Genomic DNA, 72,089 nt, shown 5'->3' on the forward strand with positions numbered 1-72,089 from the left:
TGCCCTACCTGTATTTGCTAGTACATCAAGTAAGCAAAAAAAAAAAAAAAGCAAGCTTCAAACAATGCAGTACAAAATGTTCCACTTTGTAACCTGGTGCATCACAATGTCCCGTGCAAAGGAAATAACTACAGGTGTTGTATAAAGCTCAACTTTTGTCTTGCATTTATTTTCTTTATTGTGAAATGATCTATAGGTTGAATAAACTGCAGCAAGTCTAGCCGTTGGGGTGAAGATTGGCTCCAGACAATGGTTGCTGTTGATGTGACACCACAATCCCATATGAAAAATGGAGGAAAGGGGGTAATGGATGAATGATTGCATCTATAGAGTTGTTAAACTCTGGGAAAGCACTGGTGATCCAATATGCAGATAGCTCTGATTTCTTTTTTTCTCCAGTAAAACAACATACTAGTGAATAACCTGAAACTTTAAAAACAGCAAAACGTTGGTTGTTTTCCAGTGGTCTTGCCTTCAGTGACTACATACCAAGACAATGCCATACAGTTCTTTTTATCACAGTGTGTGAACACCTAGCTTAATAACTTGCTAGTGTTATGCAAATTGTAACATCAACAACTTCTTTTGTACTGTATATAATTTTTTTATTTCAAATTATGAAAAAAAAATAATAAAAAGATATTTAAGACAAGACAGTGGCATATGGGTACCACTCTATAGTAGCCAACTGCACATCAGACTTGAGGTTAAGTGTCATGAATGGAGTCAACATTACTGTTGTCTTGACTTTTAAATGCCTTCCCTTACAGATAGATAGAACAGTGGCATGAGAGCAAGAGTAAGAAATCTACATTATTTCCCTGCACTAATGTGTGACATCTCTTCCACATTGTGTGTATTTCATGCAATTAATTCCTTCCTTTTGTTACCTTTTACACTTTATGCTCTATCCCTTTATTACTTCACTCTCTTCTTTCTTCTTCTTCCCTCATTATTCTAACCCTCGCTTCCTACTGTCCCCTATACAGTGTACTTTATTATTATTACTGTTATTGATTCTTTTCTGTCATTATGAAGCATTTTGTTTGCATTCATAATACTTCTTGTTAAATTGCTTGTTTGCTGTCAATTATATTTGTCCGGACTGAGACCGAAATATGTCCATTTGGATCAGTGTTCTAGCCCAGTTATTAAATTAAATAACTGAATGAATGAATAAAGGAATGAATGAATAGATAAATAGAAGGTTAGTTTGAATAACATTTCACTGTATCGGTGAAACTGCCTCTTCTTTAAAAGGTACTGACCTTATATTTGATTACATCAAGTAAGTGGTGAAAAGTTGAAGCCCCCTATATAAGTTGAGCTCCCCCCACAGAAAAAAACAGGTTTTAAACAATGTGAATATGCTGTTTTATTTTTTTTTTTTCATTAAAATGGTATTCACAATGACTTCACGCACAGTGGTTCATTAAACCTCAGGTTGGATCAAGCTATGACATTTTCAACCTGACTCTGTCACAGGGAACAAATTCCTTACTATGACCCAGGTGACTGAGGTTTGATTAGCAGCCCTGGCACTGGAAGAGTCAGTCAGGGAGAGGGAGAAGTGAAGGGGTGTGGCCCACATGCCTCTCCAAGAGGTGGGGTGGGTTATTTATTTGATTTACATTTGTTGACCAGGATAATCACTCTCGAGTCAAAGGTCCCTTTTCAGCAGAGTCCTGGGGAGAAAAGCTCTACAAAAAGAAAGTTAAACTACCTTATAGCATTATCATTGCAGTAAATATTTGAACAATATACAAATTTTAAAACTTGCATAGTAAACACATTTTAAGAACTGGGTAGTTTCACAGTAGTTACGTAAGAGTAGAAAAGGTAAAAATAATTGCAAGGATGCATTGTAAGACTGAGGTATGATAATAGCTTAGTTAAGTGTGGATGAGGTTGCAGATGGTTTAATGAGAAGATTAGGGATAAAGATTATGACAATAAGTAGGTTAGAGGATGGCAACTGAGGGAGGATTTAAAAAAGGTGGGACATTGTCAGAAGAATTAGAGATGTTCTTCATCTCACATTGCTGCAGTCCTTACATATGGGTAGTCCGCTGTCCTCGGTCGGCCCGAATACCAAAGTATTAGGCTGACGTCGGTCATAGGCGCTCAGATCAGACATCAGAGCGCCAGGGTATAAAAGCGCATGACCGACGTCATATCCTCAGTCTTTTTTTGCCGCATGGTCCGATGCAGAAGCAGCGTTGTAAGTGCCGTTCGGCGTTCTGAAATTTTCGTATTCTGAGTTTCAGACCGAAACCAAGTTGGGCTAAGTACCCCGTTGGGGAATATTTTTGTTTTTCTTGCCTCAGTTAATTCCGGATGTCAGAAAAAGTGAATAATTGTATTTCTTGTGGGAAACAGATACCGCATAGGGATTATCACTCTCTTTGCATTCCTTGTTTGGGACCGGACCACGACGTAGTCGGGTGTCGGTTTTGTGCTAGGTTTAATAAGCGCACTATAAAAAGAAGGTTAGATTGTGCGAGGTTAGTCTTTGGTAAGCGGTGTAATTATAATATGCCGCCGGATCCTCCGGCGCCCGCTTCCAAGAAGCGCAAAGACAAATCCTTGAAACCTAGACAGGTTGATTCGTCCGTTCGGACGCCGTCCTGCAGAAACTACAGTGGAGCAGGTGGATCCGGCTGAAGTTTCTGTTGAGTCTCAGGGGGAAACTTTGATTTTGCAGGATGTGGCCTCACAGGAGTCAGGTCAAGCTGAAGGGGCCTCTCAGGTTACTGTTCTCCCTTCTATGCCTAAGGTGGTTAGGCCTTCTGCTACTATTTCTAAGGCTTCTTCTAAGGGCAGGTCTGTTTTGCCTTCCTCTGGTGTCCTTCCAGGTACTTCAGGGTCTGTGCCTAAAAAGCACATGCTTAAAATGGCAGAAGATTTGATTTCTTTAATTAGAGGTTCTATGCCCCCTCCTGATTAGAGGCCCAGGGTGGAGCCAGAGTTGGAAAGATTGGATCAGGCCTCAGATGACTCAGACTCTTCTGCTGAAGATATTCAAGATTTTCCCCCTTATTCGGATTCTGATGCAGAGGATTCCACTCCTTCTGCTTCTCCTCCAGAGGATTTTTCATTTTCAGAAACTCTGCATTCCATGAGGGAGCATTTTAAGTGGGAAGGACAGGATTTCTCTGATTCACGGAAGAGGCTTAGGGAATTCTTGTTTTTACCACAGCATAGACCCTTGGCTATACCTCCTGTTTTGGATGTTGTTCAAGATGTTTTCTCGGAGGCTTCCTTAATCCAGATTCCTTGCCTCCTGCCAGTTAAACCGGACAGGTATTACAGGGTGCCTGAGGCTCATAAATATCTGTATGAGTCCTAGGGCGGACCCAGAAACTATTAGTCAGGGGCCTAAGGGTGTTAGAGCTTCTGTTGTAAAGAATCCGGTTCCTCTAGATAAGGAAGCTAGAGCTTTGGATAGATGGGGTAAGAAGGTGTATACCTCTTCTACTTTAGCAATGAGGGCTTTAAATTGCCAGTTTCATATGTTGAAATATCAGAATTTCCTCCTTTCTCAGCTAAAATCTAAAGTGGATGCTTTGGCAGAGGGCATAGAGTGTAAAGAATTGCAGGATTTAGTACATGTCTCTGAACAAGTGGGTAAGCATTCTTTGCAGTGTGGTTTTGATGCTGTACAGGCCTCTTCTAGGGTGGCTGCCACTGGTTCAGTTCTTCAGGCACGCCTGGCTGAAGGATCAGAATTTGTCCGAGCATGTTAAAACTAGAATTCTGGATGCCCTTTACAGTCTGAAGTTTTGTTTGGTCCCCTGTGGAGTCGGTTTTGAAGAAAATGGAAGACAAGGCTAAGTCCATGCAGACTGTTAAAGATTTTTGCAGGTGCAACCTCCAAAGTTTAGTAGAAATTGGCCTACTAAGGGGTGGACCTACCCTTCTTCTGATTCTCAGTCTAGGGGTAGATCTAGACATGGCAGGGGCAGAGCTCACAGTACATTCAGGCCTAGAACTTGGAGTTCACCTGCACAATCTGCAGGTGAGGGCAGGGGCCAGTCCTTTCGTAAACAGGCCCAATGACCTGCATTTTCAGCTGCCAGATTCTTCTTCCTGGCAGCTCCTTTGGGAGGAAAGTTAGCACTCTTCAAGCAAAACTGGCTTTTAGTCACCCAGGACAAATGGGTATTGGACATTATAAACCGAGGCTACAAGTTCTATTTCCATACATTGCCTCCTTTCAAAGGCATGCCAGACGTTCCTCCTCGGCAAAGGATAGAGGCTCACAAGCAGATTTCTTTACTTCTTCAAATAGGAGCTATACAGCCAGTTCCTCTGTCAGAAGTGGGACTAGGATTTTATTCTCGCCTGTTTCTAGTACCAAAGAAAGGGAACACGTGGAGACCAATTTTGGATTTATCTATCCTCAACACTTATCTGGACATTCCAAAGTTCAAAATGCTAACGTTACAACAGCTTTTACCTCTGTTGGGAAAAGATCACTGGATGGTAACTCTGGATCTCAAAGAGGCTTATCTTCATGTTCCTATCAGGCCCAGTTGCAGGAGGTACCTGCGTTCGGGCTGGAAATTTACATTATCAGTTCTCTGCATTGCCCTTTGGCTTATCTACTGCAGAGTGTTCACAAAGGTTCTGGCTCCAGTGATAGCCTTTTTCAGGTTAAGAGGAATACAGATTTATCCTTATTTGGACGATTGCCTGATTATTGCACAACACAAAGACGAACTTCTGCATCATCTACAGTATGTGATGGTAGTGTTAAGATGCCTAGGGTATTCTGTGAACGAAACAAAGTCCAGTCTAGTACCCTCTCAGGACATGTGCTTTCTGGGTGTGAGACTGAATACAGCTTCCCAGATGGCCTTTTTGACCCCGGACAAACAAAGAAGCCTTTCTCTTTATTTCCATCAAATATCTCTACAGTCCAGGCTGACTGCAAGGACAGTCCTTCAAGCCTTGGGGTTCATGGCATCTTGTATTCTGGTGCTTTCCAATGCCAAACTGCATATGAGGAAGCTTCAATGGTATCTCAAAAATGTATGGACACAACACTGCCATGATCTAGACACTGTTATTCAGATAATACCTTGCATTCAGAAAGAATTTTTGTGGTGGGCTCAGGAATGTCACCTAAACAAGGGACTCTCTGTGACCCGACCAGAGGCGAGTCAGATTCTAACGACAGATGCCTCGGACAAGGCTTGGGGAGCACACCTCAATGGAAAATGGGTGCAAGACAAGTGGCCTGTCAGACTTCAACATTTGCATATCAACTTGAAGGAGATGTTAGCAGTCCAGTTTGCGTTGATGGCTTTCAAGGATTTACTTCACCCAGGACAGGTGTTGATTCAAACAGACAACACTACTGTCATGTGGTACATCAACAAGCAAGGGGGAACCCATTCTTACCCTCTTTGCAGGCAAGCGATGATTTTGTGGGAGACTGCTCTCAGTTTACACCTCAATCTTCAGGCAAGGTTTCTACCAGGAGCACAGAACTCCTTAGCGGATGTGTTGAGCAGACAAATTGTGGATCCTCACGAGTGGAAACTGGATCCTCATGTGTTTCAAAAGTTGACAGTGTTATGGGGGACTCCAGACATAGATCTGTTCGCTTCTCCACTAAATTACCAGTTGCCAAAGTTTTGCACAAAAATGTTTCATCCCACAGCTTGGAAGGTGGATGCTCTATCATTCAGTTGGAGCAATCTTCATGTCTATGCCTTTCCACCTCTGCCTCTCATTCCCAAGGTACTCCTGAAGGCCAGAATAGACAAGTCATCCATGATTCTGATAGCTGGATTGGCCTCGACAGCACTGGTACCCACTACTGAGGAGTTTGGCACGGAGCCTCCATGGCCTCTGCCTTTGATTCCATCTTTTGTCTCAGGAGGGCAATCACTTCCTCAATGTCAAGATTCAGTCTCTGCATCTCACAGCCTGGCATATTCTGTTTTAGACCCTGGAGGGTCTCAGCTTCCACAACAAGTTTTGAATGTTATTTTGGAGGCCAGAAGGCCTAGTACAAGGAAAGTTTACGCTGATAAATGGAGGAGATTTTTCCTTTGGAGCAAAGCGAAGGACTTTGATGTTTCCAAGCCTGATTTAAGTGTTTCTCTTCAATATCTTACTGAGTTATTGGACAAGGGTTTGTCTTTCTCCTCGATAAAGGTTCATGCTGCAGCCATTTCTGCTCACTATGACTGTGACCCTCCTTTATTTTCCCATCCTTTGTTTAAGCAATTTCTTAGAGGGGCAAAGAACATAAGACCCCCACGTAGAGCTCCTACTCCTGCTTGGGATCTCAATTTTGTGTTGGAAAAGCTTACTCTACAACCTTTTGAGCCTGCAGCTACTGCAGAGTTAAAGTATTTATCATGGAAAACTGCTTTTTTGTTGGCCATTACCTCTGCAAGAAGGGTTTCTGAATTACAGGCCCTTATGGCAGTGGAACCTTTCCTGATTTTTCATAAGGATAGGGTATCTTTGCGTACTAATCCTTCCTTTATGCCTAAAGTGGTTTCTAGTGTGGCCTTGAACCAAACTATTCATTTGCCTACTTTTTATGCAAACCCCAAAATAAAGGGGAGAAGATTTTGCATACTTTGGATATTCACAGGCAGTTACGTTATTATTTGAGCAGAACCAAGGGGTTCAGGCAGTCTCAGCAGTTGTTTGTTTCTTTTGCTTTGGGTTCTCAGGGAAAACCTGTTTCAAAACAAACTATTTCTAAATGGATTGGGTTTTGTATTTCTTTCTGTTATTCCCATCATGGTAAAGAGATTCCGGCTGGAATCAGACCTCATTCCACTAGAGCTACTGCCACTTCTACTGTCTTTCTAAGGTGGGTAGGTACAAAGATATTTTGGAAGCAGCCACTTGGAGTTCAGTACATACTTTCTCCAAGCATTACCACCTTCCTCTTTATTCTAAGTCTAGGGCTGGATTTGCCACTGCAATATTACAGGGCATTTTAGCAGCCCCTAATGCTTTATGATTTTGCCATCCTCCCTTTACCTCTGCTTTGGGATTCTACCCATATGTAAGGACTGCAGCAATGTGAGATGAAGAACATAGTACAGTTTTGTACCTACCATAAATGTAGATGTTCGAAGATCCACATTGCTGCAGTCCAACCCTCCCTCCTTCCCCTCTGTAGTTTGGCATGGTTATATGGTTTGGGTGTTGGTTGTTGTTGGGCATGTTTTTGGGCTGTGGCCTTTCTTTTTAGGGCCTTCTGACATCTGGGGCAAGAAAAGACTGAGGATATGACGCCGGTCATGCGCTTTTATACCCTGACGCTCTGATGTCAGATCTGAGCGCCCATGACCGACGTCAGCCTAATACTTTGGTATTCGGGCCGACCGAGGACAGCGGACTACCCATATGTAAGGACTGCAGCAATGTGGATCTTCGAACATCTACATTTATGGTAGGTACAAAACTGTACTTTTGGAGTATTTGTAGAGGATTGGATGGATAGGCATTAGGAGAAAGTGGTGAAATTCATGTTCAGTTATGGGCAAAGCATATCCAGGAAAAGGAGAGAGATGCTTTTATTTTATGTAGAAGGATTGTTAGGATTTCCCTCAAGTCAGAGGAACAGAGTTCCATAGTTTAGCTATGTGACAAGAGTAAATGGAGACAAAAAATTAGGCTTGATGATGACAGTTTGATTTTGGTACAGACATCTAAATTGTTTAAATGGTGAGTACTTGCTTGATATATTTGATGTTGCAGAACATTTGTAAGTATTGTATAGAATAGCATCTAGAGAGACCATAGAGGTTCTTCATCAGGAGAATCCAGGGCCTCAAACATCTACCATACACAGATTGGCTAAAAGATGTATCCCTCTACTCTGTTTCATACAGACTCCTCAGAGGTGACCTCTGTCTGGCATACAAGGCGATCTCGGACCCTGTCTTGATGGGACTCTTGCATATCTGCAAGTCAAGCTGCACTCGAGTAACCCACACGTGACCTAAACGTGGTCTGTGACATCAATAGGACTTGTTAGTGGGAAGAGATGTTTGTCCCAGAGACTCCCCCATCTGTGGAATAGACTCCCTCTCCACATCAAACAGAGTACCTCATTACCCCTTTTTAAGCGCAACCTGGATAACTGGATGGGAAACATAAAATACACCCCTGAGATTCCACCTGTGTCCCTGCTGGACAGGGGCATTGGGTGCTGACTTGTCTAAACATGGGCTAAACTCTTGGTTAGGCTTATAAGGGCCTCAGGGTCAATAGTCTTATAACTTCCTATGATCCTATGAATATTAAATGCAGTTTTTCGTTTAATATAAGAATGTTCTGGAGTTCCAACCATTATATATGTTGAGGTTCTAGGCAGTGGTGTGTTTTGCTGTGTTGGTTAGTTGTATATTTGCAGTATTATCATAGCATTTATAGAGTTTATGTAATGGTTGTTGTGGATGTTGTTGAAGATAGGAGACAGGCGATGGGCTTGGGGAGGGTGAGAAAAGTTTTGACTATATATTTTTTGATTGGAGTTTATATACTGTGGTTAATGTGGTGGTCAAATTTTAATTTGTTGTCAGTCATAATTCCAAGCAGTTTAGTACATTGTACCTATTCTAGTAGTGTTTTGCTCACAGAGGTGATAGTGATCTGAGATGCTTCTTTTGTGTGGACATGTGGTTTAAACAGCATAGATTTGATTTGTTTTAATAATTAGTACTAGGGCAGAGTCTGTGACCAATTTTCTGTTTTAAAGAAGGTAAGCAGAACTAGCACTTCAGGTTTGATAATGGGGGTTAAGCACATTGGGGCAAATTTGTCAGCATATTGTGCAATGGGACAGTTGTCAGCAGTAGTATGCAGGTTATTTTATGAAAATGCCTTAGGGTAGCAGCCCCAGAATAGCACCTTAGGGCATGCCTGTTGATGTGGGAAGAAAGCTAGAGTGTTTTTTCAGTTACCTAACTGGCGACAGTTGAACAGATACTTAGTAATAGAATTTGGCTGCTAAATCATAGCCTGGAGAGACGTTTTTAAACAAGAAACATGTTTATTGAATTATCACTTATGACATAAGCAATTATACATGTATATAAATGAAAACAAGCCATATTAACATTTTCAGTTGCCATTATACGTCACTTGCAATCTTCTATACAGTTATTGTCAAGCAAACATTACATAGCTCATTCAATTCCTGCCTACTCTTAAACCTCATTCCTCCTCCAAAACATTATTCTGCATGTACTAGTCCCACAATTCTCATTTTTTATGTAATTTGCTCATACCCTTTTCTAAAGATCCCACTTCCAGTTCTTTTATTGTTGTTACTATATTCACTTCTTCTAGTACAGTGGGTTTAGACTTTGATTTCCATTTTCTAGTAATTGCTTTGTTGGCAGCCACCAGAATTAAACTCAGCAAGGCCTTACTATGTATATGCAATTCCAGTTCAGTATCACAGATCAAAAAATAATTTCCTTAGTTACATTAATTTGCTCACTGAGTATTTCTGACAGAGTAGTCTGCAGGAAATGTTTAAAGTCTGCCAATTCATTACACTCCCAAAAATATGTTCCCAATTACCTGTTTTTCCCCATCACAACTCCAAGATTTGCAGTCTACCTGAGGAAAAATTCTTTAAAGCCTGCTTGGGGTATAAAAATACCTATGTAAACACTCCCCAACAAATATCCTAAATCTTCTAGACTATGTTGCACATTTGGGAGCCCTACATATATCCTCCCATTGTTTCATAGTGAATTGCTTATCCAGTCTCTCTTCCCAAACCTTTTCAAACTCCTCTGATTGATTCCTATAGTTGTCATGCAGTTTTTTCTATGCCCTACTAAGAATCTCCTTTTTAACAGCAGCTTCTGTTCCAGACACTACTAAAAACTCTCCCAGTGCTGGACTTCCAAGATGGCTGCATGTTGAGTAACAGCTTAATTCTACCTCTCCCAGAGTGAAAACAGAACCTCAGAAGAGAAAGCCAGTGAATGTATATTTCTAGGCAAATTTCAGTAACTGGCTAGTAAGTGCACTGCCTGGATGCCAGGAAAAAAAGAAATACAGATGACCTGAAAGAAAATCAGCTGCAAAAGATGACGAAAAAACACTGACTTGGAAGAGTACTGCAGCTGTTCAGCAAAAAGCAGTGCAAGCTCCAGACATGACTTCCAGTAGCCTAGGGGAAAACATAAGACAACTGCACACAGACCTGATTAAAATAAACACTGATCGAGTATATCAACTCAAATAACAAAAGGATGGAAAATGGAAGAACCTTTAAACAGATTTTCAAATGAGGTGATAACACTGCAAAAATCAGAGGTGGAGATGAAGAAAAGGCTGGCTGAATATGAAACTGCTCAAGAAGAAATGTTTCAAAAAATAATAAAATTAGAGGGCAGAGTACGTAGGGACAACCTGAGATTTTCTGCTGTACCAGAGAAGCTGGAAGGAACAGACTATATTCATTTTATGAAGGCACAAATAAGCAACTGGACTGGTATTCCACAGCAGGAGTTGATAACTGAAAGGGCACATTGTGTGTATGCTCCAAACCTGGCCACGAGAAAGCATCCTAGACCTTTAATAGTAAAGATGCAATTGTACCAGCAGAAGGAGTTGATTCTACCAAAATTGTGGCAGAATAGCATAGTACTAATAGTGTGAGACAGCAGGGTGTTTGTGGAGGATGACTACTCACTGTACTCCAGGCAGAAGGGGAGTAAATGTATTCCACTGTCCAAGAAGCAGGCATGAGATTCAATCTGATGTTTCCAGCTATCTTCAGAATATTCTTTCCTGGAGGGATGAAATCATTTTTTTGATGCAGTACATGCTGAAGAGGAAATACAAAAGTTTGTCCAACAAAAAGTGAGTTGTGAAACAGAAAGAGATTCTGCTTCTTGTTCTTCTGATAATAAAGACCACAGAAAGACTGTGCCAGTGAAACCTTTTCCAATGTTTCAACAGAAAATGCTTGAGAGAAGGAAAAAAGCACAAGAGTTGACTAGAGGAATTGAGAGTATGTTGGAAATGAAGCAGAGACAGGATTTGGGAGATGGAGATGAACAGGAATAAAACCAGTAATTTGGAAATTGACAAATGTGAAATTACAAAGCAGTTATTATATTTGAGAAACACAAAAGAACAAGAAAATCTGGAAATATTGGACTTTTTTCTACTTTGTTAAACTTTCAGGGGACTCTAAAGCATATGCCCTACATCATGTCATTAATCTTCTGAAAAATACATAGGAGAGGGATATGATGCCTCTGCACTGGCCCATTAATCAAGGAGCCTCAATCCTCACCACTAGCACCAGTGAGGGACGTGCACATTGGGAGGATGACAAGTACACACACAGTAAAGTACAATTTCACTTAAGTGCACACAGAGATCACAGTCAGTCTGGGACTGGTTTCTCTCTCTTTAGCCAGATCCCCAATAAGACTCCCCACTGGCACAGCTGTAGGGTTAAGATCTCAGCCGATTGGTCAAGCCAAAACCTCCAGCACCCTCTCTGTCCAACCAGTGCTTCGTGTCCCTGCCCAAGTAGCTGACACACACACTCACTTTGAGATTTGATTTATATACAAACACACAAACACTCCTGGGGAAGGCTGGCACAGGTTCTCTAGCTATGCCCCCTTCTGTCCAGACTGTAAGGTAGTAAACACTACCACCAACCACCTTTACTTATCAGGTACTATCAGGCCCTTACCAAAGGGTGACCAATTCTACTGTGTAATGTTACTATTATCCAAATGGCAAGTGTGACCAAACTTTCAAGGCTATTTAAAAGTAGCCTGTACAGTGTCACCAAATACATATGAAAGTACTCTAAGAGCTTAAATATCTCTAATCAAACCAGCCACAATTAAAAGGTTTAAATATATTTAATGATAAATAATAAAAGCACAACACACTACTCAATAACTCAACACAGTGACAACAGAGTTCAGAATCACAGGAAATACTTCAAAACAACATTGCAGAACAGTCTCAAATTGTTTGTGTCGAGACAGTCTCAAATAAATACAGAAAACATCTAAACTAATCTTTACTGTATCCCTATCTATATCTAAGAGATACTATGCCCTAAATGACTTTTTATTTATTTTATTTTATTTATTTTATTACATAAAGAAATTAAGTAGTTAGTAAAATACAAACAGAAAGAAGGTTCAATCTAGATTATACCAGTTGAAAATATATACTGGGAAGGACACTTAGTCTAATTTTATTTACATTACAGAGCCAGGAAAATATAGATGAAAAGTGCTGATGAGAGGATGTTTCTAGGTCCAAAGACAAATACAAAATGCACAGACTCACTTTCTGAGATAGTTTTTAAATTACTGTCAAACATTTCTGCAGGGTTATCTCAGATTACATCATTCTTGTCACCTCTGCCTTCAGTTTCCAGGCTAACAGGAACTTATAATTTAACACCTCTGTGTCAGAAACACTTATCTCTCAGACGTTTTGCCTAGAACTGGAAGTTGTAAAACTGTTAAACACCTTTACCTTGGAAACCTGTAATTATTTGTTTCCAGACAATAGAAAGAATTTCTAGCTGCAGACATTCTGTCTCCTAGCTGAGATAACCACAATCATAAACAATTCAACTTATTTTCTTAGAGTTTTGCTCTTTTCCTGTAGGGTGCACTGCAGTTACATTTTTGAAGCTCAGCACATAACATACAGTTTACTTACATTTGTAAGACAAGCCTATGGATCACATTAATATTTACAAATGACATAGGATTATTTACAAAATTCTAGCTAGCTGGACTGGCAGCCTCACAAGGGGAAGTGGAGGAAGAAAGTTAACTGGAAGTAAAACATTTTTTTCATAATAGTAATATTATTACAGTGTATAATTTTCTTTGCATGCTGTTAAGTATAGTTTTCTAAGTCATTTTTAGGTGTAATGAGGATGCTAATGATATAAACAGGTGCTCCTGTTTTTCCCCTTCTTCTCTCTTTTTCCTAGTTCAGTTTTGAGAAATGTAGGCACTGCAGTGTAAAAAAAAAAGAAAAAGAAAAGTCTGGTCAAGCGAGCATGATAAAAGAAAAATTGATGTACTTTTTCCTCATTCTTGCATAGGTGAATTACTGGATTCAGACCTTTTGCTTGAACTAGTAACATGCTTTAAGAGAAAGCAAGTAAATGAAAAAGAACATTGAGTATTATAAAGCTTTTTTCTAGCAAATAAATGTATGATTTTAGTAGCAACTCTGTATCTGGTCCTAAAGTCTCCATGGAGACAATCTGATAAATCAAAATGGCTAGAAGATCGTGTTTTCTGAAAGCATTCAAGTGTTTTCCCATCTAGGAGAGCTATAAAGATAAGACAAAACCAAACAGCAGTCAATAGATACACAGGCTGTACCATGTGTCTTAGCAGGGATAACCTTTCTTTTAGGCTAACTGAAGTCTGAGTGTGGCTGTCAGTTTGGAACACTTGTTCCTATTAGGAGGGTAAAACTTCAATATTTGAAGATATATATAGTTTTGTGTGTTAGCCTTAAGATAATAGGTTTTAGTGGGTGTTGGGATGTGTTTTTTTAAGGCTTTCAGTAAAACAAAAAGTTTTGTAAGATGTGACATAGGCTCAAATAGACAAGAAACAACTGTATGAAATATTTACCTGCCAAACAGTGTATGAATGTAACACAAAAGCTGTAAACAGACATTTAACAAAGAAGCTGTTACACATAAAAGGTGGGAATAATACATTTTTAACACAATGATGCTCTCTGTAATGTCTTTAAATGTCAGTGTTCTTACAGATAAATACAAAAAAAGAGTACTGACTATATTAAAAACTGTAGAATGCAAATAGGTATGCTACAGGATACACACTTGGAAAGAACTGAACATGTGAATTTGATAAAGAATATTACTTATACGTGGGGACTAGAATTTGATTTGCAGCAGTGAAGATGTGTCTGGGGGACCCAGAAGGTAAAATATAACAAAGGAATGTAGATTTTTGAAGAAATTTATGAAAATTTTGGTGTGGAAATGTGAATTCAGTACTAGGAGTTCGGAGTGAATTTACATATTACTCCCCAGGATACAAAAACTTGGCTAGGCTAGACAGAAATTACATTTCACAAGAACATGTGCATTTAATTGAAAGTCTTGATATGCACCCAATAACTATTTCAGATCATGTACCAATAATAACTAAAATAAAAACACATTTTAATGAAATGAAACTGAGACGCTGGCACTTTCCCACCTATCTGTTGAAAAGAGAGAAATTTAAGGAATGGGTAGTGGAAATTATTCAGGGGCTATTAGTGAAGATAGAAATTTCTTCTGAAAATATATCTGGGAGTGGGATAATATAAAATCGGAGTTGAAAAACAGGGTGGAAATAAAAGAGAGCGATATAGTTAAGAAGTAACAAGAATTATTTAGAGGGACTGACAAATGTTAAAGTATCACAGAATAGGGGGAATCTCACAGAACAAGAAGCAGAGCAGCTGCAGAACGCTATATAGAAAATAAGGGATTACCTCGATAATATGCATGAATTTAGAAAGGCTGCTGTTAAGCAACTGTTTTGTGATAATAATTCTAGAGCACAAAAACTTTTAGCACAATGACTTGTGCAACAGAAAGAAAGGGCTGTTGTCAAGCTTATGGAACCTATAACAAGGAAGATAACAAGAGATCCTGTAGAGATACAAAAAATAGTTTGGAAATTCTATGAAAGTCTGTATAAAGCAAAGAAATGTCGAAATCAAGAAAAGGTACAAATGAAATGTTTATGGAAGAATTAAATTTGCCAAGGTTAGAGGTAGATGAGGCAGAGTTACTAAAAGTTAGAATAGGAGGAGTTAAGATTAAAAATGGTGAGGTGTAACCAATCTACAGGACAGTCCCCAGGAATAGATGGTATTCCTATGGAAGTTTGAAAGCTAGGAGGGAAAAATGATAAAGATTTAGAAGGTTTAGTTTAACAGTATTTTAAGAGGAGGAGAAGTACCAACATCCTGGAAGAAAGCGGTGGTAGCTGTAATACCTAAAGAGGGTAAAGATCCACCAGAGCCAGCATACAGGCCCATTCTAGTACTAAACCATGATTATAAAGTGTTTGTCTATAATGACTAAAAGAATGGCAAAGCTGATGACAAAATAGATATGTATGGATCAGTGTGGCTTAGTGGAGGGGATGCAAACATTTGACAACTTTAACAGAACATTGATGATCCAGAGTGAAGCAAAATGTAAAAAAATACTACTGTTGTCGGTGGGTCTTGATGCAGAGAAAGCATTTGACATAGTAAGCTGGGAAATTATGAGCAGGCTAATGGAAGCATTTGCATTCCTTGATAAAATTATAAGGTTGATTAGGAGGATATGTGAGGGACTGGGGGCAAAGCGGGTGGCTTCCTGTCTGATAATTTCTGCTTGAGCAGAGGAACCAGGCAGGGGTGTCCTCTTTCCTTTTTGTTATTTGCATTATATTTAGAACCATTGGCAAAGAAAAGAAGGGACTCAGAAATTCAAGGATATAATTGGTATGGTAGTCAAGAAAAGCTGTCTCTGTGTGAAGATGATATTTTATGCCTGTCAAAACCAGAAAATGACATTTCAGTGTTGTGGAACATTTTGAGAAAATTTCAGATCTTTTCAGGATACAAAATGACTGAATTTCAAACAAAGGCAATAGTTGTAAATTATGTATCCACACATGAATTTGTTATAAATATTTAATGGGACGTGATAAAATGAAGTACTTAGGAGCATGGATTAAGAATGATTCCAATATGGCAGCTAAGGATATATGGGAAGATACTAAACAGAAGATAATACAAAAACTGAGAAATTGGAAGCTCTGTTATATAGATATGGATAGGAAGATACAAGCAGTTAAAATGTTTTAGTCCATTTAGTCTTATGCACAGCCCAGGCATATTTTTATCAACCAGAGGAGAAGTTGTGTAATAGCAACTAATAAAGAGCCGAAGGATTTTATCTGAGATGAGAAGACTGCAAGAGTCAAGTGGAATAAGCTGAGTCTTCCAATAGAGCAAGGCGGATTGGGATTACCTGATTTGTATTGGTATTTCAGAGCTACACAGTTAAGGCTCCTGTACTTAGCACAAGCAGAAACCTATAATTCAATGTGGAAAGGGATGATGTTGAAACAACTCAAGAAACAAGGACAGGCTGTGATTTTAGATGCAGATCTTTAAGGAGAATAACAATAATCATACAGAATATTATATTCATAAAGTAGCAGAAAGTATTCTAAGAAGTAAGCCAACATGAGACTGGAGAAAGGAGATTTTGACAATAGGGTTAACTGCAATTAGGGATACAGACAATAGGCAAGAGGGGCTGGAATTTATTGGCAGAGGAACCAAGGTATTGGGAGAAAATAACTACAGAGGTAAAGGTAAAAGAATGGGAAGACACCAAGAATTTATTTGGGCTGCAGGTTAGAGATTACCTTCCATATTACCTTCCATATTAAGGATTGATATCAGAGTATAGGTAAAGAGAAAGAAATAGGGGGTCCAAAATGAGAGAAAAACACTGGTAGAGCTTTTAATAGAATCTAGAACAGAAGCTGCTGTTAAAAAAAGAATAATTAGTAGAGCATAATAAATATTGCATAACTATAAGAATCAATGAGAGGAGATTAGAAAGGATTGGCAAGAGAGACTGGATAAGCAATTCACAAAGAAACAATGGTGTGTGTGTGTGTATATATATATATATATATATATATATATATATATATATATATATATATATATATATATATATATATATATATACTCCCAAATATGCAACAAAATATAGAAGACATAGGATTTTTGCTTGGAAAATTTTACATAGGTATTTTTATACCCCAAGTAGACTCCAGAGAATTTTTCCTCAGAAAGCAAATGTTGGAGGTGTGATGGGGAAAGAGGTAATTGTGAACATATTTTCTGGAGTGTAATGAGTTGGCAGACTTTAAAGATTCCCTGCAGACTACTCTATCAGAGATACTGGGTGAGCAAATTTGTATATCTAGGGAAATTATTTTTTGAGCTATGATACAGAATCAGAATTACTTAGACATAGTAAAGCCTTGCTGAGTCTAATTACGGTGGCTGCTTAAAAAGCAATTACTAGAAAATGTAAATCAAAGTCTAAAGCTCATTTCTGCCCAGTGTTCCAAAAATGGAACATTCTGATTTTTTAGGGGTAAACATGAACCGTGACACACAGGAAGTCCAAATTTATTATTTGGCCTTCACATTACTGTGTTTAGCTGTGTTGCGTAAAGTTGTATTGATTAGATTGTGATTTCTGGGGAAAAAGTTACTTCATTACAAAATCTACAAATTTTTCAGACTGTGCAGAAATGCCACGTGGTAGGTAAGTCAACTGTTTTACTGTTTGTTGTCGAAGAGAAAGTTTAGTATTGGGTTTGATACTTTACTTCTGTAGTAATGTACCTCTGCATACAAAAGGTTTTATGTGGGGGCATTGTCTTTATACAGCATTTTTTACATGTGTTCCGAAAATGGAAGACTGGGAACAAATGGGTATAGGACATGGCACACAATATTTTGAGTTTCTGGTTTTGAAATCTGAAACAGAAGATGGTAGAAGATGCATCATATTTCCCTAATCAATTGTAGGCTGCCCTTCTAGTGGTATATATATATATATATATATATATATATATATATATATATATATATATATATATATATATATATATATATACACATATTAATGCCTTTGTTTTAAACTGTAATAACCCAAACCCATAATATGAGAAATGGCAAGTGCATTTAGTATCATACTTTTTTCTATTATTTCGACACAATCGGTGTCTGTAAGATAATTATATGTGCAAATCTTTATTTCAGGCACTATACAATCAAGGAAGTGCTTGACATGTTCGAAGATGTTTTCCATGCAGATATATACAGTGAGCCACCAGATTATGGAAATGAATCAGAAGAAGACAGCATGGATGAAGAGAGGTCTGGGAGCATCAGCAATTTCAGTGGCAGGCAGATCAGTGCCAATGGACATGCTGTAATTATACAGAATTGACAAACATGTTATGTGGGTGATACAGTGGATAGCAATGAAGACTCTTCACCTCCTGCTGAAGAGGAAGGAAATTTAAAAATCAATGACAAATAGAGGAAGGTGAGAGTTCCATGATGCTGCAGCCAAGAACAACATGTGAGTCACAAAGCAGAACCAAGTGTACCAAGGAAAAATTCAAAGGATCCAGTCATGACAATGGAAGGGAAGAAAATAAGCTCACTACAAGCAGACAGAGCAAAAGAACTGTTTCCATACATTGTAATGAGGGACCGAAAATAAGAAGCACATGACAGATGAAGTCTAGATCAATAATGGAAGATTCCTCTTCCTTATTTGAAGAGGAAACAGTCATTACAGCATCTGGGTGACAAGCATGCTGGCTGAGAAAAGACCCAAAACCTGATCTTCTTTGATTTAGGAAATCATCAGTTCCCAAGAGATGTTGATCCAGTTTCCCTTTCTGAATTATACTTTGATGAAGAGCTATGCAATTACTTGGTTGGGATGATAACCCTTTATGTACAAATGGTAAAAGGTGATCACAGTTTTGGAACAGACCTGGGTGAATTATGCTGTTTTTTGGCTATCTTCCTTCTTACTGGATATTTGGATTTGCCACACTGGCATATAATGTGGGAATGGCATATAATGTGGGAAGTTAACACAGAAACCTTTATTACAGCTGTTACAAACTCTATGAGGTACAATCGCTTTGAAATGGTGAAGTCATATTTTCACTGTGCTAACAACAGCAAATTGAATCCCAGAGACAAACTTGCAAAGATGTGCCAGGTTATGACTATGTTGAATGATCGTTACAGGAAATACACTTCTAGAGCAGCATCTGTCAACTGCTGAAAGCACGACTCCATATTTCTGGAGACATGGTGCCAAGCAGTTTCTAAAAGGAAAATTTATATGATTTGGGTATAAATTTTGGTACCTCTGTTACAGGCTGGGATATTTGATCCAATTTGAGCCATATCAAGGTGCCTCAGTGCCTCCTAAGAATCTGGAACTTGGACTAGGTGCATCAGTTGTACTGAAGTTGTTTTCTGTTTTACCAGCAAATGCACCTTTCCAGTTATATGCTGACAGGTTACTGAGATGACTTTCTTCCATGGGCTGTGGCTACACTGGAACTGTAATGACTAATAGGACTAAGAAATGTCCTCCCATGCAGAAGAAGAGTTTCAAGGAATGAGGAGCGTATGAATTCCTGTCAGACAGAAATTCCAATTCCTTGGTAGTAGCTTGGATGATAATCGACTTGTCACAATTATTACCAGCATTGACCTTGTTGAGCCAGTTGTCTGTCCAACGATGTATCTCCACCCAAAAATGCAAAATGGCCATTCTTCAACCAAACACTTTAAAGAAGTACAACTTGTACATGGGAGGAGTTGATAAAATGGATAAGAACATTGACCATTACAGAGTTGGAATAAGGTCAACGAAGTGGTGGTGGCCTGTTTTCCTTTTCATCCTTGACACTAGTCTGCAAAACGTCTGGCAGCTGTATCAAAAGTGGAAAGCAGTGGACACTGAATCTCTGGATTATCTTGGCTTCAGAAGAAAGGTTGTTGCTGTATATTTACAGAAGTGTGGCACTGAGGCTTCCAGAAGTGGAAGACCAAAAAGCTTGAAATAGATTACCAGCAGAGTACCCCAGCAAGTGAGAAAAGATGGCAGAGAGCATGGATAATTCCTGCAGAAACGCAAAATAAATGTGCAGCCTGTAAGAAGAACATAACAAAAATGTGTGTCAAGTGCATGATTAGCTTGCATGAAGCATGTTTCAGAGACTTTCACACAAAATAAACTTATAAAATGTATGTTAACCTTTCTGCCCATTGTTTTCTTCATATTCTGAATTCATGTACCTTCGTGGTCATTGTTCCAGTTTTGGAACATAACATTTTACAAACATTTCATGCACTTTTTGTAATAAATGTTCAAAATGACTGTTCAGGCATTAATTTATACTTGATTTAAACCAAGTTTAATGAAACTTTACTGGCGGGAAAAAATGGGTAAAAATGGGGTAAACCAACTGTACTAGAAGTAGTGAATATAGTAACAGAGATAAACAACTGGAATTGGGATCTTTAGAAAAGGGTGGGAGCAAATTACATTGAAAAAAATGTGAATTGTGGGAATACTACATACAGGGGAGGAATGAGGTTTAAATGAAGACAGGATATGAATGAGCTATGTAATGTTTGATTGAGAATGAATGGATAAATTATAAGTGATGTATAATGTTTGCACCTAAGATTATGTCAGTATACTTTGTTTTCATTTATATAAATGTATGATTGCCTATGTCATAAGTGCTAATTTAATAAAGATGTTTCTTACTAAAAAAACTCTAGCAGTGCTGTCTTTCATATCACCCTATTCCTTTCTCTTTGCCTATACTCTTGATATCAATCATTGATGGGGAAGGCAATCTCTCACCTGCACTACAAATAAATTCTAGACCTGTTCCCATTCTGTTTACCTTTCCTTCTCTAATTATTTGCTCCAAATATCTTGATTATTTTACCGGTTTTCTCCTAAACAATTCCAACCCCTCTTGCCTATTCTCTCTACCCCTGTTTCATACACCCCATATGTGTAGAACCTTCTTTCTTCGTTCTCATGTTGGCTTAATTGTTAGAATATTACTTATTTATTTATTTGTCATTTGAATAACAGTAAAGTCTGACTGGGTAGAAGCCTATTTTCAGTGAAGGCCTGGGGACAAAAACTTCAAATTATTATCATACATTTTAGAGACAATAATTTTACAATCTTCAAAAATAAAACAAAAACATTTACAGTTTAAATCATTATAACCAATTTGTGATAATATAAAAACATTACCGAGAATAAAAAAGTTCCCTTAAGGGATAAACTGAGTCTACATTAAACCATATACTTAAAATGTATAAAAACAGCACCAGAAGCAAGGTAGAGACAACAATAAAACGTATAAAACCACAGTTTAATAGCATTTTTGCTTTTAAACTGTGGTTTTATAAGTTTTATTGTTGCCTCTGTCTTCTTGTGGTGCCATTTTTATATATTTTAATAATGTAAAAACATTGGTTAAGAATCGACACAAGTTATACGACAGTCATTTAATATTTATAGAAATTTCAGTTTGTAGAGAAATTAAAGGTAATTTAGTCTAATATAAACAGGAAGTGCATCCTTTGTGGATGGAGGTGAAGGTATATTTAGAAAAGAAAGATGGAAGAGAATTTGATAGAAGTACGTGAAGAAGGGAGAGTAAATAAAGAATGAAAGTTAATTGTTCACTATACTTTCTGATTCTTTATGAATATAATATTCTGTATGGTTATTGTTATTCTCCTTAAGAATCTGTATAAAAAATCGTAATCTCTTCTTATTTCTTAACCCCCCTTTTATCTTCATGTCTTTCCACTTTGAATTATTGATTTTGGCTTATGCTATGTAGAGAAGCTTTAACTGTGTAGCTCTGAAATACCCCTTCAAATTGGGTAATCCTAAACTATCTTGTTCTATTGGAAGGATCAAATTATCCAACTCTTGTCCTCTTCCTCTCTCAGATAAAATCCTTCAGCTCTTTATTAATTGCTATCCATATCTTCCTCTAGTTGATAAAACGTGCCTGACTTGTGTATAAAACTAAATGGGCTAAAAAAAATGTCACTGCTTGTATCTTGCTTTTCATATCCATAAAACAGAGCTTCCAATTTCTCAGCTTTTGTATTATCTTATATTTTGCTTAGTCTCTTCTCACGTATTCTTAGCTGCCATAACAGAAGCCTTTTTAATGCATATTCCTAAGTACTTCATTTTTATCATGTCCCCATAAATGTGGGTATTGAAGAAACTATTTGTGTGTGGGTACATAGTTTACAGCTATTGCCTTTATTTTATCTTCACTAATTTTGTATCCCAAAAAGACTTGAAACGGTATCAGAATGTTCCACAACAGTGAAATGTCCTTTTCTGTTTTTATCAGGTACAAAATAATATCATTTGCAAATAAAGCCAACTTTTATTGATTACCATACCAATTATATCCTTGAATTTCTGAGTCCCTTATTTTATTTGCCAGTGGTTCAAAATATAATGCAAATAACAAAGGGGAAAGAGAACACCTGCCTGATTCCTCTGCTCAAACAAAACTTATCAGAGAGGACCCTCCCCCAAACTTTATATGTCATCTATTATCCCTCATATATCCTCCTAATCAACCTTATTATTTTATCACAGAATACAGATGCTTCCATTGCACTACTCATAAAATCCCATCATACTCTGTTGAATGCTTTCTCTACATCAAGACCCAACAACAGCAGTGGTTGTATTTTCTTGCATTATGCTTCACTCTGCATGTCCTCCCCGCGGTCGATTAGCGTTCAAAAGACATGTGTAAATGGGCGTGCCTTCGTTGAAGGTTGGGCGTCGAGCTGGCACCTCGGCACCGTAAAAATCTACTGCCAATCATTAGCGGACCGGAGTTCCTCTGTGGCAACCCCTAACTGGGAAAAACAGAAAGAAAAACAACAACATCATGCTTCCCCTCTTTATCATCATTGTTCTGTTAATGTTGTCAAATGTTAATCTGACATCTACAAAACCACATAGATCCATATCTATCAATTTTGGTATCACATTTGATATTGTTTTAGCCATTATAGACATAAACAATTCATAATCATGGTTTAGAATTTACATAGGCCTATATGAAGCTGGATCTGATGGGACTTTACCATCTTTAGGTATTGTGGCCACCACAGCTTTCTTCCAAGACAGTCTTGAGAGAATAGTAGTTAAAGAAAGACTGCATCAGATACTTTGGAAATGTTGAGGAAGATTTAAGTAGTGAAGAGATTATGGTTTAATTTGCTGCATACTGTATTTAGAAAGGGAAGGAGGATTGAGTCAGTACAGTGATCTGGCCAGAAGCCAATACTGAATTGGCAGTAGCAGGTTATATTTAGTGAAGTAGCCAAGTACTTGTTTTTTTTTTTCAATTACATTAGAGATTGTTGATAGAATTGTGATAGGTCAGTGTGTTGAAATGCAACTGTTTTTCTTCCTTTGTGGATGGAAGTGAAGTAGACCCGCTTTCATAAGTTGGGACTGTATTATTCAGTTTTTCATATCTGCTAAATAGCATAACGATGGGGTAGAATATGGAATTTGCTGGCAAAGGAAGGCACTTATAGGGAATACAGTCAGTATCTAATGCTGTGGATTTGAAGTTAAAATGCTAGAGGCTTTGAAATGTGTGTGTGTGTGTGTGTGTGTGTGTGTGTGTGTGTGTGTGTGTGTGTGTGTGTGTGTGTGTGTGTGTGTGTGTGTGTGTGTGTGTGTGTGTGTGTGTGTGTGTGTGTATATATATATATATATCAGATTCTTGAGGATATGGAATGAATGTATATTTTGTAATGTGCATTTAAGTTTGGGTTTGTCTGTAACAGCTCATTAGAGGTATTACTGGAAATTCTTTGAGTTTGTAGCCTGTGTGTTGTTGAGGTGGCAGTGTGAATAAAATGGGCATTCATTCTGCAAGCTATAATATAACTAGTTTCCTAAGGCCGTGGGTTGGTGGGTGGGTCTGTGAGTTTTTTCCTGGGAATAGTCGTTTCTTAATTAAGGCTTTGGTTATTTTTATTGCAGGGTAATTTTATATATATATATATATATATATAATCAAAAGTGTATTAGAAAGTAGTACTGTAACAATATATGATGGTAATAGTATATATATATATATATATATATATAGAGAGAGAGAGAGAGAGAGAATTTAAACAGTTTTCTGTTTTCCTAAGTAACCTGCATTTTTTTTTTTTTTGCTGAGGGTGTTTTTTTTTTCAGTTTTCCAGATTTTCCAGGCTTTGTCTCATTTGGTCGTTATCTGTTTGATTTCTGGGTCAAACTGCAGGATGGGGTTGAGTATGGTATTTGTTCTCTGGAGAGGGGCGATAGTGATTAAGGTTTCAAGGAACTTATTTTTTTTTTATTTGAGAGTTTTCATTAAAACAAAAAGTCTTGAAAAATGTGACATAGGTTCAAATGGGGATGAGTAGAAACAACTGTATAAAAGATCAGCAGAGGAAACAGGCAGGGGTGCCAATGCTAAGACAAAAGTTGGAAATGTACATTCAAAGAAAACTGTCATTTATAATTGCTGAGAACTATAGCTTTTTATCATAATGGCTTCATTATCCATATTGTCTTGGAGCCCATACCTTTAAACTGTCCAGATTTTCACAGAATGCCCAGATTTTTTACTAATATTTTTTGTTTATTCCTCATAAAATGTATGTTTTTTGTGGAAAATCACTGAGGATTAAAATCACTAAATAATAACATACATTTGAGTTGACTTTATATCCTTAAGAAAATGCATCTTAACATAAATATAAACTTAGAAAGCTTTTCGAATAACAGTAAGAGCAATATTTAAAGTCTGACCCAATTTTTTTTTGGCCTCTGTCCCTCCATTATTTTAGGCTTTGTCCATGTTTCTTCTACTAAGAGATTGAGAGTTATGTTTGGAATGTAAATGGCCTTACAAGGTATAGACACAAGGGAAAGAGTATTGAATTATTTTAAGAAATGCAGAAAATATGAGGTGCATTTGGAAATAAATGAGCATGTGAATTTGACAAAGAAAGAATTTTGGGATGGGTATTCAGCAGAATAGCAAGAAAAAAAGAAATGGGGAGTACTAATAGTACTGACTGCTAGAGGAACTCCAACAGTGATAGAAGAGCAAATAAAAGACAATCATAGTAAATTAGTAGTAGTAAGGGTATATTGGCAAGGGAGGAGGAATGCTGGCATGTATTTATATTCCACCAAAAACTGCTGTTATGAACGTAACAAAATTTTGGAAGAAATAATCAACTTTCAGCAGGAAATTTTACTTAGAGCAGTGGCTTGGAACTTGATTTACAATAGTAAGGATGTATCAGGGGGACTCAGAAGGGGAAATATAACAAAAAAGTGTAGATTTCAGAATAAATGTATGAAAATATGTGGTATGGAAGACATGGGGCCTGATCCTGAAAGACTTGCACTCAGTTTAAGTGACCATTTACAATGAGAGCAGGTCTTTCAGAATTTGGCCCCTGGTGTAAGCATGTTTATAGGTAGGCCTTACACCAAAGTAGATCATTTAAACTGAGAACAGGTCTTTCCGAATCAGAGCAGACTTACATTTAGAGCAATTCTTTTGCAATGTGGCCTATGAATTAATTTAAAATGAACATATATTGCACTGTGCTTGTTCACTAAAATGTATATACATAGTTTGTTCTGTGTAATTAGTCTGAACTACTGTGTTATTGCTTACATTTCTCTATTTTTTTTGTTTGTAAAATGTTTTGTATTTCACCCAGGCCAACCCCATAACTGGTCAGTACTGATCAGTGCACTAACCTGGTACAGAAATATAAATAAATAAGATAAATAAATTTCATAGTAGAAACATGGACATAATTTACATATTGTTCCCCAAGGTACAATAACTGAGATACACTGGATAGAAGTTATATTTCACAGGAACACGTCCATTTAATTGAAAGCTTTGAAACGCATCCAATATCTATTTCAGATCATGCATCAATTACAACTAAGATAAAAATGAAGGGAAATGAAGTAAAAATGAGATGTCTGTGTTTTCCCACCTGCTTGCTAAAAGGAGAGAAATTTAAGGATGAGTAGTGGAAATTACTCAATGGTTATTAGGGAAGACATAAATTTCTTCAAAATCGATACTAGTGAGTAGGATAAACTAAAAATGGAGTTTAAAATAGGGTAGTAAGAAAAGAGAAATATATATGCTCAAAAAGTAACAAAAATTATTTAGAGGGGCTGACAAAGGTTGATCTATTACAGAATAAGGGGGACCTCACAGAACAAGAAGAGGTGCAAAGTCAAAGTGCTAAAGAAAAAACAAGGGAGTATTTAGATAAAATAAATGAGTTTACGGAGATTGCTGTTAAGCACCTATTTTTGAAAAGAACCCCAAAGCAGAAAATCTTTTAGCACAACTCCTTAGGCAACAGAAAGTAGAAAGTGTTGTTGCCAAACCTAAGGAGCCTATAAGAAGAAAAATAACCAGATATCCTACAGCGGTATTACAGATATTGTGAGCATATTATGAAAATGTGTACAAAGCAAAGAAATGTGGAAATAGAGTACAAATGGCAATATTTACAGAATACTTAATTATGCCAAAGTTAGAGGTAGATAGACTCATCAACTAACAGTTAAGATAGGAGGAGGTGAAAAAAATAGTAATGTATAATTAATCTGCAGGAAAGTCTCAAGGAACAGGTGATATTCCTGTGGATGTTTGAAAGGAGTGAAGAAAGTGATGATCTCCTAGATGTTTTACAGTATTTTAAAAGGAGGGAAAACACCAACATCTTGGAAGAAAGCTGTAGTTGCTGTAATACCTAAAGACAATAAAGACCCATCAGAACCAGCTTCATATAGACCCATTTCAATTTTAAACCATAATTATCAGGTGTTTATGTCTATACTAGCTAAAAGAATTGCAAAGGTCTTGCTAAAATTATTAGATATGGATCAGTGTGGTTTTGTAGAGTGGAGGCAATCATTTGACAACATTAACAGAACAACAATGATCGTATCAGTAGTGGTGCAGCGGTAGCATTGTTAGCTCACAGCAAGAGGTTTTCCTGTTCGGTTGTCGGCTGGAGTGCCTACTGTGTGGAGTCTGCATGTCCTCCCCGTGGTCGAATGGCCTCCAAAAGACATGTGTGAATGGGCGTAGCTTTGCTGAAGGTTGGACGTCGGGCTGGCAACTCGGCACCATAAAAAGCGACTGCCAATCATTAGCGGACCGGAGTTCCGCTGTGGCGACCCCTAACTGGGAAAAGCCGAAAAGACAAACAAAACAACAGAACAACAATAATCCAGAGGAAAGCAGAATGTAAGAAAACACCACTCTTGTTGGTGGGTCTTGATGCAGAGAAAGCATTCAAAAGAATAAGCTAAGATTTTATGAGTAGGGCAATGGAAGCATTTGTATTCCCTGATATATTAATAAGGTTAAGAGGATATATGAAGGATTGGAAGCAGAAATTAAATTGGGAAGATTCCTCTGTGATAAGTTGTGTTTAAACAGATGAATCAAGGAAAGGTGTTCCCTTTCTTTCTTATTTGCTTTATAGTTAGAGCTATTGGCAAATCCACAGATATAATTGGTATGGTAATCAAGAAAAATTGATGCAGATGATATTATTTTGTACCTGATAAGTCCAGAAAAGTATTGCGATACATTTTGAGTATTTTCAGAATATAAAATTAACAAAGATAAAACAAAGGCTATGGTCATTAGTTATGTACACACATACAAATTGGCTCAGCAATACCCATTTTTATGGAGACACAATAAGATAATTTATTTAGGTGTATAGATTAAAGAAAGTTGCTGTTATGCAGCTAAGGATATGACAGAAGAGACTAAACAAAAGATAATATAAAAATTGAGAAACTGAAAGCTCTTCTTTATGGATATGGATTGTAAGATACAAGCAATGAAAATGATTTTAGTCCCTTTAGTTTTATATACAGATCCGGCATATTTTTATCAACCAGATGAGAAGTTGTGGACAATAACTAATAAAAAGTTAAAGGAATTTATCTGGGTGGGGAAGTGGGTAAGACTTAAGTGGGACAAGTTTGATCCTTCCAATATAACAAGGTCGTTTAGGATTATCTGATTTGAAGAGATATTTTAGAGCTATACAGTTAAGTCTTATATTTGTAACACAAGTAGAAGATTATATTTCAAACTACAAAGGGATGATGAAGAAATTGGGAGAAGTTCAAGAACTAAGGAGGGAGCGGGATCTTGGATGTAGATCCTAAACGAGAATAACAACAATCATGTAATATTCACAAAAAAGTGGCAGAAAGTATTCTAAGAACTAAGCCAACATAGGAATGGAGAAGTGAGATTTTGACAATAGGGACTACTGCAAGTAGGGGTACATAAAATAAGCAGGAGGGGGCTAGAATTTACTGAAGAAAAATGACAAATGAACCAAGGTATTTGGAGCATATAACTAGACAGGGAAAGTAAACTAGACAGGAATGAGGCCAAGAAGACATTTGGACTGCAGGCGAGAGACTGCCTTGACTACTAGGGATTGATATCAGAGCATAGTCAAAGACAAAGGGATAGGGGAATCTTAAGGGAAAGACCTGCTCTGTTAGAGCTTTTTCTTGAATTGAGAACAGAAGATGCTGTTAAAAAGGATAATTAATAGGGCATATAATATATACTGCATGATAGCTATAAGAATTGATCAGAGAAGGTTAGAAAAGATTGAGATGAGAGACTGGAAAAGCAATTTACAGTGGAAAAATTGGAGGACATACGTATAGCTCTCAAGTATGCAACAAAGTCGAGAAGGTTTAAGATTTTTGGTTGGAAGTGTTTGCATAGCTGTTTTATACCCCAAGCAGATTTCAACGAGTTGATAGAAATGTTGGAGGTGTGATATGGAAGAAAAAAGTAACTGGAAATATATGTTTTGGGAGTGTAATGAGTTGGCAAATTTAAAAAATTCCATACAGAGTACTCCATCAGAAATACTGAGTGAGCAAATGGCTGTAACTAAGGAAAGTTTCTTTTGACCTGGGACACAGAATCTGAATTGCCTAGACATAGTAAGACCTAAGAGATAAAACAACTAGAAAACGATCTTTAGAAAATAGAAGGAGCGAATTACATGGAAATAAATTACAATTGTGGGAACAATATATGCAGAATAATAATCAGGAGGATTCATGAGGTTTAAAGGAAGACATAAACTGAGAAATGTATGTAATGTTGGACTGATAGAAATAAGAAAGAAAGAGAACCACAAAGCATTCTATAGCTATGTCAAGAATCTCAGTGGCAACACTCAGATCTGCTCTGAGTTATAGCACAATGGCACTAAATATACAGAACCAACTGATATTGCCAGCATCCTGGCAGATAGGTTCAGTGCAAACTTTACCCCCCCTAACCCCTAAAGGGCCCATCTCTATACCAGAAGAATGCAAAGTTCCTGTAATCACGGCTGCAAAGGTAAAAACCACACTCTCCAAAGCCAAGAACACAGCATCCATGGGACCTGACAACATCCCAGGCTGCGTTTTACACAAACTACAGAATGAAGTGGCACCCCACCTAAGCACCATGTTCAGTCATAGCCTCACCTCAGGCTTTGTGCCCACTGAATGGTGCACAGCGACGGATATCCCACTCCACAAAGGGGGAGCCACCACGGACCCTAGGAACTACCGTCCCATTAGCCCGAGCCTGGTCTGCAAGGCCATGGAACGTATCATCATGGAACTTATAAACAAAGGCATTGGTAATCTCCAAACTCTGGACCCCACTCAGTTTGGGTTTGTAAAAGGCAGAGCATGTCTCCTAAACCTGATAGACTCCTTTGAAGCAGTCACCAAAGCCGTAGACGAGGGTAAGGTGGTTCACACAGCCTATCTAGATCTCGCCAAGGCTTTCAACACCATCCCCCACTCTGGAATTATGGGTAAACTCACTAAACTAGGTGTAAATCCCTATGTCACAAGATAGGTTGCCATCTGGCTCACTGACAGAACCCACACTGTGAAAGCAGCAGACTCGAAATCCAACTTCAAACCAGTGACAAGTGGAGTACCACAGGGTTCAGTCCTGGGTCCTCTCCTGTTTGGTATCTACTTTTCTGAAGTACAGGCTAACACAGAAGGTCTTTAGCTAACAAAGTTCGCAGATGACTGCAAACTAGGAGCCATAATCGAAACTCCTAACAATGTAGACATCCTAAAAAAGGGCCTCACTGAGACAGATGCCTGGTGTCAAAGCCATGGCCTCAAGCTCAGTGCCAAAAATGCATTGTCATCCCCTTTGATAAAAACTCTGTACCCATGAGCTACCTCATAGGTGGTAGTCTACTTAACACCGAAAGTGTGATAAGAGACCGTGGGACACAGGTGGACAGTAGTCTGTCCTTTGATAATCACATCACCACAGTAGTCAGGAAATCCTTCTACATGGAACACCTCATCACAAAAGGTTTCTCATCCAGGAAAAAAGAGGTCATTGTTCCCCTCTATTTGTTACTCATTAGACCCATTATAGAGTATAACGCCCTTTTTGGTATGTACCTCACAAGACATCTACAACAACTGGAAAGGCCGCAGAAATACCTCACAAAGAGGATTACTGGCCTCAAACAGATGCCCTAAGCAGACCATCTCAAAAAACTCCAGCTTTACTCCGTCGCATATTGCCTACTCAGAGGCAATCTCTGCCTAATATACAAAGCTATGTCAAACCCAGAGCTGTTGGATATGCTCCACTTAAAGAAATCCCAATCCCTCTGAGCTACACACTCTAGGGGCCTAAACCTTGTCACCACAATAAACAGAACATGCTGGAGGGATAGATTCCTGTCCCAGAGACTTCCCATACTCTGGAACAAACTACCTATTTATGTCAAACAAAGCTCCTCATTAGCACTCTTCAAGAAAAGTCTTCATGATTGGATGGGAAATAGGAAATTCACCCTGGGAATCACCTCTGTGGCTCTGCTCGATGGGCACAGGAAAATAATTTTCTTTGGTGGCGAAAGCCAGGCTAGGCTTATATAGGCCCTAGGGCAAATAGCCAAGTACCTACCTATGAATCTATGTGAGGCATAATGTATGTAGATGAATAAATATTAATGTGGTTTGTTTTCTATTAATGTATTTTTGCCTATTTCTTAAGTGATAATTTAATAAAGGTGTTTAAAAAAGGTTTCAAGCAAGGTCTAATTGAAGTAGAACATTGCATCAGTGAGGCAGGTGCATTTTTAAAGGATTCCAGTTACAGCTTTGTTGTAGTTGTTAAACCCGTTGTAGCAAAAGTGTTTTTTTTTTTGGTCTACTCCATACTGCAGTTGTATTTTTTGTATTTTTCTTTCTTGACAAATCAGTTATGTAGGATGATGGTCTCTAATGATGAGAAATAGTATTAGAGGAGGTAATGTTTAGTGGGTTAGGGGTTAGAGTCCAGTTGACAGCACTTTGTCTACTTGGAGTGATAACTATATTAATTAACTTTCCAATCAATGAGTTAGTCAGTTCAGGTTAATAGAAGAAATTTAACTGCTAGTCATTGTTATCAACAAAAATTAGAGTATCCTGATTTAGATTAGTAATTATCCAGAATATGTTATCTTCTAAAGTACCTATGTTGGGTTGTAAACTGCTGGGTGGAATGTAGTGTGTGGTGAAGTGCAGGAATTGATAGTGGATAGGAGACATTCTAAATGACTGAGGGTTGGAATTGTGTTGGGAAAGATGGTGGACTATTAGATTGTCTTTAAACAATAGACAGATGCCGTTAGCTCTTTTAAATAGTCTGTCTGTTCTGATTTAGCTGTTACCTGGTGGGAGGATATGTTCATTTCAGGTAGGAGGCCTCAACCATGTTTCAATTAATGGTTAGAATGTCAGGGCTGTAGAAGATAATCCAAGCGTGCATAATATGGGGTGATTTTTTATGATGTAGAGGTTAGGGAATGAAGGTCGTTGTGGAGATGAATGGGTATTTTCATGGTTATAAACATAATTAGGAGAATGTTAACATACAGAAGGTAGTATGCAGGCAAAATTTATGTTTGCAATAATCAAATTGTTGACAGGTGATGGGGGAGGTTCGGGAGATAGCAATGCCTGTTGTTGCACACAATGGTGGCACAGTTAATAGTGTTAACTTCCTGATGTAAACAGGGAAGCTCACCACTCCTGTCTCAGGGGGGTGAGACAGGGATGCTTGGAGGGAACGGCCCTTGTGGAAGTGAGGGGATGGCCTCAAACATCATCCCATCGAGTGCCCCTCCCTACACATTGCTGTGTTTACACTGTTAGGGATGGGGCAAACTAAAGCTGAAAACCACAGAACACCTCAGTGGTGATTTGAATGATGACTTCTTCTAGTTGACGCTTGTCCTAGTGATAGGGAACGAATGAGACAATTGACTGTGATGGGGGTTGATGATCGAAAGATAGCAGGAGCAAAGAGTGCAAAAAAATTAAGTTCTCAAAATACACAGACAAATGAAGAAAGTACATAAAACACATAATTACTTGGGCTCTGGCTGCATGAAATAAAGGGATAAAGCCTTGACTATGATCTGGGCTAACTGGAGTTATTGCTAGTCCCTTCTGAATTTAATATGGTCAGAATGCAAAAAACTTTTCTGAGCATTTATTTAGTTAATTGTAAATCAGTAATAGCAAATTATCATAAAGTCATATCTACTCAAAACAAGCAAAAAATAAGTAAAACATTGGTAATGCTTATGTCACCTTATACATATATATGTTTTGTTATGGAAGCATAATTAAAAAGGTGTCAAGATAATTTGACTCTTCATAGTTATTTGTTATATATGTGAATGTGTGTGTGTCTTTAATTAATTTCTGTATAATTGTATTTTACATCATGCACATAAACCAAGTCAGGATCGGACTGGATTTATTTTAAAGTAAGGGGATGTCATGTGAAACAATAATAGTGTATATTCCTTTAAGAAAGCTAAGTCTAATGGAAAATGTATGTTGTGATGCTTGGAGCCACTCAGTTTGAAGTAAAGAGTGATGATATCAATACGTCTAGGTGAACTTCATTCGTGTGTCTTTGATAATCTGTAATAGCTACATTAAGTTACAAATACAACAGAGGTTACAGACCACTGCATTATGCTCACATTTGCTCACAATAGCTGTAATACATGTATTTTAACTGAAAACAATGTCGTTAGTGAAACTTTGTAACAGTCATTTGTTTCTATTAAGTTGTATAACTATACCTGTAGAAACAGAAGGTCTTAAATCAAACTGGAAAGGGATAATGATGAAGAGGTGTGTGGAAGGGAATTTGAGAAACAAGGATAGAATAGGATTCTAGATGCAGATCCCCAAGAAAAAATAACAACCATACAGAATATTATATTCATATAACAGCAGAAAGTATTCTAAGAACTAAGTCAACATGTGAATGGAAAAAGAAAATGTTACCACTAGGGATGACTCCAAGTAGGGGTATAGAAAATGGACATGAGAGGTCTCATGAAAAGGAAGTTAGCTACTAGAAGCAAATAAATAGAGAGGGAAAGATAAAATAGTGGGATGAGGCCAAGCAGAACTTTGGACTGCAGGTTAGAGGTTGTTTTCCCTACCAGGGATTGATATCAGAGTATAGGCAGATAGAAATCAATAGGGGGAGTGTTAGGAGAAAGGCCAGGACTGATAGAGTTTTCAGTTCTAGAACAGAAGCTGCTGATAAAAAGCGGATATAACATATTACATGATAACCGTAAGAATCAATCAGAGGAAGTTAGAAAAGATTGGCATGAGGGACTAGAAAGGCAGTTTACAAAGGAACAACATGAGGATATCTGTATAGCTCTGGAGTATGAAAGTCCAGAAGATTTAGGATTACTTCTTGGAAGTGTTTGCATAGGTATTTTATACCCAAAGCAGACTTCCGAGAGTTTTTCTTCAGGTAGATAGCAAATGCTGGTGCCATGATCGGAAAGATTGAGGTAACTGGGAATATGTTAGCAGATTTTGAAATTTCCATAAAGAGTACCCTGTCAGAAACATTGGGGAGCAAATGACTGTAACTAAGGAAATGATTCTTTTGAGCTGGGATACAGGATCTGAGTTGCCTAGATGTAATAACAGGTATAATGCTGTTGGTAGACAAAAGCGATTACTAGAAAATCAAAATCTAAAGCAACTGTAAATAATGTACTAAATATTTTAAAGGAGATAAACGAACTAGAGGCCAGATCTCCAGAAAATGGAAGGAACAAATTACATAGAAATAAATGGACTTTGTGTGAAGAATACATTCCAAATAATGTTCAGCAGGAGTGAGGTTTAAGGAAGGGCAGGCATTCAGCAATTTATATAATGTTGGTGTGCATAATTGTTAAAAAGAAATACAACATATTTAATGTATAATGCATTTTTTTGTGTCTTTCGGCTTTTCCCTGTTAGGGGTCGCCACAGTGGAACTCCGGTCCCCTAATGATTGGCAGTTGTTTTTTATGTACCGGCTTGCCAGGCCTGATGCACAACCTTCAACGAAGGTACGCCCATTCACGCATGTCTCCACACATCGAACCGGACAGCATCTTACTGTGAGGCGTCAACGCTACCGCAGCACCACCACCGTGGGTGTTTAATGTATAATGCATAAAAATGAAAAAATATTAATATTGTTTTGTCTTCTTTTCTATTAATGTATGTCTAATTATGTCTAAACTGACAATTTAATAAAGATGCTTACAAAAAAAGAGAGAAATTCAGAAGAGAAGAGACTCTTTTTCTATTAATGTATGTCTGATTATGTCTAAAGTGACAATTTAACAAAGATGCTTACAAAATAAGAGAGAAATTCAGAAGAGAATAGACAGCATATGCATAAGGGAATATCTGTCAGTGGGAAAAGATAAATTATCATAAATGCACAGAGAGATATAAGAAATTGCATAACATTTTCAGAAGTACTTGTGAGTGCAAAGATCCCTGACATAACTTATTGAAAGAAGCAAATAAACAGATTATTACTAAACAGCCAGCAACTGTACAGGAGACAGACCCTCTGAAGTTGTCTGTAGGGATTTAATCTGTCTAAACATTTTGTCAAAAATGACTTAAGTTTTGTTGATTCCAACTGTGCTGATACTGGAATAGTTATTTTGGGGTCTACACTGTTGTACTGTGGCACAAGCTTTTCTATACTGTCGTAGTGAGATATATTTATATACAAGAATCCTACTATTCCTATTTCTTTACACTAGATGCACTCTCCTGCTGTCTTGATGTGTTTTTTATTATTCCAGTTCAGAGAAAAGGAATTATTTTTTCCCCTTTCCCTTGTGCTGGTAGAACCTCCAAAGTATTATGATTAAAAATCAAAGTGTGTAGTCTGATCCACTACACTGGAGGAAAGTGCAAATGCTTGTAAAATAATTATATTTTGTTTGTCGAATGGGACAGTGTTATTAGAAAATGGGTCAGCGGTAATCTAGGAGGAGTCCATAAATCATCAAAGTAGTTACCTATTTTGACTCGCACAGTCTGTTGTAAATACTAATTTAAGGAATTATGGATATCATCAGACTTTTCTAACTTTTGCTGTTTTTGTCCATTTTTTCCCTTGAGACTCATAAAAATGAACTTAGAACATTGAAAAATCTGAAGAAATCGTTTCAATTGGTTAGTGTTTTTAAGAAGAATTTTTATATTACAAAAACATGCAGTAATAATAATAACAATAGTCATGACTGATGACAAAGGAAGGGCAGGGGTAATTATGAAAACTAATGCTATGTCAGAATTAAGTGACAGCAAAACCTGTGAAGTAGTCTCAGGGTTGGGGAGTATAGGCATGTGTTGACTAAGGAATATCAAAACATAATGCGACAATTTATGCGTAATACCTGCCTAATTTAAATAAAACATAGTTTAAATGTGCTGTTTTTTTATTTGGAATACCCAAGGTACACAAAAGTTTGAGAAGGCCGCATGTGGTAGTGCCTGAGTAACCCTGCAGGACAGAGGCTGCAAATGCTTTTGTAGATTTTTATTTAGATCGTACTGTTAGACACTGTTGTGCTATAGGGATACTAAGGATTTCTTCTTGTCTATTAGAAGTGTTTTGCTGTCATTTATGTTTTTAATGGTAGCTATAGCAGAGAGTGCATGTCCTTCCTGTATTTTTGCATGGATTTTCACCGAGTACTCCATTTTTCTCCCTCACCCTAAAGACATGCAGTAGTTTAATTGGTGACTCTAAGTTGTCCACAGGTGTATGTGCAGAGTGTGGGTGAAACAGGTGGAGGGCTTGACAATCTACATCCATCCTGTACTTTCCTCGTAAGCCCTATGAATGACATTCACTATTCATAGGGTTGCTATAGTAATCAAATATTGACAGCACTTAATGGCTAGATAAATGCTGATGCATTATACAGCAGTGTACCTCATGAAGTTCTGAAGCACTTTGTTGTATATTAAATAAATATTCATAGTTCCCTGGCATTTAGTAGGGATAACATCTTTCATTTTACAACATAACATATTTGGTTTTCAAATGATGTATTATAAACAGTTGAAAGGCAAAGTTGTGGGTTGCTCATGGTTCCCAGCTACGCAGATAAATTGATGGTTTACTTAAAGAGCAGTGCTTATTTTCAGTTGACAGGTTTGTAAATATATTTTATTGTTTTATTAAAAATACAGACACAGCTGGTTTATTTTTTATAGGAAGGTGACTATAAACTATATCTTGAGAAGATATATTTATATATTTCCCTCCGAGAAATCCCAATCGCTCCGAGTTACATGCTCTAGGGTCCTTAACCTTGTCACCACAATAAACAGAACATGCTGGAGGGATAGATTCCTGTCCCAGAGACTTCCCATACTCTGGAACAGACTACCTATCTATGTCAAACAGAGCTCCTTTTTAGCACTCTTCAAGAAAAATCTTGATGATTGGATGGGAAATGGGAAATTCACCCCGGGGATCACTTCTGTGGCTCTGCTCGACAGGGGCACAGGAAAATAATTTTCTTGGGTGGCGAAAGCCAGGGTACATTTTCTGGCTAGGCTGGTATGGGCCCTAGGGCTGATAGCCTAGTACCTACCTATGAACCTATGAACCTATAAGAAATTTGTTTGTCTAACTTCTAGATGTAATACGAGTTGTGATAGCATAATATAACAGATGTATACTGGATCAAATAAATTAACTTCTAGAATTTAAAACAACCCTAATAAATCCAATAGTGTAATGTATTATTTTAGTTGGCTTCATTCTTTTCCTAAGAAAAATATTCTGAAATGCAAGCTGCTATGAATAGTCGCTGACAAGAGTAATGCAAAAATTACTGTTGTAGAAATTCTGAGGTAAAAAAATATATTTTAATGTGGCTATAATAAGCATTTAGTGGAAAACATTTGCCACTTATGAATGTACTCACAGAAAAAGAAGTGGTAAAACCCTCATTTAAGAATGCAAAATTAGCAAACGTATGACTGAAAATGGGCCCATGGCCCAGTCGGACATACCCGGTTAACAAATGTAATAAATAAAAAATAAATAAATAATAATTTACTAGTGAGACAACTCCACTAATGTGGATGACACACTTTTAACATCTTTACTGGAGAACGTGTCAACAAAAGGAACTAGAGGTTGCCTTTAACAGACTCAAAAGTAGTTAAACAAGTTAGTGACACACCATTTTTTTCCCAGAAGGAATAAAATTATCAGTGAATAATGAAATAAAACTGTGTAAAGAAAATATAACAATGAGTAATAAAAGGGCCTCTTTAGTTGCTATAATTGCATGAGTCATTTATACATAAATCCTAGGATCTACAGTATGTTTGTTATTCATGTAGAAATGAACAATAACCCAAAACTCCAATAAACACAAATAACTACATTAACAAACACCAAATGTTGATCAGTGAAGTCAATCACCGTTTTAATCAAACAATTAAGAACTTTCATTCTACTTACTAACATGGAAGTTCATCAGACAAAAGTAACAACATTTCTTGATAAAACGTGCCTCTTAGAATCCAAGACGCCTATCTGGCTCATGCAGTAGAATTGCCAATGGTATGGTGAACAAAGGCATATTATACCCTTTTATGACCATCTAGTACTTTCTGTGTTAGAAAGGCAGAAAGAAAATTGTCATTGCGGTGCTGGAACATGTAAGTGGCTGCATTTAAAAGCCTGCTTGTATTAATTGAAAGCTGATATATATAGTAAGAAAACATATGCATTTTTTGTGTTAGAGAAATTAAGTAGAAGTCTTCTTGGTAATAATGCTTCAGATTTATTGCTGTGTAAAGAAGCACCATGGTGATGTAAATTAGACTAGATGCATACACAGGAAAGGTTTAAATGATAAGTTTTCAGTTAAACCAAGTCTGTGCTGGAGAGAAATAAAGATAATTACAGTACTTTAGGTTTTTAAATGAATCTGTATGCGACTTGCACTTTAATGTCTGTCGTTCTGAACAAATGTAATATTCTGTTTGATTCTCACTGGATATACTTTTTATCTAACAAGCTTGCTGATCTTTGAAAATAGTAAAAAATGTTTGATGAAGGGCTAGTTTTGCTTAAAAGCTTATCGTTCTGTTTAATAAAATTATTTCTCAGTTTTACTGTATTTTCAGTTTTGTTTTCAGCCCCATTCACCTACTTCCATATATATTGTTTGTGTCTTTCGGCTTTTCCCGGTTAGGGGTCGCCACAGCGAAACTCCGGTCCGCTAATGATTGGCAGTAGATTTTTATGTGCTGGCTTGCCGGGCCTAAGGCACAACCTTCAACGAAGGAACGCCCATTCATGCATGTCGACACACAGAAGACGCTCTAACTGAGAATCGAATGGGCAACGTCTAACTGTGAGGCAACAACGCTACCGCAGCACCACCACCACAGTACACCTTCTTCCATATATACCCCAAGTTATTTCAGTGTCTCATGTAGCTTATCACAATTTTAAATTCCCCAAAAATCAAATTCCTCATAAATAGTTCCGATATCCCTACTTTCAGGTTTCATACATTCATAAAAAATACTGTTGTCTTTATTAATCATCTCTCTACTCACCTCTGCCTTATCCCTCTTTCTGGATATATCCTTCTTCCTCAATACCTACTATGTCAAAAACAAAAAAAAAATTGAACTCAAGTCACAACCAGCTTTCATATTATCTGCAGTAAAATAGCTGACTTCCAAGACCAGATTGCACAACAAGCTACTGATGTCCTAGCAGTCACAGAAACATGGCTTAAGTCAATATAAAGGACTCAGAAATTTTACACTTTAATCAGGGCAGATAGAAGTCATAAAAAAGTGGGTGGCGTTGCATTGTTATACACTTACCACTACTACTTAACTCCTTATACAAACTCTATTCCAGCTTTTGTAAATGCTGAACTACTTATCACCTTCTTAAAAGTGCACAATAGCGACACTTTATATATAGGAGTAATATATATTTCCTCAGGCCAACATATGCCAGTCCTAGATGATATCCTATCCTGGGTATCCACTATAACTTCAAACAAAACCATTTGGGAAAACCTAATGTCAGATTTCCCAACAAACAGCATAAATCTCTAGGGTTACTCTCACCTCATTACACCACCAACTAGGTATGCTAAAAATGTTACACGTGGATCAGTATTAGACTGGATCCTCATCTCTGATCCCAGTAAATTTTCCATAGCTGCCTCCTTCCCCTATACCTTCAGTAATCATCTAGCAGCTTATACTTATAGGAATACTACCCACAGCACCAAAGAGCACCACTACAAAAATGACCTGCAAACTAACTAATTTCAACCGGGATTCCTTTTTTAATGTACTACTATTTATTAACTAGACTGTACTACAGATACTCCTGGACTACTTTCCTAAACATCCTTAACAGTGCTGCTCCCCTACACACAAAAAGAATTAAAAACAGCCATGCCTCATGGTTAAGTAACCCTACCAAACAACTAATGTCATACAGAAATAAAGCATGGAAAGAATGGCTAAATAACAAAACCAACACTAATCTGCAAAACTTTAGACAACTTTGCAATCAGGTAAAAAAAAAAGCAGGTTACCAAAGACAAAAATACTTTTACACCAGATTTCAAGAGACTAACAAAAATAACCTTAGGAAATTCTGGATAACCATTAACTCACTACTGAATCCTGGAAATAAAACCATCCCAAGCCCACACCCAGATAAATCACCTCTTCATTCTGCCACTATTTTTAATACATATTTCATTGCCAGAATAATCAACCTTACCTCTGTAAAATCCATGTGACACGTGATCTTAAATTAGCATTCTCTACTCTTCTCTCATAATATTCTCCTAAACATGTCTTCAAACTGTCATCATTCCTTTGTCCCAAAACTGCCACCTCACATCCCACCACAAGTACTAAAATTTTTCACTACAGCCTGTCTTCAATAACCGCATATACAAGATAAAATCCAGGTCAATCTCAGCAGATAACCATCCCATGGAATATCTCAGAGTAGACGCAGATGCCATAGCATATCCCATTAACATTCTCATCAATCACTGAAACATATGTCCCAAAAATATGGAAAACGTCATTCATCATTCCATTGCATAAAGGAAGCAACTCTACTGAAGTATCAAACTTTTATTTTGCCATCTCATGCTCCCTCTCCAAAATATTAGAGAAATACATCCATCAACAACTACTCTAGTATCTTCTCTATAATGGGCTTCTACCTTCCACTCAGAAAGGCTTCAGGCCAGTCCACAGTGCCACAACAGCCCTACTTTCTTTCCTGGGTATTGTAAACAGAGTTGGAGGCTGTGGTAAAATTGTTTCCTCATTAATCATAGACCTCTCAAAAGCTTTTGATATTGTCTTCAACACTAAACTTCTACAACAGCTCTCAAGCATCAATCTTTCCTCTTCTTCTATAAATATTTGTTTTCCAGCTACTTAACAAATAGACAGCATTCCCCCAAGGCTCTATACATGGCCCTCTCCTTTTTAACATATTTTTCAATAATCTGCATATAGCCTCTTTCAACGCTCTTTAATTAAATATGCGGATGACTTGGCTATTATCTGATGCTTAAATAGCCTGACCCACCTACAGCAAATTACCCAAGAAGCTTTCTCCTGTCTAAAAGCATGGCTTAATGACCCCCAACTGTTACTTAACACCCCAAAAAACAAGCTCCTCTTCATACCCAAAACAGGGTCTATATTAGATGAATGAATGAAAGTTCATCTTAGAGAATGCTCACATGAGCGAATATTGCAGAAATCGAAACCGCAATTGTGAGATTGCGGTACAGTGAAGATGTGAATATTTGCCCTTTCCTCACTGTAGTGCGATCTCAGAGTTGGAATATATATTTAGCGGGGGGTGTGGGGGGCTGCACCCCCCACAATTGCAGTTTCGAGTACCTGGATATTTGCTCATGTGAGCATTCGCTAAGATGAACTTTTGTTCATCTAATATAGACCCCTCCCAAACATGCTATGTTGATTAATCAGATTTTACAATCCACTCACAAAACAACACAGTAATTGATATCATTCCAACCTCCAAACTCTTAGGCATGACTGTTGATGGCAATTTAAAATACAATCTCCATATTCAGAACAACATTAAAAAAAAGCAACAACTCGAGATGCTCTATAGGCATAAACCTTTTCTAAATACATCTACCAGACTCACACTAGCCAATACCTACATTTTACCCTCACTTCTCTATGGTGCTCCTGTATTCACAAGTCAAAACTTGAATCTTGTTACAGTAAAATAGCCAGATTTGTAACTTGTTCCACACATTACACCCACCACTGTATTCCCCATTCAGTCTGTCAAATGGCTATCAGCTAACCTATTTACAACTTCTAGCTACCCATATTTTCTATCAACCAACTGCCTGCCCTTCTCTACTCTCCCATCTTCATGCCTATACTCCTCCATCTTTGCGATCAGAAGACAACCAACGTCTCTCACTGTATAAACACATTAAATCTACTGGAAAAAGCCTGTACTCATTTTCAGTAGCAAAATCCTGGAACTATCTTCTTACTAATATCCGCCTCAACCCTAACCATTGTGCATTTAAAAATGGTTTAAAATAATTTTTAAGTAAAGCAAGGACCTGCTCCTGCTCCAAACCAGCCTAAATAATAAATTCTTCCCCAGCCCTCACTTCCTCTTGTGTCTTTATCCTTCCCCATACTCTTTTTCCCCTGATATTTTATTTACCTCTTACCATATCCTGTAATCTAATCTTAACTTATCTTTAGCTTTCATAATTCCTGTTTCACTTTTTTCCTTCCCTTCTTTTCTCCTCCCCTTCCTTTAGAACTTCCACACACACACACTTCCATGCTTATTGATTCCAAATTACCTATTTCTCTCCAAATCTCCATCCTTTCAAACTTGCTTCTTTTTCACATAAGTCTCCTATATCAATACAGCATTTAACTAACTTCTATCCCCATTTATGAATCTATTCCATACTTTCTCTAAACTATTTCTTCTGATTTTACTACTCAATATTGCTTTACAACCCCTGCCATTAAAATTTCTCTTACTTAAATTGATAATTATTACAAATTATTTTCTCTCATAAATAACATGATGATTTGTTTGTGTCTTTCGGCTTTTCCTGGTTAGGGGTCGCCACAGCGGAACTCAGGTCCGCTAATGATTGGTAGTGGATTTTTACGTACATGGTTACCAGCCCTGACACACAACCTTCAACGAAGGCACACCCCATTCACGTATGCCTCCACACAGAAGACGCTCTATCTGAGAATCGAACGGGACAACGTCTTGCTGTGAGACGACAACGCTACCGCAGCACCACCACCGCAGTTCAAATAACATGATGTATTTTTAGCTAAATTGTATGTTGATTTTTTTTTTATTGTATTTCACTTGTAATTTGGATTTTCAATGCATTAAATTTTATTACAGTTGCTTTTTGAAGCCTCTCTCCCTGCTGCTCTGCTGAAAATAAGTATTCTAAGGGTCTTCTTCAGGTAGTTAAACTCTGTAATTGTTGAGCACCTATTTATTGACCCATTTTTGTGGAAGTTACACATCAGCGAATGGACTTTTCATAGACAACTTGATATATACTGCAATATATTTTAGCTAAATTGTATTTTGATTGTTTTTTATTGTATTTCACTTGTAATTTGGATTTTCAACGCATTAAAATTTATTACAGTTGCTTTTTGAAGCCTTTCTCCCTGCTGCTCTGCTGAAAATAAGTATTCTAGGGGTCTTCTTCAGGTAGTTAAACTCTCTAATTGTTAAGCACCTATTTATTGACCCATTTTTGTTGAAGTTACACATAAGCGAATGGACTTTTCATAGACAATTTTCCCAGAGATAACCCAACAGTAACAAACAAGTGTCAATAAATAAAGTGTGAACACCAGTGTGATTTACACTTAACCTGTAAAGTATTGAACAGTGGATACTCTCCCAGCAAATAAATTCAGAATTAAACAGTCTTGTTACTCTTTCTCTGTAACCATGGATGCACACTGTTGGTGAAGTCCTCCCTTTAACCTACCAAAAGGAGAAACAAAGTCTTCTTTAAAATCCTTCTAGCAAGTTGGAATGCCCTTTACCATGAAATCAAATGCAAGTCTGAATCAAATGAAGTTAGTAAAAAAAAAAAAAAAAAAATACATCTTACTGATGCTTATAAATCTAACTCCACACATAACTGCAGATAAGTGACGTATCTTTCCCCAAGTCTTTATTGCTCAATTCAAGTACATAACAACTACCCACATCTGTTGGTGTTTTCACAAATCAAAATATTACTTTTAACAGTCTAGTTGTAAACAGTGTATGTATAGTGTTTAAAATACAATAATTACTATGTATTAACTTATCTATAATGATCAAAAATGTCTTTGTACTAAACGGTGTAATTATTTCCCCTACTTCCAAAACAGTTATGCAAGTGTATGTTATCCTTGGCTATATAAAGCTTCTTGATCTGTGAGTGGCTCTCTTGTAAATTCTTTACAACTTTAATGTCTTATGTTGCATAAATATTGGAAATATACTCTATTGCTCCATGTAGGCTGTGGTTGAAAAGGCCCAGTGTAACCAGCACACTCACATAATTAAGAATATACAATAAGTAAATAAATGTAAAAATCCCTATCTAGTCCAATATCTAACAGTCTCAGCACACTTATAAAACATCTCACAGTCTTATGAATGGTTATTAAAATAGTCCTCAGAGAGCTGTGGCTGCCATTCATAAAATAAGTGAGCCCAGCCTGCACCAGTGGCATAGAGGGATAAAACCCTGTCTACTGCTTCAGTGACCTGAGCTAAACTTGTAAATGGGATGCTTGATAGTGCATATAGGAAGGATGGTTATGTCCATCTTGAGGGTGGGGTTGGGGTGGGGAGAGAATGGTTGTTCTCACCTGGTTGTAGTTCTGCTCTAATGACAGAGGCTTTGGTGGAGAGTGGAATCTCACCATGATTTGGGGAGCTGGAACAGGGAGGATTTTTGATGTGACCAACAAAGCCAATGATAAGAGATCATGCATGACTCATCAAACCCCTTGCTGTGAGACAAGTGCTCACCAGGAGCACAGACGGGCCATAAAATAAAATACTCTCATTGCCAGGATGGCAGTGAGAGCACAAATCACCATCATGGCTGGCTGGATGATGCCCCTTCTCTTGAAGTCTGGTTGATGGGGGTGTGACGAGCCCTCTTACCCCATGAGCAGTATTTAATGAGTCTCAGTCCTCACCACTGTCTCTGGTAAGGGAGTATCACTGAAAGGGATAGACAATTTCCCCTAAGAGTAAACCGGAAACATGTTCCAAAACCTGGGAATGGACTATATCCTTCACTCCAGGTCCCCAAATGAGTCTCCACACTAACCACTGCAAAACACTGTGTCCCAGTTCTAGGTATCTGACACACACACTCTTAACCTGTGATATTGACACATACACACACTCTTGGGAAAGACTGACACGGATTTACCTGCTGTGTTTCTTTGCCCAAATTACAAGGTAATGGTTGCCACCAGTCAAATAAGCAATACCCTTCAAAAGGGGTATTCAATTATATTGGGTAAAATAGATATTGAAACAAATGGTAGCATGTTTCCCAACCAGTAAGGCTTTTCGGAGTGGCCCTGGTGTTATTACAAATATTAACTAAATAACCAGCCACAATGAGAGATAGTAAAACATTTAATAATAAATGAAATGATTTAAAGAACTCTCCCCACGTCACACTGGCATATGTAACACAGGGGAATTTACAATTATTTACAGTTATTTACAAAACTTCAACCAGTCATGCTAGCACAGATAACAATATTGAATATCCTAACAGAGTTTGACAGTTGGCAGGCATAGGGGCAAAAAATAATACCAAATAGTCCACCTATGAATACATAGAATGACACAATTATTTATTTTATTTATGGCACCATGGTAGCTACCCCTGATGGACCTGCCCATTATCAGCCCTGCTCTGCACACCTTCATTATCTCAGTTTATGAACATGATAGTATTGGAATGCCAAGGATCTGGGTTTCTGGATTAGGGGTGCAATACTTGGAATTCTGAAATGAGATTCTGAAATCCATGCATCCATGCAGCCTGAGTTGGAGATCTACAAATTTAGCTGTTTCACTTTATGACCGTAAGCCAGCTACTTGACTACCTGAAGAGTCCAAACCATCAATCAAGGTGTAGTCAGGGCCGATGGGAGTGAGTGAACATTGCCTTCTCACCCACTGTGGGAGAGGGAGATGGCTGTGGCTCACCATGTGGGTGACACCGAGTTGGAACTCTGGGTGTTGCACTTGTTGAGCATGAACCTGTGAACATTTTCTGCCAATGTGCACATGTTGCCTAGAGAGGGAGAGGGAATGGAGGCCTGCTCCTTGATGTTGGCAGTAGCTGTGAAGTTCATACAGCTGTAGCAAGGTAGGGGTCATCCTAGGGAAAGGTAGGCTGCCCACTGGAGTGGAAGAGAGACCATTCTATAACACCTCTCAAGATAGGGGAATGAATGGGCTGATAAGACACACCTGTGCATATGAAAATGGGTCATGTAACTATTGCCTTGTCCAGGGATGGCTGGCTTTCAGTGCTGATGGAAAAAATTGGGCAACTGGGTGAAGACGGTGGTGGGGTGGTCATGGAGCCATTAGACAGGCATGGTAGGGGATTTTTTTAAAAAATGGATGTAGTCGTAAACACACACAGAGGTATAACTGCATGTCTGCCTACTGCTGTGTACAAAATCAGTTAGTAAAATTGTACTTTTATTGTTATGCTCATGACATATAGCTTTTTTTTCGCATCTTGCCTTTGTGGGCAGGACAGTTTGACAACAAGGAAATAAAGCACGTCCTACTGATGTGTCAGTGTGCCCAATGCAGCAAGTAGGAAGTGAGCTCCATTTCAAATGTAAGCATCTCTCTCTCTCTCTTTTTTTTCACTTGTTCATTTAGTTTTAATAGTCTACAGCAATATGATCAACTATAAGCAAAAACTGATGACCTTCTCCATGTAATCAAGGTGACCTCGTAGTTTTCACTTTCAAGACCATTTGCATTTCCATGGCAACATAAAAGTTCATCTGCTAGCTATTACTTCTCATTTCTGTTCCATTGATCTGGTGCTGCCCAAGGTAAATCATTTTAAAAAATGCAGAATTAAAGTCTGGATTCAGAAAACTTTGCAGCATCATGGTAATCTAATTTGTCTGGTGAGCAGCCATGTGCAGGTTGTGTGCAATTCAGAAAAAAATAGCTGCTTGATGTGTCCATGGCAAACAGCAAGGTCTGGCATGATATATTCTTGTGGGGGGTCTGTGTCATTTGATTGAAACCCAAATGATCAGACCGTCTTGTGACTGAAAATTCATTTGACTGAAAACTCATTTAATAGAGAAGTATAGAAGTCTATAGAAAGTATATGATGGTGTCATTTCTTATTATAAGAATTATTATGGATATGAGTCTACCACAGTCTGTATGGATCGCAATGGTCAGCTTCAGGCTGTACCCCCAAATCTGTAGATGATTGTATTTTCACTCTGGCATTGATTCACTGTGTATGGTGGTTTTTTTTTTCTTTTCTCTGTGGTTGTCCAACTTTGGAATTAGTATATATAAGTGGTCTGTGTTTGGCAAAGCCCTTCCTTTGGGAGGATGCAGGGGGGCTTGCCCCCTACAAAAACATTTTTATGGTATATTTGTTGTGAAAAATGTTTTCTATTAAATGAGTCTTCAGTCAAATGGGTTCAACCATTCGGATTTCAGTAAAATGAGCATTCAATCAAATGACATAGGCCTGCCAATGGCTATTTAATAACATGGTAATAAGGAAAGTTATTAAAATAAGCATCTTAATGTATGATGATATGGAAATACAAAATAGCAGAGAAATTCTGAAATGTATAAATGCAATATTACAAGCTGCTCCTGCTACATGAACTCCGGCTAAATGCTCATGTTCAGACTGAGAAAATCACAAAGTAATGTTAGAGGGTGCTGCAGCTTTAGTTAAATGGAATCTGCAAAAGGCTCTTATTGCCGCTGCAGTTACTGACCATTCACAATGCCATCCAAGGAGGTGCTGGGTCATCCAGCCACACTTAACATTTTATGAACTGCACAACACCAGCATTGTGGAATGGTAACATATTGATAGGGACACCATTTAAGAAATTGTAGACATGTGTCAGCCTCATTTTAAGGCCTGTGGGAGCACAGTGGGGGATATCTCAAGCATCTTCTTCAAGAATACTCTGTCATTTTCTTGATGGCATGTTTCAGCATGTGGGGGCCATATGTAGTGCCAACATAGCCCAGAGACAGAGCCACCACCCTCATACCTCTCAACTGTCCAGATTTTTGCCTCATATTTTTAGTCTGTTCCTCATAAAGATTGTTGTTTTCTGGCAAATTACTGAGGACTGAAGTCACTAAATAATGACATGCAATTAAGTTTCAAACGTCATATCCTTGGGAAAATGCATGCTAACACAAAGCCTATTATTCTAGCAACTTTCTAATTTTATAAAAGCAACATTTAAAATGTATCCCTATTTTGGGCCTTTGTCCACCCATTATTTTAGGCTTTGTCCAGATTTCTTGTGTTAAGAAGTTGAGAGGTATGAACACCGTGTAGGACTTCTCTGAAACAGCCTATTTCCCTGAGGTACTGAGGGGCATGAGCTGTACCCATATTGAAATAAATGCATACTTTCATGGTATGAATTCATCTTGTGATGTCCTGCAGTAAGGCCGTGCCACATGTGCAAAAATAGTGTGCATGTGTACATTGTTACACAATATTATACTTAGGAAACCATTACAGCAGGGTAGATGCTTGCAGGGACAGCAACTTCCAGTACCACAGGCAGATGAAGAATCAGAAGAGGCTTCAGAAGCAGGGGGTGATTATGCCAGACAGAAGTGGGCATAGTATGTTGTGGCATTAGCAAAGAGGCAGCAGCGTGTACAAAGCTTCAGAACATAGTAGACAAGAGTTAATCAGAAATACTACAGCAAAAATGTTGCATGCAGAATCAACATCAGACTGTGTTTACCCATGCATAGGCTGGCCTCACTGTACATCAGATATAGACAACACAACACAACGCACAAAGGGCTGGGCACAGTTACCATTACTTGCACAGGTGGAAAAGGGAGCAAAGGAATGCAAGCCTTTCACCAGAAAATGTGTGAATGTGAGTGCTGAGGAGTATGAAATTAAAAAGTGACTTTTTGTGAAATGTCAATACTGGGGGTGGGGGCTTTTAATGTTGAGAATGGCTGGTGACAGTGAATGCATGCGATGTATTGGTGGTTACAGTGGTGTGAGTGGGGGTTTGCAGGGACACAGCAGTAGTACTAATTGCACCACTGTGACTTGGTCTACTCATCATGTTTAGGGCATCCTTGGCAGATGGGTCAGCATTACTAGAGCTGCTTCTACCAAGAGTTTTACTGGGTGTATCATGAACATGGCTAGATGCTGCTGTGTCACATGACCTTGAGCAACATCTGCTATGAGATGTATCACCATGGCGATGGCCACAACCATGGGGACAGCCCCTCCTGGGAGTGGACACCTTAACAGATGTTGCTGTAGAAGTGCTAGCACTGTGGGAGCAGGATCTTATTTGCCCATTGCCATGTAGGCTGATATTTGTAGATGGAACAAATGACCAGCTCTGTGGATGGCCACTCACCCCAACAGGTGGGCCATAGACAACATTGCACATTCCAATGTGTGATTCAGACTATCGAAGGAATCAGACATACAGGGTGTTCACTCTTTTAGGTCATCATTCACACCAAGGATCACCCTCACTATTTCTGCTATGACTGTGGTGGTATTAGCCTATGCCTACACAATGGCCCAGCACATATGTTGGGTTGTGGCCACTGCCACTGTAACCTCAGGGGAAGGGTGGTAACCATATCGCCAGTGAGCACCATTACAGACACCCTGCCCAGAAATGCTAAGGGTAGATTCAGGCATCTGACTGTTGGGGGCCAGCAGATTTAACTGTTCAATTGTAGCCTTGTCAATCTGTAATCTCTGTGATGTGTGGATAGCCTGGGTATGTACAGGCATAGATGCTATGTCCATGGTCTGTGTTGAGGATGCAGTGGCCATATTTCCACTGTCTGACACACTGTACTGCCTGACTGTGCTCACTCATCTCGGCATCATTATCTGAGGTTGCACATCCTCCATCTGGCATACAAAGAATTACCTGTGAATACACCAAAGCACAAAATATCCAAGTATATGCATGACCCAGGAGCAGAACTTTAAATACAACTGAAAGTTTTACAAATAAAAACATGACAAAAATAGTATATGTGCATACCTTGTGCAGATGGAAATGGCCACCGAATCTCTGATATGTCTGAATATCATAAGTCAGACAACTGTAAGCTTTATAGTGACTAAGTGGTACAGAGGACTTGCAGTTACCAATTCACAGAAATGGATCTACATACCTGGGAATATTCCGTGGATGGTCTTTGGGGCTTGTCCAGCTCTGCTCAAACATCCAGCACTGCATTGTGAAACTCTGTAGAGGTGCCGCTCCCTTTGAGAGAGGCCAGGAACATTTTCATTCTTTCTGTGAGAGGTACTACACTGAATGCACCCCCCAACCTGTTGACCTATGTCCCATCCCAGGAGGTGTTGTCGTCTTTGAGCACCCCACATCATGTTGGTGTCCATGCTGCATACCATTTCATAACCACAGTCCTGCCCACCAACTGTATTAAGATTGGTTACAATCTCAAGGTCTCAAATGTCAACTTACAATATGTCTGCACACTAATCAATGATTAATTTTTCTCTCTCTCAGTTTGAAAAAATAAATTGAGAAATAAGAGCTGGTGATATTGTCAACTTGAGTAAAATTCACTTACTGGCTAGTAAATACATTGCCTGGATGCCAGCAAAGAAGAAATTTAGAGAGCCTGAAAGAAAATCAGCCAGAAAAGATGAAGTAAAAACACTAGCTGAAAAGAATCCTGCAGCCGTTCAACAAAAAGCAATTCAAGCTTCAGCTCTAGTACGAGAGATGGCTTTCAGTAATTTAGAAATAAAAATAAATCAAATGTACTCAGATGATTAAAATGCATCAAACACTGAAGGAGTAAAGGAGTATGTCAATTCAGATAATGAAATGCTGGAAAAAATAAAAAGAATCTCTAACTAGTTATGCATATGAACTGATAAAACTGCAAAAATCAGAGGATGAAATAAAGAAAAGGCTGGCTGAGTATGAGCCTTCTCATGTACGGCTTTTTCAAAAAATGGTAGCGTTATAAAACTCAAAGAAAACTTGAAATTTTCTGCTGTACCAGAGAAATTGGAAAGAACAGACTGTATTAATTTTATGAAACCACAACTGGACTGGTATTCCACAGCAGGATTTGTTAATTGAAAAGGAATGTCAAATGTATGCTCCAAACCTGGCCAAGAGAAAACAGCAAAGACCTGTATTTAGTAAGCATGCAGTCATACCAGCTGATAGAGTTGATCCTGACAAACTATGACAGAAGGGAAAAGTATTAAAAATTAGAGAAAGCAAAGTGTGTGTGGAAAATGATTATTCACTGTACAGCAGGCAGGAGACAACCAAATTTATCCCAGTAATCAGGGAATGTTGAGAGGCAAGTGTGAGATTCAAGCTTCTGTATCCAGCTGTCTTCAGAACATTTTTCCTGGAGGTTCAAAGTCATTTTTGATGCGGAATGTGCTAAAGAAGAAATAAAAAAGTTTATCCAACAAAAAGTGATCCAGAAAACAGAATAGGACTCCGCTTCTCATTCTTCTTACAATAAAGCTCATAGAGAGACTTTGACAGTGAAACCTCTTCCACAATTTCAAAGGAAAATGCAAAATGCTTGAGAGAGAACAAACGGACAGGAGTTGACTAGAGTAATCAGGAGTACCTTAGACCTGAACCAGAGTTTGGCATTGGGGAATGGAGATGAACAGAAAGAAGACCAGCAACTCTGAAATTAGTAAATAAGTAAATATGTGACTATAAAACATCAGTCATATTTATGACATATGACTTTACAAGAAAAAGTGGCAGAGAAGGACTGGGCTTTTTTTGACTTTGTTAAACTTGTAGGTGGACAGTAAGGCATATACTCCACTTAATGTTTAGAGGGACACTAAAGGAGAAAAAAAGTAACTGGAATAAAGCAGTTGTTCTTAATAGTATTTGTGTAAAACATTTCATGATGTAAACTGTGTATAAAGCACTTTTGTGTAGTGAGTACTTATATGAGTACTTTAAGTGTGGAAGGAGTCTCTTAATTAACTATTGTATTTGTTAGAGCTATTAAACAAATACTTTTTAGTTGTAAGAAATATAGGCTTTACAATATAACAAGAGAAGGAAGGCTGGACAAAAGCAAGCTTAATGTTAATATGCTTTGATCTTGGGCTGCTGAGGGGGAAGTGCTGAGGTGAGAGTGGGGTGCAAAGTGCACTGATTATATTATATTATATTATATTATATTTAGAATTAAGATACTTTCTCTTATTTTTACAAGGGCAGATTTCTAGATTAATGTACTTGGCTTAAGCTGTAAACAAGAGTCTTTTTGTAAGCAAGTAAACTTAAAAATATGGCAAAATGATGAAAGCCATGAAAAATGGCAAGCTTCTTACATCTGTAACTATATTAGCTTGTTTTGGTAATGAGAAAAAAATGTTGCATGAGAGTCAAGATGTCTGCTATTAAAGCAGCTGTACAATCTTTTCTGAGTGAAATTTATAAAGATTCATTGCTGACCAATTTTATATGGAGATGAGCTTTCTGCAGATGCAAGCAATTAATCTTGAGAATTCTGAGCATTTCTTAAAGGTACAACGACAAGCAATTCATTGAAAAATAAAGCTTGAAATTATGGGAAGTGAATAGGAGATGCCAGCCTCTCTAACAGCCTTATTAATTCAATCCAATTAATAGAAGAGTGTACAATTTAACTTTATTTAATGATAACCAGTACACTTTTCCTTAAGGTGAAAAGTTAATGTTTTCTGAAAGCATACAAGATGTTTTTCACATAATGAGAGGAATAGAGTAACATGTGTGTTCGCATGGGTAACTTTAATTTTAGGTTAGGAAATGCCTGTGGGTGCATGTGTCAGTTTGGGGCATATGTTCCTGTTGGGAGGGTAAAATTTCATTATTTGAAAATGTACATAGTTTTAAGAATATGTTTTGATAATATATTTAGTTTTTTGTTTGCAGGTTTTCATTAAAACAAAAAGTCTTGAAAAAAGGTGTCATAGGTTCAAATGGCAGTGAGAACAAAACAAAAGATATGAACTTAGCATAACATTAGATCTATGTTGTCTGATTTTTCTCCACTTCAAGTATGTTAGTTGTCAGATCTGATGCAATCTGAGCTTGGCGTCGATGTAGAGCTTATCGGTTCCGGTGCTGTGACTCCTCCCCTACCCATAATTTTCTAGGTTGCACCTCAGATACTCAGATCAACTTTGCTTCTTTTAAGGAGTAAAGTTTATATTTATGTATATGTGTGCGTGTGTGTGTGTGTGTGTGTGTATATATATATATATATATATATGTGTGTGTGTGTGTGTGTGTGTACATTTGTGAATTAAGCTAGGGAGAGTAAAAACATTAGTAGAGAAAAATCAGTCTACTAATGTGTAATAGCTGGTGAAAGGTAAGTCAGTCTAGTGAGACTGTGCTCAGACAGGGAGTAATCTCCACTTGATCATCGAGATGCCATAAGTGATGATATGTAAGAAAGGTAGGAAGGTGGGAGTTTAAAGTGAGCAAAAATCAGACAACGTGGATCTAACATTATGGTAAATGCAGCAACAATGTAAACAAGCCCAACAGCAGTGTAAAAAAATACCAAGAAAAATAAAAATAAAAACTCTGTACCGATGTCACGAATGAAACTTTAATAAAAATAGAAATAGAAATGTAAGTGCTTTCTTTCCAAATTGTATAGGAACATCATCAGACATAAAAATGCTGTACCCAATTACTTCCTTATAAATAAACAGTGCCATAAAACCAAAGCCATTTAAAGGGCCAGTATCACTTAAACAACATTTTTATGTCCGATGATGTTCCTATACAATTTGGAATGAAAGTGCTTACATTTCTATTTGTATTTATTTTATTAAAGTTTCGTTCGTGACACTGGTACAGTGTTTTTATTTTTCTTATTATGGTAAATGTATAACTTTCATATTCAGTGTTGTCTATTTTCATCCAGTCAAATATGTGGGGCGGAATCCCAAGCTGTCAAACTAGGTGTTATCAGGAAGGACATTCCTGAGTATGATGAAGCCAAAAGACAAACGTGATCTTGATTGCTTGTCCAGCTTATAGTAGGACATAAAGTTGTGTACAGTTGCCCATATGACTGCTGCACAAATATCATTAATTGACAATCCTCTGTTTAAGGCTGTAGAAGTGGAACCTGCTCCTGTCAGATGTACCTTAGGCTTACTTGTTAAAGACATGTTTTTTTCTACAATGTATTAAAGTTATGCAATCTGAGAGCCATGTGGATAGGGTCACTTTAGAAACTGCTTTTCCTAATTTTGACTTAGGGAAGGAAATGAATAATTGATCATCCTTTCTGAAGTAATTTTTTCCTGTGGATATAGAATCAGATTTGTCTGTTAACATCTAGTAAGTATAGGTGGTATTCTCCCTTGTTATTGTACCTTGGAAAGAAAACAGGGAGATGTATAGACAGATTTGAATTAGTGTCAGATGCGTGGTATTCTCCCTTGTTATTGTTTATTTTATTTTATTTTATTTATTTTACATTTGTTGACCGGGCTAGTCTAGCTGGATGAATTTCCATTTTCAGTAGAGGCCCGGGGAGAAAAGCTCCACAGAGTGAGATACATTCTGAGAAGAAGAAAAAATTTTTATACACACACAAATTGTTATACAAAAATGTACTAACAGTACTAATAATAATGAACATCTAAGAGTTAGTAATAGAGTTAGCAAGTAAAAACATATAAAAATAAAAGATAACACTCTTATGTATAAAAAACTAGTACAGGAGTTAGTTACTATAACTACTCCATACAGTTCAATTCTCAATTAACAAGTAGGAAAGAAAAAAATTGGTTGGATTTATATGGAAAGGAGCAAGGATAAGGGGAAATAATGAAGATGGGAATAGAAAGGTTCTGTAGGGTAGTAATAGAGATAGACTAATCAGGTTTATGACAGGAGCAAAGCCAGTGATTTTGGAAATGCATTTTAATGTTTTGTTTGAAGAGGGGAAATGAAGTTATCTTTGTTAAGCTAGTGGGTAACAAATTCCATTTTGACCCAATAGCATTGGTAAATAGAGAGTCACCAGCATTATTATTAGACTTTGTTGAGCTTGTCAGAAGTTTGCTGGATGAGCGGAGAGAGTTGAGATTTTTATACGGGGTTATGAGTTGAGAGAGTATGGGGGTGTTATTAGGTTGGTATAGTATTTTATGGGCAATGCAGAGTTGATGGATTAAAAGATAGTTTTGAAACTCAGGCCAGCCTAGAAGTTGTAAGTTGAGGCAGTGATGAGTTCTATAGGGATTACCAGTAGCAAAGCGGGCAATGTTATTATAACAGGTTGTCAGTTTGCTAAGGCTGGTTTTTTTGAGGTTAGTGAAGATAGGTGCAGCATATAGAAGAGTTGATATAAGATGAGAGTGAGCAATCCTTGTTCTGGTAGGTGGTGTAAGAAAAGGTCTGATTCGATATAAGGATCCTATCTTTCTGTTAACTAACTTTATGGAGTTGTTAATGTGTAGGTCGAAAGAGAGTTTATTGTCAATTGTAATGCCTAATAATTTAGTTGAAGTGTCGGGTAAGATAACAGTGGCGCTGTTTGAAGAGATGGAGAAATTTAAGGGGGAGGTTCTAGCTGTGGGAGAAAAAGAAGAAGTTTGGTTTTTTTGGCATTTAGTAAGAGGAAGCGATTAGAGAACCATGTTTCTACTGTACTGAATACTTTTTGGGTGAGAGAGGTTAGTTCTGGGGTAGAAGGAGCTGAGCAAATGAGTGTTGAATCATCTGCATATTGAATGCAGGTTGCTTGAGGGATTGTAGTTTGAAGATCATTAATGAAGAGGGAGAAAAGAAGTGGGCCGAGGATAGAGCCTTGAGAAACCCCAATGGAAACAGGCAGGAGAGATGAGATGTGATTATCCCAGAGAACAGCTTGTTTTCTGTCAGTGAGGTAAGATTTAAACCATTTAATAGCTGGGGGATCAAATGAGATGGATTCGAGAGTATTAAGTAATAAGGGGTGGTTTACCATATCGAATGCTTTGGAGAGGTCAATGAAGAGGGCCGAAGAGAGTAAGTTGTTGTTTCGGTTCTGGTTTATAGTTTCTACAAAAGAAAGTAGGGCAGTGGTAGTACTGTGATGTGGTCTAAAGCCATGTTGGCAGTTGCTATTATGTTATGTTTCGAGAGATATTGTACGAGTTGAAGGTGGATACATTTTTCCATAATTTTGGACAGCGGTGAGAGGAGGGCGATGGGCCTATAGTTGGAGTAGTCAGTTGAGTTTCCACCTTTGTGAAGAGGGATTATATGAGATACCTTCCATACTTCGGGGATGATTCCTTCACTAATTGTCCTATTTATAAGAATAGATATGGGATATGCAACAACCTTAGCAGCCTTTTGAAGAAAAAGGGAAGGGAGTTTATCAGCAGAGGGGGTACATGGTTTTAGCTTAAGAAGAAGTCTGTGAATATATGATGTGGGGATAGGCTGTAGAGAAAAGTTAAAAGAGGAGTTGGTTGGTTTACTCAGAGGACAGAAGTTGTTAGCATTAAGTTGTTTAGCTAGTGTTTGGATAGTTTCAGTGAAGAAAGAGTTAAGAGCATCTGCAGTCTGTTGTGGGGTATCAGGGTCTGCATTTAGAGGGGAAGGTGTTACAGGGAGATGTATAGACAGATTTGAATTAGTGTCAGATGCGTTAGTTTTAAAGGAAGCTTTGTCTTTGTTAAAAAAAAAAAAAAAAACAAATATGGAGCTTTGGGCTTGCAGCTCTGAGACTTGTCTTGCTGATGTTACTGTGACTAGAAAAAATAGTTTTCCAAGTAAGAAATTTTAAATCTTCTTTATTAGCAAGCTCAGGGGGGGGTGAGTCACAGTTTATAACAGAATGGTGATGTCCCATGGAGGTATTGGGTCTCTAATCAGAGGTTTCAATAGAAATGTACCCTTAAGAAAAGCTTTTGAGATCTTGAGGGATGCAATTGCTGTATCGTTAACTCCAATGTGGACAATGGAAATAGCATAGCCTGTAATTGAATCTTGATAGTTGCAAACCTAGATCCTTTGTCAAAGAAATCACACAGAAATTCAAGTATGAAAGGAATTGGTGCTGAGAAGGGGTCTAGCCCCTTGTAATAGGCCCAAATTGAAAAACTCTTTCATTTGTTGTGATAATTTTTTTTCTAGTAGGCAGTTTCTGTAAAGCAGAAACAATCCTGACTACCGCAGGAGGAAGCCTGGCATCTCTGGTTATGGTTAAAATTGGAGGAACTGTATGGCTAGTTCCTCTTCCTTCATTTCTACAAACTTTACTACTCTTCTCAAATTGTACAGTTAAGTAGTTTAACTCTAATAATCCCTAATCTAAAATGATTCCCCTTACTCTACTATCACTAATGCTCTTCTCCCTCTCTTCACTGTCATCATATCTGGTTCCTATCCATCCTATTCTAAGCTTGCCTATAGACACCCCCTCTTACACCAGCAACACAAATCAGTACTCCCTACCTATCACCACTCATCTCTTTCACACAGGCAATATATTTTACTTTAAACCCAGACTGTTTCAAACACAGCTATACCTGTTTAACATTACACTTCCTGACAATTTAACCAAAATGAAATTGTATCTTTACTATACAATCTTGAGATTCCTTTATTTCTGTGTGACATCTACCCTAACCCTGGTCCCAACATCTCACAATTCACATCTTCAATCCATATTCCAGGTACACAAAATATGCTTACATTTATCTCAGTAAATACACATAGCATGCGCAACAAAATTTCTAGGTTGCATGCTTGGATAACTGCACAATCTTCTGACATACTAGTAATAACTGAAACCTGGCTTAAACCACACATAAAGGATACCGAAGTACTGCCTCCAGCCTTTATTATGTTCAGAGCTGACCAACTTAAAAGAAAAGGAGACAGTATTGCTGTAATATCTCCTGCTTTTATCTCCTTAACCCCTCACAATCATATCATACCTTCCTTTGACAAAGTCGAACTATTGATCACCTACCTTAAATTAAACAATAATGAAAGTCTCTGCATTATAGATTTTTACATACCCCCTGGCAATAACTTATCAACTCTGGAAAGTATCCTAACTTATTTATCAAAAAATATCTCTCTGGAAACAGTAGTATTAGGGGATGTCAACACTGACTGGCAGAAACTTAATTTAACAATTTACCACAGGTAGCATAAACCTATTTGGATTTTTTCAACTAATTACTCGCCCAACCTTTACCATTTCTGCATACCAAAACAGCTCAATAATTGATTGGATTTTGATCTCCCATCCTAACAATTTCTCCCAGTCCAAAACACTTCCGGCCTCTATTAGTTATCACCACCCCATCTCTACAGCTAGATTTATTTCATATTCATGGAGACAACACACCTACAAGACAGTATGAAACCTATCCAACTTTGACCAGCGGGCCTTTACAAATTTATAAAATTCCATCAGTGGGTCCTTCCTTAAGTACTTACTCGATGATGCAGTTGAGCATTTTATTCCTAAACACTTCAGACAGTTTAACTCCCACCAGAAGGAAAAGAGTCAAAACCAGCTATATTCCTTGGCTTTCTGTGTATACCAGATCACTCATGCAAAAAAGAGACTACATTTTTAGAAGTTAACTAAAATATAAGATTTTCAATAATTTACAGCATTTCAAAGCACTGCATAACCTTGTAAAGAAACAGGTTAATTTAGACAAAAAACAAGTCCAGGCAAAGCCGCAGAATCAGCACAAATCCAGTCCAAAAACCTTCTAGCACACTATCAAAAAATCCTAAACCCAGGAAGTCAGTCCTCCCCAAAACCTTCCTGTGATAGTACCTCCACTGACAGAGCAACTCAGTTTAATTCTTACTTCATTGATAGCATAGCTTCCATCACTAACAAATTCCCTCCATCTCCCTCTACCTCCCTTAGTCTCCTATTACCTGTCACTCCACATTTTCCCTTCAACCAGTTCCCACTTCCTTCATCAAATCCTTACTGTGCAAGCAGAAGCCATGTTCCTCCTCTGCAGACAATCATCCTAACAAATTCCTAAAAATGGCTGCTGACTCAGTTGGCTACCCAGTCTCAGTAATCATTAATAGATCTATCAGGAGGCTTACGTCCCTTCCCTGTGGAAAAAATCCTTCATCCTTCCTCTCCACGAAGGCGGCACCTCCACAGGAATCTCTAACTGTAGGTCAAATGATATTCTTTCAGCACTATCAAAAATTCAAGAAAAATATATCCATAAACAACTTCTTCAGTACCTACTTGACAGTAATCATCTCTGTCCAACCCAACATGGATTCAAAGCAGCACACAGCACTGCCATTGCTCTATCCTTTCCTGACACTGTCAACAAAGCTCGTGACTCAGGAAACTTTATTTCTTCTATCCAAAGCCTTTGATACTGTCTCCCAACCCCAACTGTTATCCCAACTGTCTCTTCTGGGCTAAACCAAAACATCCTTACAGTGGTTCACTCACTATCTCTCTAGCAGATATCAATCTCTCAAATGGAGTTCTAACTTCTCTCCTTACTTACCTGTTAGCACTGGGGGTACCCAAGGGTCAGTACTAGGTCCACTTCACTTCTCTTCACCATTCTTGTTAACCATCTTAATGCTGCCACCAAACAAGCCATTATAATTCAATATACTGATGACTGTACATTAATCTGCTCCGCCTGGACTCTCTTATCTACAGAGTTTAACTCAAGAAGCATTTACTTCCATTGAGTCTTGGCTCACCAATAACCATTTACTACTTAACCCAAAAAAAACTACACATCTACAATTTTTATCAAAACAATTTTCTCTAGATATCACTAACTTTGCTATTACTTCTCTGAACAATGCTTCAGTTAATGTGGTTTCACGTACAAAACTGTTAGATGTAACTGCTGACAACAATTTTAAGTCTGACGTACATATCAGCAACAGCATAAAAAAATCAGAAATTGGGCATGATGTATAAGGCTAAGAAATTCATCTCTGACCCCACAAGAGTAACCCTTGCCACCACCCATCTCTTACCCTCCCTTATATACACTTCACCTATTCTAACCAGTCTTCATTCTTCCCTCAAAGCAAAACTTGGCCAGTGTTATAATAAAATAACTACATTTTCCACAGGCCAAGCCCACTGCTCTCACCATTGCTCTGCTCTCAAGTCCCTAAATTAGCTTGAACTACCCCACATTCTCACCTTTAATCAACTAACATTATCTCACAAAATAAGGTACAACTCCTCATTTTCATAAGCTACACCATCACCACTTCAACACTATATTCCATCTTGAGACCTACTCTCCTCTCACAAGTATCTACTATCTGTTTGCAAACATCAAAGATCTAATGGGGTTAGTCTGTACTCTCACTGTGTTGCTAAATCATGAAATAAATTTCAAAAGCAATCAGACTTATACCCCAGTACTATTCATTCAAGTCTAGGCTGAAAGAACATCTAAGCAATAACTGGATCTGCCCATGCTCCACGCCATCTTAGTACTCTCTTCTATTCCCTTCTTCCCCACTCTTAACAGACTTTCTCCCTACTTCTCTTCCTGCATTACCTACTTTTTAGCCTCACCTCTCTTTAATTCCTTAACCTTCTAATGTCCTTTCTTTATATTCTTACACTAACTTTTATCTGTCCCAGAATTTATGACTGAAATTTGCTACCTAGTTCTTCTGCCAGAAAGAATATATGTCTTTTATGACATATTACTTATTCTGTTATATATTGTTCATGCATCATTATGTATTGTATGCATTACCTACATATTAAGAACTCTCTTCTATCTTGTATATAAAGTATGGTCAGCTTTATTGCTTGCCTTATATTTTGCTTATTTTCTTTTATTGTATTAACAAATTCTACTACTTTGTTATTGTCTTAATATTTGTAATGATTGTTTGATTTTTTAATTCTGTTTAATATGTACTGTGGAGCTTTTCTCCCTGGCCCTCCGCTGAAAATGGTCTCATACCCAGTTGGACTATCCAGTTAAAAAATATCAGATAAATAATTAAATAAATAAATTCATAGGTGTTTACTAGGCTAACAGCCACAAGGGCCTTTTTAAGCCTAGCCATGCATTCCAAGTTCTGACACCCTTGGTAAGTGTAAGCAGGGGCTTGGGAGATGAAACATTTACAAGCTAGGGCCTGGGAGATGAACCATTTACAGTTTGTCTGTGTTCATTAGAGACTAGGTGCCAAACCAGGGATGAATTTCCTGTTCCCCATCCAGTTGTGAAGGTTGCATTTGAATTAGGTTACAGAGGAACTCTTCTTCACGTGGATGCGGAGCTTGTTCTAGAGATGGGGTAATCTCTGGGATCTTGGATCTGAGATATCTACAGCCAAGGCCCCAAGGGGGAGAGACGGCTCCAATAATCTCAAGAGTCTGTTCATTCCCCAGAGTTTGGCTCTGAAGCTTCAGCTCTAAGTCATAACCTGATCTGATGGAATCATAGAGATTAGGATTCAGTCTGCGTTGAAGATGCAAGGAGGTTCAACGCCAACAAAGGAGCTATAATTCCAGTGTATTTCAGTGAAACAAAGCCAAAGTTTAGATCAGTGCGGACTGTTGTAAGTGAGGGTGTAAGATGGCCAACACTTGGCACCTTCCCAGGGGTAGTGCCAGGATAGCTCCAAGCTGTATCTGCAACCTCAAAAATTTCTAATCATCCTGTCAATGTTTCAGACATCCTAAAGGCACTAAAGGAAAACTGGCAGATAAAAAATCTCTAATAAAAAGTAAGATACTAGAAAAGCTATCTGTAATAGTTAAGGACATACTATACTTTAAGATCTAAAGTACAAAGAAAAAAATGCAGTTAAAATGGATATTACCATTACTTTTTCTTTTTTTAGCTAAGCACTATAAAGAAGGTTTTATAGAAAAAGTGAGAGATGAAGAAAAATTCTCATGGTAGGAGAGGAGTGTAGCTGACAAGAAATCTTGTAAAATCACTGAAAGCTCTCCGTATGTCCAAAATGTTCAAGCAGCCAATGAGATCTGAGTATCTAAGGTACAACCTAGGAAATTATGGGTAGGGGAGGAGTCAGAGCTCTGGAACCGGTAAAAGATCAGCCTGATAAACATTAGCGTATGTATGAAAAAGAACATTGGAAATACACATTAAAAAAACGTGACATGTAATAAGTGGGAACAACAGCTTTTTATCATAATGGCTATGCTAATCGTACTATCTTGGAACATAAATGGCCTTACAGGTAGAGAAAAAAGGGAAAGAATATTGAATTATATTAAGAAATTAAGCAGAGTGCAAATAACAATCCTGCAGGAAACACCTTTTGGAAAGAAATGAGCATGTGAATTTAACAAAGAAAGGATTTCAGGATGGATATTCAGCAGAATGTCTGAGATAAGGTAAAAGGGGAATAAATATACTAATTACTAGAGGCATTACAGTAGTGATAGATGAGGCAAAAAAGTTAATAATGGTAAATTTGTGGTAGTAAGAAGCTATCGGCAAGGCAGGAGGATTATGTTGGCATGTGTTTATATTCCATCGAAAATTGCTGTTATGGAGTTTAAAACATTTTGGGAGAAATAATCAGCTTTCAGCAGGGATTATTACTTATAGGTAGAAACTGAAAGTTGATTTGCAATAGTCATGATATATCAGGGGACCTAGAAGGGAAAATACAACAAAGGAGGGTATATTTTGAAGAAATGTATAAAATATTTGCTATGGAAGATGTGAACTCAGTAGTAGGAACTTATAATTTAGATATTTTTCCTAAGGTACAATAACTGGGCTGGACTAGATAGAATTATATTTGACAGGAGCATGTGTATTTAACTGAAAGCTTTAACACAACATCCAATAACTATTTCAGATCATGCACCAATAAAAAATAAAATAAAAATGCAAGGTTAAGAAATTAAAATTAAACACTAGCACTTTCACACCTACCTGTTGAAAAGAAAATTTAAGGAATGGGTAGTGGAAATTATTTGAGAGTTATTAGAGAAGATAGAAATACCTTCCAAAGTTATAGCTAGTGAACTGGATAACATGAAAACAGAATTTAAAATAGGGTAGCACAAAGAGAAAGCGAAGTGGTTAAGAAGTAATAGGAATTGCTTAGAGGGGCTGACTTCTTCTTCTTCTTTCGGCTGCTCCCGTTAGGGGTTGCCACAGTGGATCAACTGTTTCAATTTCTTCCTGTCCTCTGCATCTTGCTCTGTCACACCAACCACCTGCATGTCCTCTCTCACCACAGCCATAAACCTTATCTTAGGTCTTCCTCTTTTCCTGTTGCCTGACAGCTTCATCCTTAGCATCTTTTTCCCAATATACTCTGCATCCCTCCTCAGCACATGTCCAAACCAACGTAATCTTGCCTCTCTGGCTTTGTCTGCAAACCTTCCAACCTGGGCTGACCCTCTAATGTACTTATTCCTAATCCTGTCTATCCTCGTCACACCAAGTGCAAATCTTAACATCTTCAACTCTGCCACGTCAAGCTCTGACTCCTGCCTTTTTGTCAATGCCACTGTCTCCTTTAGGGTTAGGGCGCGGGTTAGGTGAGTGTGAGATAGTGACGGACCTTAGGTTTAGGGTTTGGGTTAAGGTTAGTGCATAGATAGTTGTGTATGTAAGGTTTAGTGTAGGTTTGTAAGGTTTTTGGTGTGCTTGTGTTGTGTGTGTTTTTTTCGGAAAAGTTATGTGTTTTGTTTTGTTGATTGTCGGGATTGTGGTTTGTCATGCATGTGAAGTTTCGTGCTTTTAAACTGTCAGTTATCTCAGTTGTTGATCTTCCGGTCTCGGTGAAACGTAAATTCGATGGATCTATAGGGATCCATATAGATATATAAATATGCACACACACACACACACACACACACACACACACACACACACACACACACACACACACACACACACACACACACACACACACACACACACACACACACACACAGATGGCACACCTCATCATAAAAAGGGTTCTCATCCAGGAAAAAAGAGATCACTGTTCCCCTCTACTCGTCACTCATTAGACCCATTATAGAGTACAACTTTTGGAATGTACCTCACAAGACATCTGCATCAGCTGGAAAGGCCACAGAAGTACCTCACAAAGATGATTACTGGCCTCAAACAAATGCCCTACACTGAACGCCTCAAAAAACTCCAGCTGTACTCCGTAGCATATTGCCTACTCCAAGGTGATCTCTGCCTAACATATAAAGCTATGTCAAACCCAGAGCTGTTGGACATGCTACACCTAAAGAAATTCCAATTCCTCCGAGCTAAACTTTATCACCACAATAAACAGGACAGGCTGGAGGGATAGATTCCTGTCGCATAGACTTCCTATACTCTGGAACAAGCTACCCATCTATGTCAAGCAAAGTTCTTCATTAGCACTCTTCAAGAAAAATCTTGATGAGTGGGTTGGAAATAGGAAATACACCCTGGGTATCACTTCTGTGTCTCTGCTGGACAGTGGCACAGGAAAATAACTTTCTTGGGTGGCATAAGCTATGGAACCTTGCTGGCTAGGCTTATGTAGGCCCTTGGGCCGATAGCCTAGTACCTACCTATGAACCTATATATAGATGTGAATATATATATATATATATATATATAGTTATAGATATATAGATAGATAGATATAGATATATAAATATACACACATACAAACATGCACACACACACTCCTTTTAGAGAGCAGATGTGGTGTGTAGAGCAGACAAAATATTCCCCATCTCTTGCCTAAGGATAACCTTTAGATGCTCCTATAGAATGGCTATGAAGGGCCTCATTATAAGATAGAAGCCTGGAATAGTTTAGCATAAGCTGTCTCCTGTGCAACTGGCATCCCTCACATGGAGGAACAGTGTCATTACCATTATAGTGACATGAGGCACCACACTCCTGAATTCCTATGTCAATGGGAAGATAAAGTCAAAGGGAAGCCATTACCTTTGTGCTGTAATTATTACTTATGGTAGCTACACTGCACAGCATCCACAAATATTACACAAATGCTCTACTTATGTCTGTAGCCCCTGAAGATATCGATGAGTAGGCAACTGCACTGGAGAACATCGGGGCACCTAAGAGAGCAATGGGGTGAGTATACATGCTTCAGAATGTCTTGCTTTTAATATTAACAGTAGTAGGGATTCAGTCTTAAAATGTATAACTTTGCTATACCAGTGCCACCTCTGTCTTTACTGCCATAGCTCAAAGTTAGCAGTATGATTATTCAGTCTAATCGGTGTGTTTGTGCATGCATCCTTTTATATATGTGGACAAGTGGGTTAGGATGTTAAGGCTCTGCTCTCACATTGTGAGAATATATGTGGGTTTATTCCCCCCTGTTGTGTTATTATAAAACATGTTTTTAGGTTTACTTTTCTGTCTTATTTACTGTTTTCACTACATGCTTTATTGATGACATAGTATATCTGGCAAATTGTATAAAATGTGAACATTTTTATACTGGAAAAACAAATCAGAAACTGAAAGAAAGAATACAGTCCCATTTGTGTCTGAAAATGGAAGGAAAATAGATAGGAAAATAGATAGTAATGCATTATATAAACATATTACGACCAAGGGTAATGATCATAGTTTTAAATTTAGGGTTATACAGATAGTGCATGTTAATTTAAGGGGAGGGGATATAAATGTCAAGACTGAAATGGCTTAATGTAAGTGCATTAATTATTTTATGGCAGACAAACCAGGTGACCTGAATATAAAAACAAGTATTAAACTTGTCTGAAAGTATAAGAGAGATTTTATATAAATTTTCTGGGCATTTTTAATGTTTTAATGCTTTAAATGATTTAATGTTTTAGTGTTTAATAAATAGCACGAAACATGACTGGTCCACTTGAATCACTTTTCAGCTGGAGCCTTCCATCAGGTTTTGTTCCCAAGGAATGGAAGATGGCTGTAGTCATTCCCCCTGCACAAAGGAGGTTCAACCATGGATCCGGGTAACTGCAGGCCTATAAGTCTTACCAGCTTCATATGTAACGCCATGGAAAGAATCATCATGGACATGATAAATGAAGACACGGGTAATCTGCAAATGTTGGACCCATCACAGTTCAGCTTTGTTAGAGGAAGGCCATGCCTATTAAAGCTGGTGGATTTTCTGAGAGGGTCATCAAAGCACTGGATGAAGGTAAGACTGTGCACCCAGCTTACCTCTACCTGGTCAAGGCTTTTGATACAATACCCCACTCAGGCATCACACGCAAGCTCACTAATTTAGGTATAAACCCTTTAATCACCCACTGTATAGCCAACTGGCTCACTGATAGGACCCAGGAGGTCAAAATAAGTGAAGCGAGTTTCTATACTCCACATAAAATAAATCTTATACTCAAAAACAGTGAAAGTAAATGTTGGAAATGTGATGAATTACTAGAGGCCAAGTGGGTTTACATGTTCATTGAATGTAGAAATGTTGTTCAATACTGGAAAGACTTCAGATATTTTGTAAATGATTTATGGTCTGATAACTGTCATATTTCTAACTCACTAATCCTATTCAATGTTCCTACACCCAATGTAATACCTAAATCTTAGATTCAGTCACTATGGTCAATTCTTGCAATTGCCAGAAAAGTTATTACTTTGAACTGGAAAAGTAAACAAGATTTGATTTTAAAGATTTTATTAATTTAGCAAAGGTTGTTTGTAAAAAAGAATTGCAAACCATTTGTTATAGAACTCATAACTGATAGGCATAGTGAACCTATAACATTACTCATAAAAAAATAGCATGGCAAAAATTGGAAAACCTTTTGAACAAATACTGATAACTTCTCATGGATACATTGATTGTTTATCATGGATGAATGTAAATATTGTAAATAGTTTTGTTATTGTTTTATTGTATTTGTTATATGTAAATTTGCATATGTTTATAATGAAAACAAAATAAAAATGTTTTTGAAAAAAAAAAAATAAGTGAAGCCCCCCTCAGCCAAGAGGCCAGTCACTGGCAGAGTCCCCCATGGCTCGGTACTGGGCCTGCTCCGTTTTGGCATCTACTTCTCTGAAAAGGAAGCAAATGCTGAAGGTTTATAGCTGACTAAGTCTGCAGATGATTGCATGCTGGGGGTTATCATCAACTTCCCTGCAGACATTCTTCAATAAGGTCTATCTCTGACTAGTAAATGGTGCCAAAGCCATGGTCTTAAACTCAATGCTAAGAAATACATAAATCTACCCTTTGGGAAATCAACCATCCTGGCTAATTAACATGTTGATAACACACCCCTAAGAGTCAACCCAGTGGTCAGGGATCTGGGTATGTATGTAAACAGTAGCCCTACCTTCAACCACTACTTGGCTATAGTGGTGAGGAAATCCTTTTATGTGGTTCAACTTCTAAGTAAAGGCGTGGCATCTAGGTCCAAAAGGTCATTATCCCACTGTACTCAACCCTTATCAGATCAGTCACAGAGTACAATGGCCCCTTTGGTATGTACCTGACCAGGCATATGCAGCAACTGGTGTGATCTCAAAGGTTCCTTACAAAAAGAATACAAAGCATAATAAACCTGCCTTATGTAAAGCGCCTTGAAGCCCTTTCCCTCTACTCAGTTTCCTATAGATTGCTGAGGGGTATTCTATGCCTGGCTTACAAGGCATCTGCAAATCCCCCACTTATGAATCTCTTAGATATTCATAAGTCAAAGAGTACCAGAAATACAAGGTCTAGGGACCTGAATTTTGTCTGTGACATAAACAGAACATGCTGGAGAAACAGATGTGTGTCCCAGAGACTACCGCTCCTATGGAACAGGTTCCCCATCCACATGAAGACGAGTTCATCTATTACCTATTTTAACCACAACCCTGACAAGCGGGATAGGGAATATAAAATTTACACCGGGCCTGGCACCCATGTCCCTTATGGAGAGTGGTAGCTTATAAATGACTGGCGCTCAATGTCCTATTTGGATGCAGGACAGCATTATTCTTTCAGAAAAACTTGGCTAGGCTTATAAAGGCCCCTTGAGTCATCAGCCTAGTAACAGTCTATGAATCTATACAAATATTTACTTACTTATTTTTTTGTTAACTGGATGAGTGGACTGGTCAGTTAAGCTTTTTCAGTCATGACCAAAGCAGAACAAAGAGTTCTTTAATAATGTAGTTAACACTGTAGTGTTTTAATCAACTTCAGCATACATAAATACATTTGTACGTAGTGAGTATCTCAGCAGTTGAATATAGGTGGATTAACACCAGTTTCACAAGACAAACATTATTATTTATATTTATTTATTTGTCTTTGTTGACCAGCAACTTTCAATTTCTTCCTGGATGAGAACCCTTTTTATGATGAGGTGTGCCATGTGTCTTTCAATTCCTTTTACCTTGTTTCCCAATTCTGTGTAAAACTTTTTTTTAGATAATCAATAAATTGCTTATTTTGTACTTTTCCTTTGTATTTATTGGCGTATCTTCTAAGTTTTTTCACCTGTGCTGAGATTTTTAGCTTGTTATTTGTGACAGTGCATGATAGATCCTGGTCTGTTCCAATACTGCACATTGCTTTTATTATGTCTTTCTTAGTATTTTTGTTAATCTGTTCCCTCTTCTATATTCTTCTAACAGTTATACTTCTCGTCTTAATTGCTTTATAGTTTTCTCATTTTGATACTTCCATATTTGATTTTTCCCCTTCCTTTTCCTCACTACCCTGTGTTCTTGTGGTAGAATTTTATCAGTTATTAATTTAGCTGCACAGTAATATATCCTGTTTACTTCTGTTATATTGCATGGATTTCTACGGAGAGTCCTAATTACTGTGTTCATTTGTTTTATCAAACTTCTGTCTTTTTGGGTTTTATTGACCTTCTGCAGTCTATTTCTTTCATTGATCTTAATATGTGTCTATCTATCTCTATTAAATCAAGCAACTCTCCTCTTAGCTCGTTTTCTTCTAAACTAATAGCACATTTTTTATTATCCATTCCTGCGAGCATTCTGTATAGAGTTCTATAGCATCTTCCTGTGGCACATTCTGTTCAGTTTCATCCTGTACCATCTGCTGCTCTGTCATATGGGAATTCACTGGCCTATCACTCCTCAACATTGACTGTGTCAGAGTTGCCCGTTTCCTGTTCCTTCCCTTGTTGTCCAGATTCAAGCGAACATTTATACGTGTTTCCTGTGGAAGGCTCCAAAATATCTTCATATGGTACGTGACCAATTGCTTCTCGTTCCACTGGATTCCCCTTAATTTAGATATTCGTTGCTGTATCTTGTGGTGCTGTCTGAATTAGATTTTGTACACTAAATCCTTCACTTCGCAGGTACTCCATAACCTCAGTTTCTGTTTCTTTAACTTCTCCATTACTGATCTCCTTTTCTACTTTTCCTCTTTGTCTTCTTATTTTTTGTATTGTAAAGTTTTCCATGTCTGGATTCCTTTGCCTGTATTCCTCTTCAAATATCTTTGGTGCTGCTCTTTTTATATTGGCTAGTTTTGGTTTCTCCTTTATATAAATATTACACCATATTAAATCTTTTTCTTTCCCATGTCCATATTTGATCTTCATATGTCTCCTGATTTTCTTGTTTCTCCTTACTTTGTGGACTTGCTCCATCTTGCAGTGATGTAACCTGTGTTAGACCTTCTACACCAAATCCTTCACTTCGCAGGCAGTCCATAACTTCAAATTCTATTTTTTTAACTTCTACTTTACTAGTCTTCTTTTCTACATTCCCTCGTTGGGATGTTATTTTCTGTAATGTGAAATTTTCCATATCTGGATGCCTTTGCATGTATTTCTCTTTGAATATCTTTGGGGGTGCCTTCTTTATATTGATTAATTTGGCTTTCTCCTTTACATAAATATTGCACCATATCAAATCTCTCTTTCTTTCCCATGTCCATATTTTTTTATACTTTTCAAAAATCTCTAGGTTTTGTTGTTTATATTTTCACACTTCCTCAGATGCTTCTTTTTTCCAAACAGATCAGTGTTTCCTGATCTATATACTGTTTTTAACAAATCCGTTGTATTAATGAATGCAGATTTTTATTTGAAGCTTCCGACAGTTTTTCCTTGTGGACATATTTTTCTTTCCTCTAATTCTGGGCTTTTTGCATAATAGTAACAATACATAATTTCTTTCTTATCTTCAATAATCCACTTTATCATCTTTATGGCTCTTCTTTGGCCTATCAGGTTTTTGTAATTTTTGTGGACCACTACTTCTACAACAGAGGGGCCATCCTCCCCATGGGCCTGGCCTGACCCCATTGTAGGAATGTTTCTGTATTTTGAGGATTCTACACTGTCATCTTTTCCAGCCCTGACAGCAGTGTGCCTACCAGGATCGGGCACTTTTTTATACTGGGTCTTGTGCACTCAGCTATCTTTTTTTAATTTTTAACTTACTTCTGTCCAGAATATATGCTATGTAAATACAGTCTATATATCAGTGTCGTCTTGGTGAGATTATTTGAAAAACAGGATCCACCTTGTGAAGTTACTCACCAAGACTTGAGGATGAATTCAATGTCAGCAATTCCACTCTCCTTTGTCTGCTGACTTATCTCTGCATTCAGACCCCCATAGAGACAATAGCTATATACAGTTCTTGGTGTTCATGGACATGTTTCTTTCCTTTTTTTTTTTGTTTCTGGTGAGATTGTGGAGTACAGGCTGATATGCCATAAGAGGATAACCAAGGCTGTCTAGGTGTCAAGGTGTGTATATGCAATTGATATTATAGCATGATATCTATTAGGCACCTGCTTCATTATCCATGCATGCACAGCTGCTTACTGTTTAAACCTTTGATTACAGCTTTGCTTTATGTGCCACATACCTTTTCACTGTAGGTTAAAGTGTTATACTTTCTATCCTACCACCAGGGAATCGCAACTTGGCATGGTGTTTCAGATTGGGTTTACATTGGTTGGTCACCATCATCATCACAGGTGCCATTGTCTACTTTGGACATGATTGTTTCCCACTTTTCTGTCACATCCATATGTGTCCACCCTACCATTAACAGAAAGTGCCATGGTCAGGCTGCCATATCTTGCTCTTAGACTGGCCATTCCACCACTTCTGTTTGTTCCAGTTGTAACTGGCATACCATGGGCATACAATCTGGCAAGCTATTGGGTGATATGTCATGGTGATGTGTGCCATATGTCATGGTAAGTTATTACTACCTGGTTTTGGTGTACTATGTGTAGTCATTTTGGGATTCGGTGCTAGTGTACACATGACATGGTCTCCCTGGTCCATGTTGTGCATTGATTGATAGACTGTCTGTCACCTGTTGGTAAGCTCTTCCACGTTGGAGACTACATGTTTGGGGAGGTGTTCAGTTCAGTTTCACTGCCCCATTGCAGTCACACTGTTAGCCTATGCCCAACACATATGGAACTGGTTAGGTGGCATTTAATCATGCTTTTGTGACACACATTTATTGTAGTACATTTGTATCAGGCCTTCATATTGCTTTTGGTTTGCCACAGCATACTTAACAACATTGTACTCCTCCAGGGACTATACTGCCACTGAAAGTAGTACCATTAATAATTGCTTTTGTTTTTTTTTTTCTTTTTAACTCTGCCTTCTTCTTTTATTTGTCCTTTGTTGTTTTGTTTTGTTTTTTTAAACAAGAACCATCTTTATTAAATTATCACATATCATATGACATAGGCAATCATACATTTATATAAATGAAAACAAACCATATAGACATTATGCTGTTTGGCACCTGTGCGGCTGCATAAATGACTTTCCATAATCATTGCCCTTTTGTACTATGCAGATTTTGTTTTGAATCCAGATCATTGTACTTCAGGGTAACATCTTGAAGCATTACTAATAAGCAATAATATGAGTAATTGTTTTAAATGTGTATAATTTAATGAAAGAAAAGACAAGTGGAAGTGGATGTGCATCAAGGTTCAGCTCTGATCCCACCGCTGTTCATACTGGTGATGGACCACATTAGCAATTAGGTTGGAAGGGACAGATCAACAAAGGTTTTGTATGCAGATGATGTGGCATTACAGGCAGACTCTGAGCAAGAACCTCATCAAAGGATAGGGAAATGGAATGCAAAACTGAAGGCACATGGGAGGAAACTGTGTACAGATAAGATGACTGTAATTTCAGCAAATGGGGAAGTCAGAAGAAGCTGAAAATTGAGATAGAAGGGACAACAGTACAACTGGTTAACAGTTTTAAGTGGCTGGGAGGGGTGGTTGAGGAGAAAGGAAGTCTGAATAAGGAGGTCAAAGCTAGAATCAGAGTGGCTGCAGCCATCTGGCACAGTGTCAGGTGTAGTGTATGACAGAAGAAAGCCAAAAAAATAAGGTGTACAAAATAGTGGTTCGTCAAGCACTACTTTGTGGTACAAAAACCTGTTCAGTAAAGACAGAGCAGCTGAGGAAGCTAGAGGTGATGGAGATGAAGTGCTGGGGATAGGTGGTAGGATGC

The sequence above is a fragment of the Protopterus annectens genome, chromosome 9.part0, assembly GCF_019279795.1.
Source record: "Protopterus annectens isolate FY-2018-M chromosome 9.part0, PAN1.0, whole genome shotgun sequence".
Lineage (NCBI taxonomy): Eukaryota > Metazoa > Chordata > Ceratodontiformes > Protopteridae > Protopterus > Protopterus annectens.